General features: G+C 44.6%; 1 protein-coding gene across 5 annotated transcripts; it reads left to right on the forward strand.

Annotated features, from left to right (window-relative positions):
• The first annotated feature begins 14208 nt into the window (after nt 1-14208).
• DRD2 (dopamine receptor D2) lies at nt 14209-59040 on the forward strand. 5 transcript variants are annotated; one of them, XM_039350514.1, is made up of 9 exons: nt 14209-14767; nt 24539-24686; nt 50942-51242; nt 52441-52550; nt 52731-52867; nt 53776-53972; nt 54344-54430; nt 55316-55646; nt 56359-59040. In XM_039350514.1, the coding sequence occupies exons 3-9, from the start codon at nt 50970-50972 to the stop codon at nt 56550-56552; spliced, it is 1329 nt and encodes a 442-aa protein (XP_039206448.1). In that variant the 5' UTR covers nt 14209-14767; nt 24539-24686; nt 50942-50969; the 3' UTR covers nt 56553-59040. The 5 variants fall into 5 exon arrangements, with proteins under 5 accessions (XP_039206448.1, XP_039206449.1, XP_039206447.1 ...); XM_039350515.1 differs by lacking the exon at nt 24539-24686 and having other exon boundaries at nt 50939-51242; XM_039350513.1 differs by lacking the exon at nt 24539-24686.
• The last annotated feature ends 8859 nt before the right edge of the window (nt 59041-67899 follow it).

A 67899-nucleotide genomic window follows, 5' to 3' on the forward strand; every position in this document is an offset into this window, starting at 1 on the left:
TTTTCTCTTAATAAAGGATTCCTGTTGGAAGAGCTATTCCAAGAGTTCTGTCTTCTTAAGATGCAAAGTGGGGTGGGTCCTTACATTAGACAGGACTTGCAAAATTAATCCACCTGGAAGGTAGACCCTTGCCGGGGGATTTTGCAAAAAATTTACCATGTCAGACAACGAAGCAAGAGAGGGAGAAAACTCCCTGGAAAGAGAGCCGCTGACCCAGTTGGAACCTTGCCAGATGTTGGGATCCGAGAGGCCAGATTTCTCAGAAGAAGAAGTGGTGGAGACACAGGACCACAAGCCTCGCTGGTCGATGGGCGTTGGAAAGAAAAGCGAGTGGGGAAAGGAATCAAGAAAAGTGACCCTGAGACGGGGAACCAAGCAACCAGAATGGAAGCAGGAGATGGAGAAATCCCTGCACGCAAGTGAAGAGGGAGGAAGCTGTATGCCGTACTCAGACTGGATCCTAGAGAGAGCTATTGACCTTATGAAGAGAACTCTCAGCTCCCTAGGAGAGGAGATTCCTGAGCCCTACGCCCGCCCCAGTTCCTGGAGCCACAAAGGTAGAGACACCGAGGGGGACGTGGAACCTGCAACCCCAGGGACATTTACTGATCCAGGAGCTCCCACCCCCTACCGGACCCAAGATGGAAATCTTGACGGAAGACACTACCACCCACAATGGAGGCACCGATCCATTCCAAGACGTCCACCGTTGGAGGTGAAATTCAAAGGGGAGCCAACACGCTTGGGGTTTTTCCTAACCCAAGTCCTCAGCTACATGGAGGAATATGGGCAGGACATCCCCAGCGACAAAGCCCGCATCCGGATCGTGCAATCTGCCCTGGATGGACCAGCTGCAGATTGGGTGGTGAACCTGCATGACTCCAATGCCCCAGAACTCAGTAACTTCAACCGTTTCATGTCCTCGTTGAGAAGACGGTTTGAAGACCCCCTGGCTGATCGCAAAGCCCGTGAAAGAATAACAACGATGAGGCAGGGCAAACGCCCAGTGGCTGAGTATACACAAGAATTCCGAGCCATTGCCAGCAAACTGAATTGGCCAGAAGACATCCTCCTTGGCCGTTTCAAAGACGGACTAAACTATGATCTATATGATGCTTGCCTGCCCCGAGGAGACCCACATCGACTTGAGGAATGGTACGTCTTGGCAGAGGAAGCAGAGATCGACATATTGAAGAGGCATCGCCGAGGAAAACAATGGAGCCGCCCCCCGCCTGAGCTGACACACCAACCGGTGAAATCATCGGATACAGCCAAGAAGCAGATGGGGTGTTTCAAGTGCGGAAGAGAAGGGCATCGAGCTGTAGAATGCCGCTCAAAGGCCCCCCAGCACAACCCAGACAGATCCCCAATCAACAAACCCAGAGGGTATTCAGCTAAGCCAAAAGAAACAGCCATGAAAATGATGGAAATTGCAGAAAACCCCACCTCTGCTCACCAAGGGGAAAGAACTCCAGCCTACACCACAGGGACGGTGGATGCCTCAGATGACAGCTCGGAAGGCGAACCCCTGGTAAGTGGACGCATCACACCCATCTTCAAAACAGTGACTATATTAATCCCCCCCATGCCCGAAGCTGTGAAGGTGAAAGCCTTAATAGACTCTGGCTGCACCCGCTGCCTCATTAGCCCAACACTAGTGGGGAATCTGGGCATCCCATCCAGGAGACTGGAACAACCAATCTCATTTGGCCAGCTAGATGGATCCATAGCAGGGGGGGTGCCAGCTACCCTAGCCACTCTGCCAATACACCTCTCCCTGGGCAACCATGAAGAGGACTTAACGTTTGTGGTGACCCCAGGTATGGAATGCCCAATGATTCTAGGGATGGAATGGTTGAAAAAATGGAACCCCTGGGTAAATTGGAGGACGACAGAAATCAAATTCCCGAAGGGGGACCCTATGGACTTAAAACCCCAAGAGAGGCTACCAGAATCAAGAATAGAAAAAGCATCCATAGGAGAGGAAAAAAGATTAACAGAAATACCAGAGGAATATAGGGACCTTGCTGAAGTCTTCAGTGAGGAGAGGGCGAATGAGCTTCCCCCCCACCGACCCACAGACTGTACCATTGAATTCAAGCCTGGGGCAAAACTCCCGAAGCCCAGATTATACTCCATGAGCCCAAAGGAGAAGGAGGAAATGGAAAGATTTATAAAAAAAAACCTGGAGAGAGGTTTCATTGAACCAGCTAAGCCTAAAGTGGCTGCCCCGGTCCTTTTTAGAGAGAAGAAGGATGGCTCTTTACGTTTATGCGTGGATTATAGGGCCCTGAACACAATCAGTGAAAGCAACCTATACCCGCTGCCCCTCATGAAAGACATGCTGTCACACCTATCGAAAGGGAAAATTTTTTCTAAACTAGACTTAAGGGAAGCTTACTATCGCGTGAGAATCAAGGAAGGGGACGAATGGAAGACTGCATTTAACTGCCCCATGGGGTGCTATCAATTCAAAGTCTTGCCATTTGGATTACAAGGGGGCCCTGCAGTCTTTATGCAATTAATCAATGACGTTCTAAGGGAGCACCTGTTTAAGGGGGTCCTTGTTTACTTGGACGACATTCTTATCTTTACCGAAACAAAAGAAGAACACGTCAAACTTGTCAGAGCGGTTTTAAAGAAGCTGCGAGCCGCTCACCTATATGCCAAACTCTCAAAATGCGAATTCCACCAGGAAAGGATAGACTACCTAGGCTATCGCATATCCCCACAGGGCATTGAAATGGACCCAGAGAAGGTCAGAGCAGTATTAGAATGGGCACCACCCCGCACAAGAAAACAACTACAAAGTTTCCTGGGCTTTGCAAATTTTTACCGCCAATTCATCCCCTCATTTGCACAGATAGCCTTGCCCCTCACCAACTTACTAAAAACGAAGGGAACATCCTCAGTAAAACCTAGCCAGCCACTAACATGGACAATGGAGTGCCAAGCAGCGTTTGAGAGACTAAAGAGACTTTTTTCTGCCGAACCAGTACTAAGGCACCCAGATATGGACAAGCCCTTCATAATACAGGCAGATGCAAGTGATGTGGCAGTGGGGGCTGTGCTATTACAAGAAAATGATGATGCAGTATTGCAACCCTGTGCATATACATCTAAGAAACTCACGGAAACAGAACAGCGCTGGCCCGTATGGGAGAAGGAGGCTTATGGGATACGTTGGGCATTACTCACGTGGCGACAGTTCCTGGAAGGCAACAAAATCCCCTTCCAGGTATGGACTGATCACAAAATTTTAGAAGCCCTGAAAACTTCCAGGAAACTCAATCCCAAACAAGCCCGCTGGTCCCAGCATTTTCACCAATTCCAATTTAAGCTCAAACATTTACCAGGAAGAAAGAACTTCCTGGCAGATGCACTATCTCGCATGCCCCAATATAACAGCGCACGAACCACAGACTCTAGACCAATAATGGCAGAATCACAACTGGCAGCGCCAGTAACCACAAGAACCCAAGCCAAAATAAAACCACAACTGGACAGCCAAACTGGGATTGAATTCAGAAAAAGTTTGGAAACAGATGATTGGTTCCAGAAAAACAAACATGTGTGCACAATGAGAGACGGATTGCCTTGGGTAGGGGAAAAGTTATATATACCAACAACTCAAAGACTAACTTTCATGCAACTTTGCCATGACACAAAATCAGCAGGGCATTTTGGATTTGTAAAAACTTTACACTTAATTAAACGGCAATTTTGGTGGCCATCAATAAAAAAGGACATAGAAAGTTATGTTGCCAGCTGCCCAACCTGTGCATCAGCAAAGAGGTTGCAAGGGAAATCGCCAGGGCTGTTACAACCAGTGGCAAGTCCCTCAGCCCCCTGGAGGGAAATAGCCATGGATTTTATAGTGGAATTGCCTGAAAGCAATGGGAATACTGTTATCTGGACAGTCACGGACCTATTTTCCAAACAGGTGCACTTTATCCCTTGCCAAAAAATTCCCACTGCAAAGGCCTTAGCAAAACTTTTTATCCAGCACATTTACAGATTGCACGGGGCACCCCAACGCATCATCTCTGATAGGGGAGTGCAATTTACGTCTACATTTTGGAAGGAATTTTTATCCCTCTTAGGGACCACTCAGGGACTGACATCTAGCCATCACCCTCAGACAGATGGACAAGCGGAACGCTGCCAGTCGGTACTTGAGCAATATTTGAGATGTTTTTTAAATTTCCAACAGAGTGATTGGACGGACTTACTTCCTTTTGCAGAAGTTGCCTACAATAATGCAGTCCACTCCAGCACAGGCTACACTCCTTTTCAAATAGCCAACGGCCAAAGTTTCAACCCTATGCCAGAGTTAACCCCAAAAGAACCAACGATCCCTTCACTGAAAGAAGGGATGGAAAGCCTACAAAACACCTGGCCAATAGTCAGAAAATCACTAGATGAAGCTAGGCGGGCATACAAAGCACAAGCCGATAAAAAAAGGGTTGAGCCTACACCATTCATTATAGGAGAAATGGTGTACTTATCTACAAATACCTAAAGTCCCTACAGCCCTGTAAAAAACTTGGACCAAAATATATAGGACCTTTTCCAATTAAAAGGATCATAAATCCAGTAACAGTAGAATTAGAATTACCCAAAAACCTCAGGCAAATACACCCAGTTTTTCATTGCAGCTTGCTGAAAAGAGAGCATCAGTCACCTCTACGGCCAAAAATCCCCCCCCCACCACCTCCAATCATGGTGGAGGGGGAACAACACTTCGAAATAAAAGAGATCCTTGACTCTAGGAGATATCGTGGAACAACTCAGTACCTAGTTGCCTGGAAACACCTCCCTGCCTCACAAAATGAGTGGGTCCATAAACGTCACGTCAGAGCCCCGAAGCTATTGAAGAAGTTTCACACAGAGTATCCTAACAAGCCTAACTAAATTTTTTACTTGTGTTTTCTTTCAGGTGGATCTCTCTTATTGTTAAGAGGGGCCGGATGTCAGAATCCAATTATATTTCATCTTTAATTATCAAACATAGAAACTCCCAATTCTGCCTTCTCTGGATTCTGCCATAAGAGGGAGAAAAGGGGGAGAGCAAAGGGGCTTTATGGCCCTCACTTCCTTCAGCACACTTCAAAGGACTGAATGTGTGTTTATTGTGGCCTCTAAGCTTTAACATATCAAAGAAGAGTAATTGCCTTTCATGTAGTTATCTGAAGTCTCCATCCAGACGGAAGAAGAAAGGGGATGGAATTGTGATACTTGAAACTATCACTGGAAGGGGGGTTGATTGGGTGGGACTACTGGGGAACCCCTTAAAACCTTGAATGGGAGAGCTTGAACCCCAAGTCCTGTCTAGCATGCCTGCAACCATTTTCTCTTAATAAAGGATTCCTGTTGGAAGAGCTATTCCAAGAGTTCTGTCTTCTTAAGATGCAAAGTGGGGTGGGTCCTTACAGTCTGTTGCTGTGAATAGGTTAGACTTCTACCAGCTGTCACGCTGAGTGGCAATGCAGCCCAAATGATGGTTAAATCTGCCCTAGCTTGAAGAAAATGAGTATGCCCAATGGAATTATTTTCCTTATTGCAGGAAAAAAAAAGAAAAAAGAAACTCAGGTTAATTGGAAGCTTAATGCGTCCTTGTAGCACAATGGTTCTCAACCTTCCTAATGCCGTGATCCTTTAATACAGTTCCTCATGTTGTGGTGACCCCCAATCCCCCATCCAGCTGGCCAGGGAGGGGGGGCAAGAAAGCTGCTCTGCTGGCTCCGCCCAGCCTGGTTGGAGAAGCACCATTCCTCTCCCTCTTTCTCTCTTTCTCTTTCTTTCTTTCCTCTCTTTCTCTTTCCTCTCTCTCTTCTCTCTCCTCTTTCTCTTTCTTTCTTTACTCTCTCTTCCTCTTTCTCTATTTCTCTCTTTCTTCTCTTTCTCTTTCCTCTCTCTCTTCTCTTTCTCTCTTTCCTCTCTCTCTTTCTTCTCTTTCCCTCTTTCCTCTTTTTCTCTTTCCTCTCCCATTTCTCTCTTTTCTCTCTCTCTTTCTCTCTCTCTTTCTTCTCTCTTTTCCTCTGTTTCTCTCTCTTTCCTCTCTCTCTTTCTCTTTCTCTCTCTTATGGCAGCATCATTGGGGGTCCCTGCTGCCCCTGGCCCGGCCTCCGCCGTGTTGTCAGCCAAACGGGCGAGGAGGGGGAGCAAGACGGGAGGCAGTGGCTTCTTTCTCTTGAGAATGGGGGGCTTGGGACACATAGGAGTTCCGTGCATTGGGCAGTGGCCGCCTCTTTTTCCCTGAGCAGATTCGGGCCTGGTGGCGGCGGCAAGAGCAGGAGCGGCCGCATTTGCCAGTTGCGCAGCCTGGCGCATTTCTCCACACGGCTGGAAGCTTCGGGCAGGCACCAGGCCTCGCCGCTGTGCAGGCTCAGTCCAGTTGCCGGGAGTGGCAAGTCACGGGGGTCTGCAAGTCCCGGGGCCCCGGCAAGGCAAGACTGTGGGCGAGAGGCCAAAGTGGCCCATGACGGAGAGGAGCCGAAGCTTCCTGGACGCCCCGGCCGGAGGGGGCGACCTTCCTGCCCGGCCTGGCTGAGGGTTCTCCCAGGCTGCTCGAGAGGCGCTGCCGGGACCTTCGGAAGAGCCACCGGGTTGCCCCTCAGTGCTCCCTCCCGCCGTCACCCCCGTGTCAAACTTTCTGCGCTCTGGCCTCACCTCCCTGCCCTGTTCCCAGACCAGCCACAGTTTTCCACCTCGCAGAACCTCGCCTAGCCGCTTTTCCCAAAGCCGGCAGTGGGCCAGCCTGTCCGTTGAGAGGCCGCCAGGGGAGAGAGCGCCACAGGGAGAGTCAGGTGAGAAGGGGTCGTGCTCGGCAGTGACACGGAGGGAGGCCACAGCCCGTCGCTCCAGAGGGCCGCAGCCAGAGCTCAGTGGCAGGGCTGGCCTGTGCTGCGCTTTCCACTTCCCTGCGAACTCTGCCCCCAAAGCCTGGGGCAGGAAGGCTGGAGCCTCGGAAGGCCCGGAGGCCGCTGGAGGTGTTGTTGACAACTGCGAGCATCAGCGGGTGTGTTAGTTCTGTTGTGGGTGTGAGGCAGAGGTGCTCCGGAGTGTTTGTATATCTGTGGGGGGGGCGGTTCGGGCTCAGCAGGCATGTAAACAACTCATTAGTTTGAAATCACGTCCGTCGCTCCTGCTTGGTTGGCTCTTTTCTGTTTTGAAGGCAAGAAGTGATTCCTGCAGAGTGAAAGGCAGGTTTTAGCGTGAAAATCCGCAATTCTATAGTTGAAGGCCACGCTTCTCCCAGAGGGTGGGGCACCGGGCGCAGGGCCAATCAGGAGCCCTGCAGGAGGTAAGTCCACCTGAGAGAGAGAGAGAGAGAGAGAGAAGGGAAGCGAAAGTGCCTTCTGTCTCTCTCTCTGCAAATGGCAGAGGAGGCCATGCGGAGACGGATGCGGAGCGGTGTCTTGGTTCCTAAGACCCTCAGAAATATGTGTTTGCCGATGGTCTTAGGCGACCCCTGTGAAAGGGTTGTTTGACCCCCAAAAGGGTCGCGACCCACAGGTTGAGAACCACTGTTGTAGCACCTTTGCAGCTGGTCTTGAGACTAAAATGTTTCCTGGGTTTATAGGAAAATAAGGAGGTTTGTGGTTTTCCTAATTGTGAGAGACAGGGACCAGGAACTCAGGTGCCAAAATGATCCTGCCAGCAGATTCAGAATTCTTCAAGGGAACAAATGCACAGCCATGAGTGGATGGGAGGAGGCCCACTCTCAGACACCTTCTGAAGGGTTGGGGGGGGGGCTCACATTTCGCTGGGATGAGGATTCCTCAGCATTTCTGCTTTGAAAGAATTTCCTGAAGCAAATTCACTTTCTTCAAACTGAATGGGACTGGAAGCAGTTGATTCAAACTCAATAAAATAAAGATAAAAAGCCATGATTTATTCACAAGGTTTACTTTTTTCTGGAGGTAACAGGAGGAAGGATTTGAAGCTCTTCCTCCCCCAGGAGTCTCCCCCCCCCATATCTTCTCTGAGTATAAACATCAGCTGTCAGCAAACCAAACACATCTCAGCATAGATACTTCCTATTCCTCTCAAAGGATGTTCATTTTCCCCTCTTTTTCCTATTATTTGAATCAAATCGCTTTTTTCTAATTTTTACACAATTATGTCCAGATTGGAAGCAAACCTGGAGCCTTTTTCTTCTCACAGTCATTTCCTTCTGGGGGGGACCTGTCAAGGAGGCCACCTGTCCTGCCAGATTTGGGAGCTCTCCTTTCGCACAAGCTGGTCAGGCACTCATTCCCTCCTTTTATGCTTTAGAATTGCTCTTCCAATCAGTGACTTTGATGAAGACACACACGTGGGCTCCCATTTTGGTCTGCTGCTCTTTTGTGTAGGCCCAGCAGTGACACTTCAGGGTGTGTTTCAGTTATGAACCACAGACCCTTCTCTCAAATATAAGCTGGTTATAGAGTAGTGCAAGAAGAACTTGGCAAAGGGATTCAAGGCAATCCTGTCATGGTCTCAAATGAAGGTAGACAAGAAGACAGTCAGTGTGATGCCTAAAGAAGAGGAAAGACCTGGGCTGATCTAATTTTTGATGTCCATTTTGCAAACATGGATTGAACTTCTGGCAGGCTTAGAAGGAGATAACCCCATGGCAATGAGGCTGTTCCAGTGCTAGTAAGCAAATGCAGAAAACCAGCAGAGTTCAGATGAACATTGCTTTGTCCCATCCCTATCCATCAAGCAAGAATCTCCTTACCTGGCTGAGCCTAGCAAACTTTCTTAGACCTCATTTCTTCTTGCAATCTGAAGCCACCGAAGGGTACCGGAAGGCCAGTTCTTCACAAGACAATAGCTTTCTCCTCCATTATCCAGAATGATTGCTGGGTTTTGTGTACTGGGCCATCTTATTTCTCCTGGGAACCAAAGACTCGGCTGTTATCTATCCTAGCAAGGCAAGGAGAACATTCATCTTACTAGATAGGAAGGCAAGCAGAGGTGCTGGTGCTGGTATCTGCTGCCCTTGTTAACATCCAGTCTGGCTTTATCACAAGAAGGAAATTAATTCCCACATAGATATATGGCCATGTGCAGCCTGACGACTCAAGAAAAAAAAAAGAGGGACCCCACCATCCAAAAGCGGGAGGGGAATGCCCATTTAGCAACTTACATTGATCACTTTCTACTTGTCCTTGAGGAGGGTCCTAAAAAAAAAAGACCCCTAAGGCAACTGCGGCTTCTGTTAAATTAATCCAGTTAATTGACTAGGGACACAGAGCCTGCTTTGGTTCAGGAGAAGTATTCACAAGGAATAATAAATTATTCTAAAGCAAGTAGTTACAAGTTTAAGAGGGACTTTTTTTAAAAGGTCTCTACAAAGAATAATGTCAACTTAATTCATCATTAGACGTACCTTCAGGCAGCAGCAGGTAAGTTAACAGTATTGATTTCCAAAAGATCCCTCAGCTGCTTATAGCAAGAGAACAGAGTTTTTATGTTTTATTCTAGAGGAGTTAGCAGAACATGTCTGTATCTATGAGGAAGGGGATTTTTAATACCCTCAACCCCAAATCAGGAGGAGTCTGTTGGCACCTTTTCAACTAACCCATTTCATTATGTTTAGATCTTTTGATAAAATTTTGTTAGTCAAAAAATGCTGCCACCAGACTCCTGATTTTTCTTTTGTTGCAAAAGATTAATATGACTTTCCTCCTACAGTGTTATGAAAGCCCAATAAGTGTTACAAATTAGAAAAAAAATATATTGTAAGACAGGACAAAACAATGATAAAAAACTTTATAAGATGCGAATTGAAAAAAGAAACAAAAAGTATTATTCTTACATGGAATTGGAACAGACCTAAAGAGAATCATGCATCAATTTAGCACTTTTAAGAACCGACACTGATACCAACCATATTAGCAATGGTCAAGACAATAAGTTTTCAGTCAAATTAATAAGATTATATTACAGATTAATAAGGATTTCTAATTAATTTGGAACAGTTAGAACAATTAACCAGTGGAACAACCTGCCTCCAGAAGCGGTGAATGCTCCAACACTGGAAGTTTTTATGAAGAAACTGGACAGCCATTTGTCCAAAATGGTATAAGGTTTCCTGCCTGAGCAGGGGGTTGGACTAGATGACCTCCAAGGTCCATTCCAACTTTATCATTATTATTATTATTATTATAAATCTAGTGCTTTAAAACCTTATCTTAAAAGAAACATGAACTTTGAATATGGCTGCAGTCTATGTTTCAAATTATAATTCATAAATGGTTTCTAAATGAAGTTAAACTTAGTTGCAGGTTTATTTTGTAGATGCGAAGTTGCATATGGAAGTGCTACGTTTTTGTTGCAGTTTCAGTCCTCTTGAATAGTATGTGCATGCACATAAACCTTAAATTAAAGATTGACCCATCAATCATGTCTATTAAAAAGTTCTGGAAGTCACTCAACATGAAGATCTTCCAGAAAGTGTTTGGTAGCTACCATAGTACAGTATCAACATCGTAATAATAATAATAAAGATTGTATTATGTATTATATCCATATTTTTTCTGGTTTGTTCTCATTGGAAGACCTAGAACACCAGGTGAAGGGCAGAATGTCACAGAGAAAAATCATCTATATATGTGATTAAAAAGAGTTGACAATGACTTGAAGGCACACAATTAATCAATCACAGTTTATGGCTTAGCATTATCTACCAATGAAATCCCTAAGGCTTGTTCAAAAGCCATGATTAGAAAATCTGGGCTTATGAATTCTATGCAAAGGGGCCTTGCTCTCTCAACACCTTCAGGTTGCCATCTAATCTGAGCCATTCTGGTTTGTCTCTTCCCCACTCCTGGTTCTCTAGTGCAAACTCAGAGGACAGGGGTGCCGCTTTGATCAATCTCTAGAAGGAGGAACTGAATTCTTTGGACTGTACCAACTGCTCCCTTTTGGGCATGACATTTCCATCAATACAGCTGCAACCAGATCTAGGTCAGTGGGCAATCAGAAGCTCTGAGCAGGCGGCCAACTGTAAGTGCATGAATTGCCCGGTGAATTGCAGTAGGTTCATCTACTCACCCAGAACTCTCTACACCAGTCTCCCTAGAGATGGGGCCTATTGTGGGTCAGGAATGGTCATCCCAAACATCTGGAGGACATCAAGCATGGAATGGCTGATCTGTTGGGCACGTCCATCTTCTAGAAAATCAGGGCGGAAAAGCAGCTGATTTGCTACAGCATTCCAATTTTAAAAGTCCTCCTTAGTCAGAACTTTGAATGGTCTCTTTTGGTGGCCACTGGCCAGATTAAAAGTTTTCACTTCAACTGAACATTAAAAAAAAATACTTTAGGAGTTGCTTGGGTGTTTATACTCCTCTAATTTTATTATAGTGAAGTTTTATTGAATCGAATGTTCATGCAGTGCATACGTTCTGAAATCCCCCTCTGTGTGTGTCCGCTTATGCAGGTGTGAGTTTAAATGAAAGTGCAGCCTACACACTTTAAAAATAATAAGGATAAAAGAAAATTCTCTCCCACTGTTTGCCTTCCTCAGCAACTATCTCTGTCATGACTAATTAGTCTGTTGCTTTGCCTCATTCTTTTTAAGAGAGAGATTTTGAAAATAAGAGCATCTCACCCCAATAATTCAGTCTACAAATAGAGCAGCCCACCACATGAACTTTTACCTCTTTAAATCTGCACAAGGTAATCTCTGTGCCATAATTGGATTCTCCCCCATCTTTGGAAATCAGGCTTCCCCATCTGGGTCCTTTTCTGCTTCAGGGCTGGCTCACGTGGGTGAAACAGGTTGCTGGTCTCCCTTGTTTTCGATGCAACCCCTGGGGGGGGGGGGAACTGGCCAGTTTGCAATCCATTCCATCAAAAGACCAAAAGGATTGTTCTTAATGAGAGTGGAAAAATAGGATGACAGCCAGTATAAATAAGGCTATTAAGGGTGAGCAACTCCACCACACCTCCCTTGCATTAGGGAAGCTTGTAAATCAGAAGGCACCTATTGACTTGTGCACAGCACCTTGGCACATGAGAACGAATTGATTGCAAGCCAAACCACCTTTTGGTCCACACGGTCTTGCCTCTGCCTTGCCACTTTGTTTTTCTTCTCAAACAGCTATTTTTCTGGCTCTCCCTCTCTTGCTCCAGAATGCAAACCAGGGAGATGTTAAAGGATTCTGTGGTCTAAAATAATTAGATGGATTTTTCTGAGCTTATGAGAAGCTGGAGAATCTGAAAGAAACAACTGTACCATGCACAGCTGATTGCTCAGCAGAAAAAATTATGCATTTCCTTTGTCATGAAGCAGAAAAGGATATTATGTTCCAGAATTTTATTTAAAAAAGAAGAAGAATAAAGATTGACCTATAACTATGCAATTTGCTAGTGAAGGCAGATTATCTTAGACAGATGGAAAGGGCAATAGGAAAATGCTTATCCCAGAACTTGGGCTCAGGTTAAATAAAGCACAGGAGAAGACTTCTCTCCTGGCACACAAAAGGCCCTCTTTCTCCCCACTTCTGTAAACCAAGGGAAAATTTCTGCAGGGCTTACAGAATAATGAATAAAATTTATTTTATTGTACAGATCAAAGCACAAGGTCATAGTTTAATAACTGTGGTCTTGATTTCCCAATGCTTTTTTATACAACCAAAGATCAATCGATTCTGTGACTGGTTTGGTGGCGAGGGTCAAATGGATGAAGTACAGTTGAAAAACTTTAGTACAAACACTGCTTCAGAGCATCTTCTTCACTGTCATTCAGGTATTCTTCCAAGGTCCCTTTTTCTTCTATAACCATCTGATGCAACATTCCATACCTACCTATTTTCTTTGGGGAGTACAGTCTGTCAACATCATTGTGTGGATGAAGGGCATGACTCATTGTCATTATTTTTCTGGTCTTCCTATCAGGGACATTTAGTTCTGCTTGAGTACAGTCCACTATTCCAGCTATGCAGCTAATGGCTGGAATTGCCCAGGTGCTAATTGCTTTAATGGTATTTCCTCCATTGAGTTTGAACTTTAGTATCTCCTTTGTTCATACTGTGTATTCACTACGTCTTAGCTTCAGTGTGCTTGATGTTGTCAGCTTGAAGGATGCCCAGGGATTTGTAATGATTGGCTTCATCCAGACTCTTCATGTTATTTCCATGGCATAGGACATCTTGACTCCTTTAGTTTTCTCTCACGTTTGATGGTTAGCATGGCACATTTGTCCAGTTCAAACTCTATTGCAGCGTCTTGGCTGTATGTATGGACAATGTGGAGCAACAATTCTATTTCAGATAGTATTTATGCCATACAGCTTCAGATCGTCCATGTAAATGAGGTGGGATAGCTTGGCAGATGTTTTGATGTTTGATAGCCATGGCCTGAGTTATTCTGTATTGTTGACAGAGGGATCAATGCAATCACAAACATTGATGGTGATAGCAAGTATTCTTGAAGGATCTCCCTCCCTCCCTCCCTCCTTCCCAAACACACACTCACACTCACACACACACACACACACACTGTCTTTCATACACACACACACACAAACACTTCTGAGCCTGCCTTGCTAGTCCAACTCTTTCTTTCTGCTCTGTGCCATCCTATCTCCACCTACCTCTTCCTCCTCCACCTCCTGGCATTTTCTCTGACAAATGCCTTCTGTTCTATTGGGTCCTTTTTTCTCCTGTTTTTGTTCTCTAGAAACATCACCTCCCCCAAAATTTTCTGATTGAACAATTCAGAATGTACCCATGTTACTGGCAGAGGCTTCATCCTAAGGCCTGATTGATTCTATCTTGACATCCCTTGGAATTTGTCCAGGGTCTGAATTGGGATCTAATGTCTACTATCAATCTAGTCCCAACCTCTTGCTCCCCATCTCCAGGGCGACCTTCTGCCTGTCTGGCTTCTGCATCTCTTCCTTCTGTGGTGCGTGTCTGCCAGACAGACACCCAAGTCAGCTGCACGAGGATGGGGTGGGGATGGCAGGCTCTTTTGCCCGGGGGTGGGGCAGAGCCAGGCAGCTGCATCCCATAAGAGGTTACTGGCTTGGTATGGCGGGGACAGGCAGGTCAGGGGCAGATTTCCACCCAACCCAACTGACCACCCAACCCAACCCTCCCCCTCCCTCCCCCCCTCGCCTCCGCCCCCTTCGCTGCCTGGCGCCGGCTCTCCCTCCATCCCCGCGGAGCTGTCCCTCCTGTTGGTGCTGAATCGTCTCCCAATCCCGCCGCCGGGACTCGCTCCGGCGACTTAGCTGCTTCGTTCCAAGACCCCCCAATCACGCGCCACCTCCTCCTCGGGTTCTCTCTCTCTCTCTGTGTGTGTATTTTAACACTGCTAGAAAAAAAAAGCGCGGTGGGGGGGAAAGAGTCAGAACAACAGAATAGCACAAGGAAGTGCCAGCCCCATTTGGGCTGAGGACTCCGGGGAGAATGAATCCTAGTTATTTGACTTTGGAGAGAATCCCCTCCTCTTTTTCTCTTCTTTTAGTTGTTTTTGGAGCAGCTAGCTAGTCCCTTCAGCTGAAGGCGCTTCTGTCCAACCCTTAGACTTATCCTGTTTGGAGGAGAGGGTGAAACTGGAGAGTGGGGCGTCTCTTCTCCACGGGGTTTATCCATGCTTGGTCGGCAAGACCCAGAGTTGTCCTTCTCTCCGGGATCTCTGTCAGAGAGCCAGAGACAACGGGAAGTCACTTAACAAGCTCGGAAGAGAAGAACCAAAAGGCGGAAAGGGATAGTTAGAGCAAGTCCACGGGAAGCCTTGTTCTCCGGACTCTTATGGCTTGAAGGTAAGGGCAAAGAGCACCAGGATTTATTTATCAAGTTCTATGGATGAGTGTTACGGCTTGCATTGCAGAAGAGAAAATGTCTAGAGTTAGGGCTAGCTGACTGGGCAGCAATAGAATATCCGGGATGCACATATTTCCCCATTCAAATGTATTTTTACAATAATTTATCCACAGAGAGCAACTCAATAAAGCTCAGATGAGACAATTTCCTGAAACAAGTGGGGAAATGCCAATCTATCAAACATCAAATTTTAGAGCAGCAAATCTCCTGTCTTGTCATTTCTTTAACTGTGTGAATAGATGTGCACCTATGTTCGGATATTTATAGAATGCTGATGCTTTCCGCTCCTCTTTCAATTACATTGTTGAAGGTAGGATTTCTGTATTCTTTAATATCAATATAGGAGAGAATCACAGCTCATTTTCCCGGTTGGATTTGTTGTCACTAATCGTTTTGCTTCACGGGAATGAGGTAATATAATAATTGAGCCAGCCCAAACATCTTTAGACAGGCTAGCCGCTGAATGCAATCCTATTTATGCACTTATGTCTACTCTCATTAAATTTTTATACCCAACAATGCTGCTAGATTTCTCCAAGGTTTTAGCTGTTCAGTTTGCTTTGCTCAATACTCTCCAGAGGTCATTGATCTTTGTTCCCATTCTGCATAGGGGTAAGTTTATTTGCCAACCCATCTCTGCTGCATTTATATCTGCTCTACCGCTGCTTCTTTCTCTCCAGAAATCAGGACAAAGTTGATCACCTTTTTCATCTAAAGGGTAAAACAAGTCTGGCCCAAGTGGAGCGGAGAACTCTTTTTTTTTTTGCAAATGAGTCAAAATATTGCAATCCTTTTGAGATGGTGTTTTTTTGTTCATTGTATTTATTGTATTTATTTTTGCATTTATTTTAAGTAATTCTGCTTCATGACACCAGCCTTGACTACTTCTGGGAAAGCCCACTGAGTGGCTATGAGAGTTTCTAAGACTGTGTTTATTGAGAAAGGGCCACTTGATGTGCTGACAGCAATGCCCACTGTAGCCCTGTCCCATCCCCCCACTTGGATATGCATCTACGGGTCTGGGAAGATTGCTTGAGACAGACTGCAGGATGCCTTAGCACAGCAACACTTTTAAAATATTCTGATATAAGATGGGGTGAAAAGATGCTGGTAGAATCAAAGAGAAATCACATAAGTTCAGAAGTCACATAAGTTCTGTAGGCAATGAGGGAAGTTGCTAATCAGAAGTGGCCCTCTTTTTTGCAGACATGTAGCCATCTCTGTGGGAACCTTCAGGAATCTTTTTTTTCATGTAAATATACTCACACAAAGACTTTTTACAGCATAGCCTATTTAAGGACGTTTATGGGCTTCAGACAAATCTTAGTGGGTTGCCACTGGCAACCTACTGTATATTGGTGGCTTTTGTTTTGTCCTTTTGTTCATAAAAAAGGAAATATTTGAAAAATGTTAGAAAGCCTAAAACAATGATTTCCCTAGGAGACTGGTTTTCAGCACTTACTTAAAGCAAGAGACAAGATTTGTTTTCATACCTGGGAGTTTTTCACACGTTTTTGGTGGTGCTTTAAAGGAGTGTTGTCTTAAATAACAACCCAAACAGTTGTTGTTTCACTTCATAAGAATCAAAAATTATGCAGAACACGAACATTGGAGCATTGGAGAAAATGCAAAATTGACTCTATTGACCTAATAAAGTTGATCAGTTCTCTATAAAACAAAACTTTGCCTGAGCCTTCCATGCTATCAGAAAGAATGGCAAGCTGAGAAAGAGGAGATAAAATTTGAAGTCTCTGATGGGTACAGATCACATGTTAATTCCTTTCTTATGGGGACAGGCTATTTTGACTTCATGAATTCTTGTCTGCATTCACCTAAGTTAGTCAAAGTACAACAAGGTTAATTGTGGCACAACATGTTGTGACATGTTGTTTCAGCATGTTATACAGATAAGGCTATTATGGTAAGCCATAACCGTGTTGATTTGGCCATATATATTTGGGCAAAAGTGTATTTTATTTACCTGGGTTTAGGTTTTAGTGTGTTGTGTAAACCCAGCCCTTCAGTCGTGTGCCTTCAGTTTTCTGGGCACTGGGTGACTTGATTTGACAGATTCTTTCCAAGCAAAGGAAGGAGACGAAACCTGTGAAAAAAGACAGCTGATGCAAGTTGCAAAAAAGAAAATAAATGTCAACTTTAAAAAAGCAAAACAGAATCAGAACTTTGATGCCAGGTGACTTAAGGCAAGCAAGCAAACACGTATCCCATAAAGAGGATTTAATGCAATGATGAAACAGTGTGACTCTAGGGTGCAAATGCAGAAATGATTGCATGTAGTTAAAAGTCATATAATGTGGCTTATGTAAGGACCAGGAAAAGCCAGAAGGCTTCATTGCTACCAGCTTTTGTGAGATAAACTAAAAGGCTAAAAAAATATAAAGAATGGTTTCTGGAATCAGGTAGGACTAGTAATGTTCCAATATCTAAGGTGTTGCCACAAAGAAGTGGGAGTCAACCTATTCTCCAAAGCACCCGAAGGCAGGAATATGAAACAATGGATGGAAACCCATCAAGGAGAGAAGCAATTCAGAACAAAGGAGAAATTTCCTGACAGTGAGAACAATTGATCAGTGGAACAACCTGCCTCCAGAGGTTGTGGGTGCTCCAACACTGTAGGTTTTAAAGAAGAGATTGGACAGCCATTTGTCTGAAATGATATAAGTTCTGTTGCTTAGACAGGGAGTTGGACTAGAAGACCTCCAAGGTCCCTTCCAACTCTGTTATTCTGTATCTCAGGTGGCAGAGATTGTGTTTGACTTCAGAATCATAGCTAAGGGGATATACCCCCACCTCTACAGCTTCAGCACGTGACTTTCTTAGAACCTTTTGCTTTCCCGTAGTGTTTCCCTAACACCCCAGGCAGACACTCAGGCACAAATCTGCTTGCCACGTTTCAAAGTCCTCCCTACTCAATACTTGTCTCTAGAGGTGGAACTCTTCTATGGTTTCTACCTTGCTGCTGATTGGCATCAGTCTATGCAGCAAAGAGGACTATCGGTCACCATGTAGGATTCTGGTGTCCTCTGTACTTTCTGCTGCAGAAGCTTGTAAACAGGAACAGATGGCCTTGAGTCATACTTATTCTCGGTGGCTTTCATGGACAGCTTTTATGGCAATTGTGTGGAAGTGTCATTGCCTTCTTACTGGTGATTGTCTGACTTCCCAGTTTGGCTCACAGTCCTGGTCTCCTGGTGGTGACCTATCCTGCTTATGTTCCCCAGGCTCCAGGCCAGATGAAAATCAAGCTGCAATTAATTAAAAGCTACCAAATTAAAAATCAAACCTTGTTCCTATTGATATGTTTTGAAGAAAGAGCTGCTCTACAGGTCTACTCTTGTCTTTTCACTGAGTTAAAATGAATATCACCATAGATCACACTTTCTCACTTAGCCCCAGAAGCCCCCTGATTACTATAATAATGGCTTCAGGTGCATACTGATTGCTCTTCAATAATCCAAATACATTATTAATTAAACAGAGGATACAGAACTACTGTATCTAACCCATTTTCTGGATGGAGAACCCGCTGGCTCAAGACCTCACCCATAATTGAAATAATTTTATTTTGCCAATTGATTGCTTCCTCTAATAATGTCAGCAACAAAGCCTGTTAATAAGTTCTTAGGGCAGGCGAAGGAACTGCTGTCGAAGTAAAACAGCTCTGGCTGGTAGTTAGTAAATATTTAAAGAGTGCTGTTCTAATAGATCAGGTTTAGCAAAATACAGCAGAAGGGATCCGCTTCTTGTCCGATAGATGTTCACAGCAGGCTGGTGGAAGAATCAATGGTTGCGTTAGGTAACTCTTCACATAGGAGAATTCATGGACACAATTTCAACATCAGGACTTAGAATAACGGAATACGAGTCGGAAGGGACCTTGGAGGTCTTCTAGCCCAACCCCTCACTCAGGCAGGAAACCTTATACCATTTCAGGCAAATGGTGGTCCAATCTCTTCTTAAAAACTTCCAGACTCAAAACAAGGCCAGCGTAATATCAAAGCATTTTAACTTTCCCAGACACCAAATTATGGATTTTAAAGTAGATGATTGGGAACGAAGATATTTTACCAGCACAGTTGCATGAGTGAGTGCTGATTTTATATGTGTGGAAAGATGTTTCTCTCTATCTTAGGAAGACTCAGCAAGCATAATGGGTTTTTAACTCTTTATAACAGTTAATTAACCAGGTACTTGTGACCTGCATCTGCCTATAATCACCCTCCCAGCCTGCACTGACCAGCCTTATCCCAATTTAAATCCTAAATCCTTTTAGTCACTCCAGGCTTCTGATGAAGCGAGCTGCGTGGCTTTTAGAAAATCCGATGCCTTTTAAATAAAAGGAGTAGTGAATCTGAAAAGCTGCTAGCAGGCTCTTAATTTTTTCCCAATCTCAGGGTTACATGCCCCCCCCCCGTGCTGCTATTGCACCCTAAGAATCACAGACCAAGAAAGGGTTACATGCCCCCCCCCCCCGTGCTGCTATTGCACCCTAAGAATCACAGACCAAGAAAGGAGCTGGTCCAGCATCACCCTTCACTGGTGAATCCCTGATGCATGTGCACTTGCGATTTCTCTCTAGCCTTTGATCTGTGATGACTGGAGGCTGAAGCCCGCCTCTGACACTGCTAAAAAGGCTTTGATGTGATGTGACTGATGGGTCTGTCAGTGGAATGAAGGTTGGAGGCAACTGGTGAACGTGTGCTGGACTTGGCTGGGAGTCAGGGCCACCATGCACACAGAAACCCATCTCCCTCAAGACAAGGGTCCTCTGCTTCTATCCTTGCCGTCTTTTCACCCCGCTGTCCTCTCCAATCCTCTGGAGCCCCCTCCCAGAGCTCCGTTCCATGTGGGGCTGCTCTTGTTCTGTTGGGTCTCCTTCCCTTTTTTGACCCGTTTGATGAGGAAGGCTGACACCTGGATTATTTCATGAGGGATATTGAAGCTGCCTTCTCCATGGACTCAAAGCGGCTAGCTTAATAAAAGAGCCACTATAAAACTGTGGCCCCACATAAAATAATCCACGGAGCTCGCATCACAAAGTCTGTTGCAGGACTGTCTTTGCAGGAGGCCATGGCTCTCCAAATACTTGCCTCCATGAAAGACTTCTTACCTAAACCGTATAATTAGCTACTCAAACGTGCTTTAGTCAATCAGACAGAGAGACAGAACCTCATGCTGTGAGAACAAAGCCCTAGAAGCTCCATGTGGGAAGAGCTGCAAGATAAAAGAAACCAAAACTAAATGGCTGGATGGTGCAGCAAATCTTTCCCTAACGAGGTTGGCCCAACCAGCAGATGGGGAGAGATAACAAGGTGGCCTCTTTGAACTGGTGCCAGGGGACCTTTGCTTCACCTTTGCCTGGATTGACCTATTTCAGGCTGCAGATGGCTGTTTGTGGTGATCCTCCTATAAGATTAAAAACTCCACCTTCCTGCATCTGGAAATCTAGTCTGGAAGAATGCCCTGTTTGCTTGCTTGCTATAGTCAGGAGAAGCTTGATATGTGTGCACATGCGTAGTTTGTGTGTGTGTTGTGAGAGACAGAGAGAGGGGGGGGGGAACCATTGAAAGTGTGACCTTCCATTTGCACCTGGCTCTGAAACAGTGCAAATATTTCAGGATAGAGTTGTCTTCTTTCAATTATACTGAAGAGAAAGAACAGAAAATTTTTCCTCTGTTCTGCCAAACTCATCCTTCCTTGAAAAAGTCCAAAGCAGTTCATCCTCTACTTTCAACTATTCTTGACCCAAATCCCCTCCTGTCCCAATTGTTCTTCATCTCCATTGTATTTTCTTTGCCTGCCCCCCCCTCCACAGGTGCCTCTTTCTTCTCTCTGTCTGATTCTACCCCACCCACCCCTTGCATACATATATGCACCCACACACACCAAACACAACTGCGGGGAGCTGCCAGTGCAATGGAGCTCTTTATATGCCTTCCTATCTCCCCCACCTTCTCTCTCCCCAAAGCAATATTGTATTTTTGATTCCTCAGCCTTCTCCTCCTACGCCTTCCACGGCAGGTGGGAAGTACAAACTTGTGATTAGCCCATTCAGAAAATGTAAATGCCTCCCCCCCCTTCTAGCCTGAGTGGCACACAGGGATGGGGTAGAAGAGAGGAGCAGAGAGAAAGAGAGACAGAACCCACAAATCAGTCACAGACAGGGAATGTCATTTTTAAGAGCATGGAGTTTAAACAAGTCTGGGATTGCAATGTCCTCAACCCTTTCCAAAAGCCAAAATAATGGAACCAACAACAGAGGTGCCGCTTATCAGCTTCAGCATAATGCAATTCCCCCCCTCACCCGATTCTGATAGCCTTTCATAATATTGCCTCCCCTGCCACCCTTATCTGTCTGCCAGTGCCTTCATTTATCTTGAATCCATTCCCAGAATGATTATTGGGACACCTTGTTTCCTGAAAGATGCTGTGAACATCCGCAGTTGAGTTGGTACCGCTTGAACCGTGGATGATTGTCTGCTGCTGAAGGTCGAGTTGGGTAATCAGAGTTGATTGCTTGCTCAAGGTTTGGTGGAGGGATTTTGTTGCTGTTGTGGTTGTTAAGCGGATAAGCTAAAACAGGGTCCTTTATTGAACCAGGAAATGTGGGCAAAAAGAATTTGGCTGCAGGAAGCAGCAAGTCAGCTAGAGGCTATCCAAATGAGCAGTGGGTTGGAACAGTTTCCTTAGAAGGAAAAGGGGCAATTTGGGGGAGAAGACAATGAATGTGGGCCTTAGTTAAGTATACAGTTGGACAGGCACAGTTGGAGAAGATTTCCTCCTGGTCTCCTACGATTATCCCTTGCAGCCATAGATTGATAGCTACACATCCAATGGCTTTCCCATAGAGAAAAAGAGGGGGGCAGTTGGCTTCCAGTGGGGTAGGGAATAGAGCCATGGATTGTCCGCAGTGATTCCCTGCAGCTCCCCAGGGTTCAGGCAGACCATTTCCCAGCCATCCTTGGAGATGCAAAGGAGGGCCTCCAATCTGCCCATTTGAGTTTTTACAGCTGGGCTGCTACTCTCCATCCCTCCACTACAAGGCCTGGAACAATTCATGAGGGTCTACATGGGACCGTCCAGATCAGGGTCAATCTATCTCTGAATTCCTATTGATGGGAGCAGGTGGTCTATCACTCCTATCACCTGCAGTCAGCCTCCTGGAGACATTCACGTCTTGAGAGTGGCCACAGAACCTTCCTCCGATTCATCTCCTGCCCAAGGGAAGGGACTCAGCAGGGGTTTTCCTACGTCCTTAATGAACATCCTTATTGAAGTGAGGAGTCTGCCTCCTATAAGCATATACGGAATTCCTTTTGTTGTTAGGATTATTTTCCCCTAGAGGCACGGAAGCAAGTATTCAGAGCAGCTGGGAAAAAGGAAGTCGCTGTGCCTTATATCATAACCTATGAACTTCAAGCCAGAGAGTGTTAAAGATGAAAAGTGCTCATCCAGTGTGAAAAACAGAAGGCTTTTTAGTGAGCAGCCCAAGGATAAAATAATATCCTCTTTGAGAGACGCACATATTTTGCTATGTGCAGAAAAGGGCATTAGGAGGAGCTCCTTCTTTCTTCTGTCCCAGTGTTCATTTTGATAGGGTGCTGTCCTGATTCCTAATCCCAAACAGCTGATCCCCATCATTGGGGTCAAAGTGGGCAATACAAGGAGGGGAGGAATCTGAGTGGGATAATCATGAAAAATGTAACTGCCAGAGCTTGTCCTCAGTCTTTTGTATATTACCTGAAAGATACCAATGTTGGGCACTGGCCAAGTCCTCCCGACAGTCTCCAGATGTTGCTCATGGCATCTGAGGACACTAATGGGTATCTTGATGTGGTAAACATCACTTGCTGCATAAGACCTTCTGTTGATCAGTTTCTGGAAGTGGAACCACTGAGTACCTTTTGGGTGGATTCAAATTCCAATCAGGGAGTCAATTGTGGGGTCCTTATTGGTTCTTTTCTTGCAGATGTTTCATGACCCAAATAGGTAGCATCATCAGTGTTAGAAGGGAGGAGGGTTTGTAGGGAGGAGGAAGACTGTGGGATCCTTGGTACTCTCTGAGCGTTGATTTTCTTGCAGATGTTTCATTACCCAGATAAGGAACATCATCAGGGATAGGAGAGAGTGGGGTTTTCTCTCTCTTCATATACAGCTATGGAAGGTGTTGATAACAATCACCCCCTTCCATAGATTCACTATGCTAGAAACCAGGAGACCTTGAGGTCTAGTCCTGCCTTGGGCATGAAGCTAGTTGGGTGACCTTGGGCCAGTCCCTCTCTCTCACCCCCAAGAAGAAGGCAAGGGCAAACACTTCCAAAAATCTGGCCAAGAAACCTTCAGGCACTCGTCCAGGCAGTCCCCAGGGGTCAAGAGTGACTTGAGGACCTGAAATTGTTCCATATCTTACAAAGAGGGGCGTGGCTCTTGAAGTCCCTTTGCAAGAGGAGCAGGTGAGCATTTCCTCCTCTGCCTTGAGGTTATGGAAGCATCACAATAACATGGCTGCAATGAAGCTGGGAGCTCTTCAGTTTGCAATTAAGCCAAATGGACTGCTTGAAGCTTTTACCTCTGCTCCTTCTTGGGCTTCATCCTCCTGTAATAACAATTAAAGCTTTTTCAATTAGCTTGGCTCTCAGAGGGCAGCCAAAAGCCAACACATTTTTTCCAATGAAAATGAAGAGTTCTACCAACCGGATAATTGTAATGATTTGCAGCTGCATTGGAGAGAGAAGGCTACCATTTTGGTAGCGTTGAGTCTCCAAAATATGTCTGGAAAGATGTATAAACTAGTTAGCCAGGATTGCTTTCTATGAGATCTGTGACATCATCTTGGAAGAAAAAGTGTGCAATGCTCTTTTTTTTCTTTTTAAAGGAAGGAGTTAATATGCAATCACTGCTGGCTGCAGTTTTTCTAAACGGTTCTCTGATTTTACACAATCCTGGCTGGAATTTCTGTGTCTCCCACTTGAACAATAGAATTTTGTACTACTATATTTTGCAGTAAATCAGCTCCAGCCTTTGTTCTCCCTATACCGAGAGCAGAAATCAGAGACAGGAGATATACATATATTGATAGGATGAAAAATGGGCTTCTGAGAGTCCATTTGGACTTCAGATCTTCCATTTCAGAGAGCTGAATATTGAGGGAACTTCTGCTTGGTAATTCGGAGCCAATAATCCAGATTTTGCTCTGCCCATGTTTTTGCCTTGTTCCCATGAAGACGATCCTTTCCTGGCAGCAGAATAAGGTCCCAGTCTGGCCAGATCAGAACTCTCCTCCTCCTTTGTAGTCTCCTACTCCATCTGTGGCTCAGAGCCCACCCAGCTCTTGCATTGAGGCAATTCAGCAAAGATCCCAGGCTGGGTCAATGGATATCCGGCGTCTCAGTTGTGTTTTTGACTTGTGGATTTCAACATGTCATTTGCTTAACCTGGATGGGGTGCCAGAAATGTAGCGGGCATCCTCTGTGACTTTAATTAAAACAAGGATCTGTTAATTACATTTGTACCTTCTTTCTCTTCAGGTAGCTGACATGCTAAAATAGAGGCACGGGCACAAAGAGGAGGCCAAGAGTCTTGGCAACATGTTGTGAGACTCACAAAAAGATGCAAAAGGGGCCAAAGCAAAATGGGGATTTTATGCAAAAGGGATTTAAAACAAAAACAGGCTTACTTTTTGTTTTTCTCAGGCAAATGCTGGGAAGGAGGGCTGGCAAGAATGAATTAGAGGGATGCCTCTCATGTCATGCAAGAGCAAATACAGATTGAAAAAAGTGACTGGTGAGATGTAGATTGCTGACAATATCTGGGAAAGAAGCAGAAGGTTACCAGAAGGAGGTCAGTGTGATGTCCTTGGTGTCCTTCTCTTCTCTTCTCTTCTCTTCTCTTCTCTTCTCTTCTCTTCTCTTCTCTTCTCTTCTCTTCTCTTCTCTTCTCTTCTCTTCTCCTCTCCTCTCCTCTCCTCTCCCCTCCCCTCCTCTTTTCTCTTCCCCTCCCTCCTCTCCTCCTCATCCCCCTTCTCCTCCTCCCCTACCCTGACAAATGTATTAGTCATAAGTCACAGGTATTGGAGGCTACAAGGCCTTTATTGAAGATAGAGGCGTTCTCAGAGTATGGCCCCAAAACTCAACATGTTGATCCAATGGTGTGTCATGCATAGAAAAACAGGCAGAGCTTCACTTTTGAGAATAGTCCTGATTGTCCCATACCAGATTTGTACCTCCAGAACAAGGTAGCACTTGAAATCTTCTTATAAAGCTTTCAAACTACATTCCTTGCAGGCAGTTACAAGCTTGTTAGCCTCTTTTCTGGCCTCTGCTTAGAGAATTGTGTGAACCTTGTTTCCTATTGTGCAGAGTTTTTCTAATTTACTCCATACTCAGTTCCTGTGTGTGCTCTCATTGAATAAAGTATGTAACATTTTGTAGAATTGTATTCAAGTCTCTGAGCCAGAGTTCTTTTTCTTGATTTCTTTTTTGTAGCCTTAGGTCCAAGTGCCCTCTACATAGTTGGAGTTAATGGGGTTTTTGTGCGATTTTGTAATGGGTTGGAAAGCCTTGGTCATTTGAGACCCACATAAGCAACGTGTTACATATTCAGAGCACGGAGCTTTGCTAGACATTCATTCCTCATTTTTCCTTCCCACTCTGGTTTAGATTTGCAAAGAATAAATAAACTGTAAGACACCAGTTAACCCTGCTCTGAAGATTTAAAATCATCAGAAGACAATAGAGCAGTATCTTGAGAGCAGTTGGATTGTCACAATAAAGACAGGCAGATACAATTGATGCATGAGACAATGGTCCTTTCTGAGTTTCCTGCTTGATTGTTGCCAGGAGAGCATTTCTTTTTTGACCCATCAAGAAAGAGCAATTGGAACATAAATGAAGGTTTCTGTCTGCATGTCACGTTAGTAATAACTCAAGAATTTTGTCCTCCCCTCTTTCTTGTCAAAACAACATTTTTGACATCCAAGAATAACAGAATAACAGAGTTGGAAGGGACCTTGGAGATTTTCTAGCCCAGCCCCCTGCTCAAGCAGGAAACCCTGTACCATTTCAGACAAATGGTTGTCCAATCGCTTGAAGTCCTCCAGTGACAAAGCACCCACAATTCCTGAAGGCAAGTCATTCCACTGATTTATTGTCCTCACTGTTAGGAAATTTCTCTTTAGCTCTAGCTTGGTTCTCTCCTTGATGAGTTTCCATCCATTGCTTCTTGTCCTGCCTGCAGGTGCTTTGGAAAATAGCTTGATCCCCTCTTCTCTGGGGCAGCCCCTCAAAAATTTGAGCACTGCTATCATGCCACCCCTAGTCCTTTTTTCCATTAAACTAGTCACATTTCTGTCCATTTAAGAAAATTAGGCTTCTTCATAGCCTGTTTCCCAAAAAGCAATCTTATCAATTAGGATACTTGGCATTATAAAATGGACTCTTGGAATGGGAATTAACAGTAGATTTTGAGCTTTAAAGGTCCAGTAAAACAGCCTGGGAACCATCTATGGAAGGAGAAAGATTATTGCAGGTCTGATATGAATTAAATTGGAGTTTGAAAAAATGCAAAATGTAGAGACATAAGGCAGTCAATAAACTCCTAGACTGGCTCAGAATGGAGTCCTCAGTGAGCACCCCAAGGTTTGAGAGCAATCTCCCCACTTTAGGCAGAAAAAAACAGACCGGTGACATAAATCGTGTTTCTCCTTTGCGTAATTGTCCTTAATGCAAAGCTGTAATGAAGTTGGCATGCTCTCCGCTTTGAGTTCCCTTCATCCAGATTGCCCATCTTCTTCCCCACAAGCTCTCAGCTCCATCACACACACCCTAATCCACCTCCCATAATTAAAAACATTAATGTTCCAGTTGACATATGGGTATGAAAGATTATACTTCCCACAAATAATGGGATGGAAACTTTCAATGAATATATAGAAGCTCATTAAGGACTTTTTGGAATTAAGTGAAGACAGAGCTGGTTTCCATCTCTTGATGGGGGGAGACGGAAATGGGGGGCAAAGTTCCATTGCTTGAATCTTTCAGCATAATGTTAGCTTCACATCCTCAAGGTACTAATTTGGAATTAATCAGTGTAATGGTCTGTTCTTTCTCTCCTTTTACCACTTGAAAATGAATGGTTGCTGACAGCAAAGATTTTGTAATTATTTGTTTTTAAAAGGCTTATTGAGAATTGGAGAAGAACAAAGTTTTTTGATGAGGCAATAAAATCAGTTGGGCTACAGTCACTCCAATTCTCCTGCTGACCAAGGACAATTAAAATGGAGAATTAAAATGCAGAATTAAGCCCCTCCCTAGCTGTGTAGAATCATAATTTCAGAATTCAATATAGACTTTATCGCATGTTTGCACAAATGGATGCACCCACCAGATGCCGGTGCCTTGTTTCCATTTCATGGCCATTATGTTTGAACTGATGTTGGCACAATTCTGGAATGAGAGTTTTCAGTTATTAAGTTTGTATGGAAATGTATATATTGTCCTTAAGGTGAAATTGCAGCCTTTTCTGCTTTAAACAATTATACATGGTGTTGAATGTGTACATCAAGGATGTGAAGTAGGCAATTCTTTGGATGTTGGCCAGTGGAAGCTCCCAGAATCCCCCCTCATTAGCCAGGCTGGTTCAGAACTGTCATGGATTCCCACTTTTGGCAGAGATAACATCATACATCGACTCATTCAGAAACTCTTGGAAGGCTGGCAGAGGTTACCATATCTTCTTATGGATTCATGGTGCATCATCTAATTCAATAAAACATCTTCGGTGTCTACTCAAAGTGGATGGCAGGAGAGCCTAAACATCTGGCCCTGCAATTAGAAGATACTGACTGATTTCTCCAATGATTCCTTAGCATGCTGCATGGATAGCTTTCGAAGATGTTGGATGAACCAGAAAGAAGATGGTATATTTTGGGGGTAGTGACGTTGTGGAACCTCAGAGGTGTTTAGCAACCTGGAAGAGTCAATGCAGTTATTTTCAGTAGCTCTTCCTTCATGGCATCTTTCCTGCAAGGGTGTCCATCTTCTGCCCCTGCTGCTTGTAGGTCCCAATAGAAGAGAATATTTATAATTCAGAACTGAACTGTGGGATTCTTGGAATTCTCTGAGCTTGGTTGTTTTCTTGCAGATGTTTCATAACCTACCTAGTTAACATTTTCAGTGCTAGAAGGATGCTCTCTCTGGTAGGTCACTATGCATCCCTTTAAGCTCTTTCCAATCTTTGGTCTCATTCACAGGACTTCAGCTATATTACCGAAATCAGAAGTGGTTTTATTGAATCTTAAGATATCAAGTCTACCTTTCCATACTATGAAGTTGCCAGAGTCAGAAAAGCCAATCCTGTTTTGTGTTCCCACCACACTGGTTGAATAGAACACAAAGGTTTTCTTCCAGATTATCATTTTTGAGGTGCCAGGAAAAGAGAATTATGAACTGCATGGCTAGAGATCAATCTTTGTTAAATAACTATTACTCATATCACTGCAATCTTTGATCCTGTCAAGGAGAGATGCTGTGGAGAAGAGCTGGACGTGCTTTTGAGATCTTGCAGGTGGGTGTGATCTGCGCATTCTTCACTGCTTTGGTACTGCCACATCTGAGGTAGGATTAGTTGGGATTGACTGAAAATCCTTCCAGCTATGAGGATCTCATAATTTCCCTGGTTGTTGGAAAAGCAGCACTGAGAGTGTGTGCAGAGCTGTCAACTTTCTGAAGTTTCCCATAATTTCCTGATGATCTGAAAATGGAGGAGCTACAGCTTGAGGGCACGAGCATATGCTTTGCATGCAAAAGATCTCATTTCAAACTCCAGAAGGGCTGTGGGGCTCCTCAGATTCCATTTCGAAAAAAAACTTTGGAATGCGCAGATCACACCCACCTGCAAGATCTCAAAAGCACGTCCAGCTCTTCCCCACAGCATCTCTCCTTGACAGGATCAAAGATTGCAGTGATATGAGTAATAGTTATTTAACAAAGATTGATCTCTAGCCATGCAGTTCATAATTCTCTTTTCCTGGCACTTCAAAAATGATAATCTGGAAGAAAACCTTTGTGTTCTATTCAAGCAGTGTGGTGGGAACACAAAACAGGATTAGCTTTTCTGACTCTGGCAACTTCATAGTATGGAAAGGTAGACTTGATATCTTAGATTTTATATAGATTCTACATGTTTCTAACTTACAGAAAGTGCTAGAAGAGGGGGTCAAGCTATTCTCCAAAGCACCTGGAGGCAGGACAAGAAGCAAGGATGGCACTCAACAAGGAGAGAAGCAACCTGGAACTCAGGAGAAATTTCCTGACAGTTAGAACAATTAATCAGTGGAATGACTTGCCTTCAGACGTTGTGGATGCTCCAACACTGGAGGCCTTTAAGAAGAGATTGGAGAGTTATTTGTCTGAAATGGTACAGGGTCTCCTGCATTGGCAGGGGGTTGGAACAGAAGACCTTCAAGGCTCCTTCCAACTCCCGTTATCCTGTTATCCTTTCTGTTAAGTGTTAGAAGTGTAGGGATCAATTCTTCAAAGAGCCTGGCCCATCTCTCCTTGAAGGAAGATCCATTGTTGAAAAATTCCTTGGGAAGCCTAACAGGGCACTGCAGCTAAATTGCTTTTATCATCCTTCAGTGGTGTGAATTACGCTATAAGATTGGTGGCTGGGGAGATGGTTGTTAGGATACAGCCAGCTCATGAATCTTAATTGCACTTCCTTGTCCTAAAGAGGTAAACAGAAAGAAGGCTGAGCCAAGTTTATTCCCTCCAGCTCTCACCAAGATGTGACTTTCCTGGAGATCTGAGTAGATATGAACCAGGGAAGTTCACCTTTTTCAGTCTGGGCAGGAAGGAGAAGAGGGTTCTCAAGGTATGAGAATAATTTTGAAGATGAATTTGGAATTACAGATGGGAAGTAGGGATATCGTAATCACGTGGTTTTGGGGGTGTGGTGACAGTTCTAAGTATGAGGAACGATCATTAGTCACTGTTTTAGCACTGTTGTAACTTTGTGCCATCACTAAATGAATGGTTGTAAACTGAGAACTTTTTGTATAACAATGTGCAGAAGACCATAATTATTTGTACCTCAAGTAATGTATTAACGGTCCTCAAGGAAGAAGGGAAAACCCTGCTGACAGACCCTTTCCTCAACACAGAATCTCCTGAAATCAGGACTACAACTGCCAGAAGTCCCAGTCAGGATGGATATTCAGAATCCTGGAATGGCAGAGTTACAGTTTTAAATTAAAAAGAGAGAATCTCTTTAAGGCTTTGGACTTTTTTAGGATTTGGACAAAGATTTTAAACAGGATCAATTCTGAAATCTTTATGATTCCTATAGCCTTAAACATGTGGTAGCTTCTCTTTTCTTCATAGACTTTTACAGCTGTTCTGTAGATAAAAAACAAAACAAAAAACCCATCACTCTACATTTGACAGTCCAAAAAGCAATATTTTGTGAGGGAAATGCTGCATCAGATGAAAGACTTCATGCTGGCTGGGGAATTCTGGGAGTTGAAGTCCACATCTTCAAGTTGCCAAGGTGGAGAAACACTGCTCTGGTGTGATGCCCTTCTAATTGGTTTATGATCAATGGATGAAGACTTGTCCTTGGCAGAGATGGAGGCTGCCCTCTTGTCCATTAATTTATATAAATTCTTGGACAAGGTCTGAAAAAGGAAGAAGTTAGTATTAAAATGCATACAACTTCCTGTTTAACGTGGATGGCTTAGGTTGCTCGTGGGACATTCCTTCCATGGAAGGATCCCTGGATGTTCACGTCTGGTCCATTCTGGCCACTGAATCCAAAGTAGATGTCAGAATCCAATCATATTTCATCTTTAATTATCAAATATAGAAACTCCCAATTCTGCCTTCTTTGGATTCTGCCATAAGAGGGAGAGAAGGGGGAGAACAAAGGGGCTTTATGGCCCTCACTTCCTTCAGTACACTTCAAAGAGCTGAATGCTGAATGTGTGTTTATTGTAACATCAAAGCGTTAGCACTAGAGAACCTTATCATAACAAAGCAGGATACTTGCCTTTCATGTAGTTACCTGAAGTCTCCATTCAGACGGAAGAAAGAAGAAAGGGGGTGGAATTGTGATACTTGAAACTATCACTGGAAGGGGGGTTGATTGGGTGGGACTACTGGGGAACCCCTTAAAACCTTGAATGGAAGAGCTTGAACCCCAAGTCCTGTCTAGCATGCCTGCAACCATTTTCTCTTAATAAAGGATTCCTGTTGGAAGAATTATTCCAAGAGTTCTGTCTTCTTAAGATGCAAAGTGGGGTGGGTCCTTACATTAGACAGGACTTGCAAAATTAATCCACCTGGAAGGAAGACCCTTGCCGGGGGATTTTGCAAAAATTTACCATGTCAGACAATGGAGCAAGAGAGGGGGAAAACTCCCTGGAAAGAGAGCCGCTGACCCAGTTGGAACCTTGCCAGATGTTGGGATCCGAGAGGCCAGATTCCTCAGGAGAAGAAGTGGTGGAGACACAGGACCACAAGCCTCGCTGGTCGATGGGCGTTGGAAAGAAAAGTGAGTGGGGAAAGGAATCAAGAAAGGTGACCCTGAGACGGGGGACCAAGCAACCAGAATGGAAGCAGGAGATGGAGAAATCCCTGCACGCAAGTGAAGAGGGAGGAAGCTGGGCACCGTACTCAGACTGGATCCTAGAGAAAGCTATTGACCTGATGAAGAGAACTCTCAGCTCCCTAGGAGAGGAGAATACTGAACCCTACGGCCGCCCCAGTTCCTGGAGCCGCAAAGGGAGAGACACCGAGGGGGACATGGAACCTGCAACCCCAGGGACATCTACTGATCCAGGAGCTCCCACCCCCTACCGGACCACAGATGGCAATCTGGACGGAAGGCACTACCACCCACAACAGAGGCACCGATCCATTCCAAGACGTCCACCGTTGGAAGTGAAATTCAAAGGGGAGCCAACACGCTTGGGGTTTTTCCTAACCCAAGTCCTCAGCTACATGGAGGAATATGGGCAGGATATTCCCAGCGCAAAGCCCGCATCCGGATTGTGCAATCTGCCCTGGATGGACCAGCTGCGGATTGGGTAGTGAACTTGCATGACTCCAATGCCCCAGAACTCAGTAACTTCAACCGTTTCATGTCCTCTTTGAGAAGACGATTTGAAGACCCCCTGGCTGATCGCAAAGCCCGTGAAAGAATAACAACGATGAGGCAGGCAAACGCCCAGTGGCTGAGTATACACAAGAATTCCGGGCCATTGCCAGCAAACTGAATTGGCCAGAAGACATCCTCCTTGGCCATTTCAAAGACGGACTAAACTATGATCTATATGATGCTTGCCTGCCCCGAGGGGACCCACATCGACTTGAGGAATGGTACGTCTTGGCAGAGGAAGCAGAGATCGACATATTGAAGAGGCACCGCCGAGGAAAACAATGGAGCCGCCCCCCGCCTGAGCTGACACACCAACCGGTGAAATCATCGGATACAGCCAAGAAGCAAATGGGATGTTTCAAGTGCGGAAGAGAAGGGCATCGAGCTGTAGAATGCCGCTCAAAGGCCCCCCAGCACAACCCAGACAGATCCCCAATCAACAAACCCGGAAAGTATTCAGCTAAGCCAAAAGAAACGGCCATGAGAATGATGGAAATTGCAGAAACCCCCACCTCTGCTCACCAAGGGGAAAGGACTCCAGCCTACACCACAGGGCCGGTGGATGCCTCAGATGACAGCTCGGAGGGCGAACCCCTGGTAAGTGGATGCATCACACCCATCTTCAAAACAGTGACTATATTAATCCCCCCCATGCCCGAAGCTGTGAAGGTGAAAGCCTTAATAGACTCTGGCTGCACCCGCTGCCTCATTAGCCCAACACTAGTGGGGAATCTGGGCATCCCATCCAGGAGACTGGAACAACCAATCTCATTTGGCCAGCTAGATGGATCCATAGCAGGGGGGGTGCCAGCTACCCTAGCCACTCTTGCCAATACACCTCTCCCTGGGCAACCATGAAGAGGACTAACGTTTGTGGTGACCCCAGGTATGGAATGCCCAATGATTCTAGGGATGGAATGGTTGAAAAAATGGAACCCCTGGGTAAATTGGAGGACGACAGAAATCAAATTCCCGAAGGGGGACCCTATGGACTTAAAACCCCAAGGGAGGCTACCAGAATCAAGAATAGAAAAAGCATCCATAGGAGAGGAAAAAAGATTAACAGAAATACCAGAGGAATATAGGGACCTTGCTGAAGTCTTCAGTGAGGAGAGGGCGAATGAGCTTCCCCCCCACCGACCCACAGACTGTACCATTGAATTCAAGCCTGGGGCAAAACTCCCGAAGCCCAGATTATACTCCATGAGCCCAAAGGAGAAGGAGGAAATGGAAAGATTTATAAAAAAAAACCTGGAGAGAGGTTTCATTGAGCCAGCCAAGCCTAAAGTGGCTGCCCCGGTCCTTTTTAGAGAGAAGAAGGATGGCTCTTTACGTTTATGCGTGGATTATAGGGCCCTGAATACAATCAGTGAAAGCAACCTATACCCGCTGCCCCTCATGAAAGACATGCTGTCACACCTATCGAAAGGGAAAATTTTTTCTAAACTAGACTTAAGGGAAGCTTACTATCGAGTGAGAATCAAGGAAGGGGACGAATGGAAGACTGCATTTAACTGCCCCATGGGGTGCTATCAATTCAAAGTCTTGCCATTTGGATTACAAGGGGGCCCTGCAGTCTTTATGCAATTAATCAATGACGTTCTAAGGGAGCACCTGTTTAAGGGGGTCCTTGTTTACTTGGACGACATTCTTATCTTTACTGAAACAAAAGAAGAACATGTCAAACTTGTCAGAGCGGTTTTAAAGAAGCTGCGAGCAGCTCACCTATATGCCAAACTCTCAAAATGCGAATTCCACCAGGAAAGGATAGACTACCTAGGCTATCGCATATCCCCACAGGGCATTGAAATGGACCCAGAGAAGGTCAAAGCAGTACTAAATTGGGCACCACCCCACACAAGAAAGCAACTACAAAGTTTCCTGGGCTTTGCAAACTTTTACCGCCAATTCATCCCCTCATTTGCCCAGATAGCCTTGCCCCTCACTAACTTACTAAAAACGAAGGGAGCATCCTCAGTAAAACCTAGCCAGCCACTAACATGGACAATGGAGTGCCAAGCAGCGTTTGAGAGACTAAAGAGACTTTTTTCTGCCGAACCAATACTAAGGCACCCAGACATGGACAAGCCCTTCGTAATACAGGCAGATGCAAGTGATGTGGCAGTGGGGGCTGTGCTATTACAAGAAAATGATGATGCAGTATTGCAACCCTGTGCATATACATCCAAGAAACTCACGGAAACAGAACAGCGCTGGCCCGTATGGGAGAAGGAGGCTTATGGGATACGTTGGGCATTACTCACGTGGCGACAGTTCCTGGAAGGCAACAAAATCCCCTTCCAGGTGTGGACTGATCACAAAAATTTAGAAGCCCTGAAAACTTCCAGGAAACTCAATCCCAAACAAGCCCGCTGGTCCCAGCATTTTCACCAATTCCAATTTAAGCTCAAACATTTACCAGGAAGAAAGAACTTCCTGGCAGATGCTCTATCTCGCATGCCCCAATATAACAGCGCACGAACCACAGACTCTAGACCAATAATGGCAGAGTCACAACTGGCAGCACCAGTAACCACAAGAACCCAAGCCAAAATAAAACCACAACTGGACAGCCAAACTGGGATTGAATTCAGAAAAAGTTTGGAAACAGATGAATGGTTCCAGAAAAACAAAAATGTGTGCACAATGAGAGACAGGTTGCCTTGGGTAGGGGAAAAGTTATATATACCAACAACTCAAAGAGTAACTTTCATGCACCTTTGCCATGACACAAAATCAGCAGGGCATTTTGGATTTGTAAAAACTTTACATTTAATTAAACGGCAATTTTGGTGGCCATCCATGAAAAAGGACATTGAAAGTTATATAGCCAGTTGTCCAAAATGTGCCACGGCAAAGAGGTTGCAAGGGAAAGTGCCAGGACTATTGCAAACAGTGGCAAGTCCCTCAGCCCCCTGGAGAGAAATAGCCATGGATTTTATAGTGGAATTGCCAGAAAGCAATGGGAATACTGTGGTCTGGACGGTCACGGACTTGTTTTCCAAACAGGTGCACTTTATCCCTTGCCAAAAGATTCCCACTGCAAAAGCCTTAGCAAAACTTTTCATCCAACACATTTACAGATTGCATGGGGCACCCCAACGCATCATCTCTGACAGGGGGGTGCAATTTACGTCTGCATTTTGGAAGGAATTTTTATCCCTCTTAGGAACCACTCAGGGACTGACATCTAGCCACCACCCTCAAGGAAATGGGGGGGCTGAAAAAATGAACTCCGTACTTAAGCAATATTTAAGATGTTTTCTTAGTTTCCAGCAGACCGAGTGGGCGGACTTACTCTCTTTTGCAGAAGTTGCCTACAATAATGCAGTCCACTCCAGCACAGGTTACACTCCTTTTCAAATAGCCACTGGTCAAAGTTTCAACCCCATGCCAGAATTAACCCCAAACGAACCAACGATCCCCTCGCTGAAAGAATGGATGGAGAAATTACAAAACACCTGGCCAATAGTCAGAAAAGCACTAGATGAAGCTAGGCAGGCATATAAAACACAAGCCGATAAAAAAAGGGTTGAGCCTACACCATTCATTATAGGAGAAATGGTGTACTTATCTACAAAATACCTAAAGTCCCTACAGCCCTGTAAAAAACTTGGACCAAAATATATAGGACCTTTTCCAATTAAAAGAATCATAAATCCAGTAACAGTAGAATTAGAATTACCCAAAAATCTCAGGCAAATACACCCAATTTTTCATTGCAGCTTGCTGAAAAGAGAGCATCAGTCACCTCTACGGCCAAAAATCCCCCCCCCACCACCTCCAATCATGGTGGAGGGTGAACAACACTTCGAAATAAAGGAAGTCCTTGACTCTAGGAGATATCATGGAGCAACTCAGTACCTAGTTGCCTGGAAACACCTCCCTCCCTCACAAAATGAGTGGGTCCATAAACGTCATGTCAGAGCCCCGAAGCTATTGAAGAAGTTTCACACAGAGTATCCTAACAAGCCTAACTAAATTTTATACTTGTGTTTTCTTTCAAGTGGATCTCTCTTATTTTTTAAGAGGGGCCAGATGTCAGAATCCAATCATATTTCATCTTTAATTATCAAATATAGAAACTCCCAATTCTGCCTTCTTTGGATTCTGCCATAAGAGGGAGAGAAGGGGGAGAACAAAGGGGCTTTATGGCCCTCACTTCCTTCAGTACACTTCAAAGAGCTGAATGCTGAATGTGTGTTTATTGTAACATCAAAGCGTTAGCACTAGAGAACCTTATCATAACAAAGCAGGATACTTGCCTTTCATGTAGTTACCTGAAGTCTCCATTCAGACGGAAGAAAGAAGAAAGGGGGTGGAATTGTGATACTTGAAACTATCACTGGAAGGGGGGTTGATTGGGTGGGACTACTGGGGAACCCCTTAAAACCTTGAATGGAAGAGCTTGAACCCCAAGTCCTGTCTAGCATGCCTGCAACCATTTTCTCTTAATAAAGGATTCCTGTTGGAAGAATTATTCCAAGAGTTCTGTCTTCTTAAGATGCAAAGTGGGGTGGGTCCTTACAGTAGCCAAATGCTGAATCTCCTGATGGTCATCCCTCCTTTCTGACAGATGTAGATTTGTTCTGCAGGCACCCAGAGTTTGACATGAGTTCAAGATCTCCACTTAGTCTGAAAATTGCCCACTAAGGATGTTTCTCTTCTAGTTTTCTTGTACTTTTTGGAACATGGTGGGTTGGGCTCTGGAGAACTCTTTCTGATGACACCTGGAAGCTCTCAAGGTTTATCATCCCCGAACAGTGCAGACAAAGCCAGCAGGTCCCTGTGAGTGGACCAAAGTTTACATATACAACTCTTTCCCAGTCATTTCCCGTAAACTTTCAATGCTTCACTTCAAGGAAACCAACTTGTATTATGGGAAAGTCTTTCTTGCTGCAAATGATTGCAATTATCCATAATGAACTGCTGGAACTGGCTAAATATTGTGGCATACGTTAAACTGAGTTATGAAAAACATCGTGTCTTCCTCGGAGGCTAGCTATAATAATGTTTCTTACATTTTACTGGGGATGGCTGTGCTATTCAACTGTTTGAGGTGGGGGCACTGTATATTGCACCCTAGACGAATAAGAAAAAGAGCAGGGTTTTAAGGAAAAGGAGCTGGATAATTTTTGCAGAGCTAGCTGGTCCAAAGAAGGCATCCCAAAATGATTGGGAACATCAAGGTTTTTTTCTCCTATTTCAAGTGACAGTAACATTTCCTTGTTTGATTGATTGACTGATTGTAAAGCTGTCTGTGAGAAGACTTGAGGGGATGAACAAGACAACAGCAATAAAAGAAAAACCAAATAGCAAACAACTATCTGGGGATTATAAAAATTAAAAACAGCCATAATGTTCTCTTTTGCCTGATTAGAGAGAGACGCCTTTAAGTTCTCTTTGATGTGAGAAATGAATCTTCTTAGATCAGTGCACCCGGCATTGTTAAATGGTTTTGCTTCAAGGGCAATTGGATTGGATTTCTGAGCTGATGAAGCTTTCTGAATTAAACTGGAATGTTATTCAAACAATCTGACTGAAGGACTTCCAAATAATTCCAGAGGCTTCTGTGCATGCATAGAAAAAATGCCTTTTTTCTTGTCTGTTCAGGAATTCAAAAGGAAGGACTTGACTCAAACATCTGAATCACGAGTCATAAACATGCCTGCCTCCTTTGCTCCAAACCTCATTCTCTTGGGAAGCTCACTAGCCCAACAAAAGCACAAGAGTTGTATCCACCCTATTCCTTTCTTTGAGCATGGAAGGGCATCTAAACGTCTTTGTTCAACTGAGTAAAACCCAGAGCCTTCCTTTCTAGAGAACCAAACCTTTATATTTTGTTTGCCATGTCCTTCAGGGACTTGGGTAGAGCCCTTTTCCATCATAGGCCTATGTAAACAGGGTACGTGGCAGGGATACTCAGCCCCAAATTTAAATGTAGCACCCTCTAAAAGTTGCCACCAAATTGACAGATTTCTGATTTCTCTTTCTCAGCCAACCACCTTTTTGTGTGGTGGGAAGGAGAAACAGTCATACTTTGCAGAGAAACCCTATTGATCATTTTAATGCAACCCCCACCCCCACTTAGCCACTGATATACCTTCCACCCCCAAAGACAATGCCCATCTTCATTGTTCATGCAAAGAGGGGGTTACTCCTATTTCTATAAGAGCCCCCTCCTCCCAGTCCTGGTTCTCTTCCTCGGGGGCAGATCTGGTACTTCCGAAGGAGAGGCAGGAGGATCTGCAGGGGCTGTCCAAAAAATCAAAATGTTTCTAGATCTGTTGCCCTGCAGAAGGGTTCAGTCACATGGTTGTGGCCCTAATCCTGAGTTTTTCACACAGACACACAGACATAGACACAGACGCACGCGCGCGCGCACGCGCGCACACACACACACACACACACACACACACACACACGGAGGGCACCATGGAAATCTCTGGGAAGGGAGAATTTGACTCCACCCTTGAATTCCCAGCACCCATTTTTCCCACATGGTCTGCACAAATATTCCCTTCTCCCAAGAGGTGCCCCCCACACCCCCCCCCATCTATCTTCTGGAGGCATGAAATAGCCCAACAGTTTTTGCAAGCTCACGCAGACTCGCCATGTGAGAAAGGCGAGAAGCAAACTTGCCAATCTTATTTAAGCATCAACAGTGTATAAATGTCAGCGCCGGCCCTGGTCCGCCTTCGATTTGATCAAATAAAAGGGGCTTTGAGTCCAATGGCTTAACTTAAGAAGCTGCATCTCATAACTTTTTGCCTACCACTAATTCCTCTCTGACTCGGTGGGGGGCAAGGAAGGGAAGGCAGCAGAAGAAACCAGGATGCGGCCTCTGAATTCTACCCACCCCAGTTCCTGCGTTGGTCTGGCCTTCTTTAAAGGAATTTTTGAGGTTGAGGATACCACATCGAGTATGTGGAACGTGCTGGTGGGCTTTTTTTAAAATGTACCTAAAAGCATAGGGCCATTTCACAATGATGGAAGATAAAGTGATGCCACCATGTAACCAATGATGAAGGATGAAAGAAATGACATTTCTTTCATTTGCACTGTGATATCATGACACAGAAGGTGTCGTCAGAGCCTTCGAGGTTATCGCTTTGGTCTGGCTGGACAATACGCGACAGGTTGCTTTGTGATTAGATAATATGTCGTAGGGAAAAGAAAGAGAATTTGGGAAGTTGTATTTGAAAGCTATGCCCTAAGCCAGTGTTTCCCAAACTTGACAATTTTAAGGCATGTGGACTTCAACTCCCAGAATTCCACAGCCAGCATTGCTGGCTGTGGAATTCTGGGAGTTGAAGTCCTCATGCCTTAAAATTGTCAAGTTTGGGAAACACTGCCCTAAGCCCAAGAGTGGATCTGCCGAGGAAGCATCCGGTCTGGGCTGATTCTTCCAAGCCAAGCCAGGAGGGATCTCTTGAGGTCTGCGAGAAGCAGAAAACTGTCTTCCAGCTCTGCAGAAGGGTCTTTCTTGAGAACCCGGCACTCCATCCTCACTTTGGCCTCAAGAGGCTCCGTTGGTAATTGATTTGGATGTATCCTGGTGCCAGAAAGCAGAGAGCACCTGCTGTTTGGCTAATCAGGCGTATCAGTTATGCCTCAGCAGGAACTGCTGCGAGAAGCAACTCCTCCTCCTCCTCCTCCTCCCCCCCTTTCACCCTCCTCTCTGATGCCTTCGGAGAAATCGGTTTTAGAGGGGAGATGTCTCTGAAAAAATCGGTTAGATCCGGCATTCTCTTCTAGTTTGGGGTGTCCCCCTTTCAGAAGGATTCAGACAAACAGGATTAGGCTCCAAGAAAAGTGACAATAAAGGGGATCAGGAGGCTGGCAAAGGACTCCCTGGAGGAAGAGTGAGCCTTGGGGAAAGGGGACGATTGCACTTTTCAGTGATCTGAAAGTAGAAACCACGTTCTGTTTTCTGGGCCTCTCAAGTGCCCTAAATAACGGTTATAGGAAAGCAGGTTCCTTTGCTGACTGGGGAATTCTGGGAGTTGAAGTCCACAAGTTTTAAAGTTGCCACGCTTGGAGACCCATGGACTAGAAGGTGCACCTGGACAACTCTGGATGCAATGACATCTTTAATGTGTGTCCTAATGTCCTTGAACCCCTCCCCCATCCCCAGAGCCAGATATCCCCATCCCTGCCCCCTCCAAGGCATTCAGAGCAGACCACCGCTTTCTCCCTGGTGGTCCTCCTCCTCATTCATTCCTACTCAACGCTGGGTAGGAGCTGAGAAGGAGCTGATGGGTTGTGTTGGGAAGACACTGGCCCCCCCAAAGTGCTGGATTCATTGGAGCTCGTTTGCCCAGAAAGCCCCTCCCATGGGCCAACAGGGGAAGGGAGCAGGGATTTGCTGAGGGATGGCCATCTCTGTGCATTGAGCTGCCACAGGGATTAGTGTTATCCACCATTACAATTCTATGGCACATTGTAACTTTCTTTGTCTTAGGACTAATTTGGAATCATTTGGAATCATTCAAAAGAGAAGACAGTGTTGTGCTTTCAAGAGGGGCTGTGGGATCCTGCCATTGGAGGGAGGGGTGAAAGCCTTCATTGGAGGAGCCCTGTGCTAAGATTCTCCTCCTCCTCCTCCTCCTCCTCCTCCTCCTCCTCCTCCAAGGAATACTCAAAGCTTTGAAATTCAGGGTAGAGCTGAACTCCTTACCCCACTTCTCATCCAGGGAACCTGAACCATCATCCACTGCTGGCAGGATACATCATCCCTCCACTCTCTTTGGTTGCAAAATCTCCCTGTTCCAAGGTTGTTGACTCAGCTACTGCCAGAAGGTCTGTGCCCTGGCAATGCCCGCTTCATTATCCTCCCAGGAGAACCTCTAGGTCATGTACAAGTTGCTCTTCCTCCTAAACCTTCCTACTTGTGGACTCTTTGTCTGGCACGACTCAATAGATGCCTATAAGGACATTGTCAGAATCCAGTTATATTTCATTTCTATCTATCTTCTCTGATATAAAACCAATTCTTACTCTCTCCTGGATCCTATCATACTACAAGGGGGAGGGGGGTATGCATGGGTTTTTTTAATTACTTTCACTTCCTCTATTCAGTACAAAGTAACCTTTTGTTGATTCGCTTGGATCTGCTAACCATAACAATGTAGCCATTTGCCTTTCATCCTATACCCTGAACTTCTGAACTTCTCACTGGCCAGCGAGAGAAAGGGGGGGGGGAGATGCAGCATCTGGGATCTGTGTGAGGAGAGGTTGAATGATCGTGCCAACGGATCTGGATTGATGTTATCTCTCCTGGAGTTAACACCTAGAAATCTGCCGGTTTGAATCACTGCGGGGTGGGGGGGCTGCTTAGGGACACTTTAAAACATTGAATTCTAAGGGAATCCCTCAGATCCCGTCTATCATGCCTGCTATCAGTTTCTTTTAATAAAAGTTGGAAGAAACCGTTTCCAAGCGTTCTGCTTTCTTAAGAGGTGGATTGAAGTGGGTCCTTACAGGCACCTTCCCAGCAGGAAATCGAGTCTGCCCCCAAAACGCCCTCAAGTTGCCTCCTGCTTTGCCACCAATGAGGCTAGTTGACACTCCCAAGAAGGGGGAAAGGGCCTCCTCACGTTTCCCCCTCCCCAGCTACAGCAACCCAGCTTTTGGGCGCTGCAAAGAGAAAATCAGGAGCCAAAGCTGGCCAGGACTGGAGGTGAAGAACAGGATCCCAGCTGGGCTGTGGATGTTTGGCCAGTTTACCACAGCGGGAGGTGCTCTGAGCTGGAAAGGAAAGCGCACACACACAAACACACAAATGGTGCACTTCTTGCTTTTCCTGTGGAGGGATCAAGCTTTCATATCCAAAGAAACAGGTATGAAGCCCTGTTTGGGGGTTGTGATGAGAGGTGAAGAGTGTAAACCATGAAGCTCTGTGAGTTTCAGGGCCTGCCCAGGACGTGGGGAACGGGTGGGGCTGGGTCAGTTGAAGGCAGAATAACAGGGAAGAGGAAGAAGATGGTAGAGGAATTAGTTTAGGAGTTTGGACTGCTCATCCTTGCTTAACCCAGACTATTGTTGATGCACAGTTACTTTTACTCTTCTTCACTCAAGTGGAAATAAGTCCCAGGTCAAAGACAGAGAATTTTGGTCTCCTTTTTCAGCACAAGTTCCTTTAATATTTAGCCCTTTGCAGCTTGGATGAGCTTTTGCTCCAACTGTAAATTGATCCCAAAGCAAGAATTGGAAACTAGAACCAACATTGAAAGTGTCATCAGGATGGCAAAGTTCAAACTCAGCCTTTTGGTACAGGGTAGCTTCACCTGCTTCCCATTGGCCTGCTCTTTCTCCACTGGTCAATTTCTACTTATCTTTCTCCCAATTTTCCAGTCTCCTTGGCAACCATTGCTTGGCTGGGAGGTGAAGGAAATGAACAGTCTTTGAACCTTCCTTTTTCATGTCCCTCATCCTGGTGGACTTTCCTGCAGCTGCTTCCAGATTTGGGAATGCTCAAGAGACCCTGAAAACCACCAGCTTACAGAGTCCCAGACTATCCCAGCAGAGATATACAAATTGGCTTTCTATTCTTGTTTTTTTCTTTCAGTTTATTACTTGCTGTTGCGGCTATTGTTCCTCAGTTCTGCTTTAGTTCTTGGAATTCCTAAAAGTAATGTCACAAGCAGTTTACTGCAACTTTAATTAGCATTTTGTACCTGTGTTGGGTATTGGAAACACAGGTTGATAAAGCATCAGGGCGGTGAAGAAAATCCTGGTTCGATTTCATCATAGATAAGATCACCTTGTGTGTGTGTGTGTGTGTGTGTGTGTGTGTGTGTGTGTGCGTGTGCTCTGACTGATCGCTATTAGATTAGTTATGCAAGTGACTAAAAGAGTTGATCGAATCATACAGAAAATCATAGGAACGTTGCGTTTCCCGCAGTGTTTGCCATTCATGCGTTTATCGGGAGAAAAGACGTCAGAGGACTGATGGAACTAAACATGACACTAAACTCGATGCGCTCAAGCCACCTGGCCCAAATTCTGAAATGAAAAAGAAAAGCAAGCAGGATTCAAATGTTCAATTCCCATTTTGGAAAGAAAGCTGACTAATTTAGACTTGCACTGAGAGCATTTTGGAAGCAATCTGAATGCAGAATAGCATCTCTCCTCTAACAATTGACTTTGACCTCTGGAACGAAAACCGTTTTATTTTTCCGTGCTGCACAGAAGTATCCTCAATATTTTGGAAAACAATTCCCCTTTGGGATCTGCTGGGAGGAGGTGGAGAGAAGCTGTCCCCCCCCACCCCACCCTCAAGTTAGCAATGTCTTAAGCTACAAGCTGCAAGCAATGTCTTAACCTGCAAGCCACCTTCAGCAACAGCTGCATAAATAGGAGGAAATTTTTCCTCTCTGTGTTGCAATGAAGCTCTTTCATGCTCGTTCGTGCATTTGTCGATGGAGCTTTGCTGAATCCACCCTGGCAGACAGCATCCTTCCAGCTCTCCTTCCCTACAATGAGAGTTGCTTTTAACTGGGGTTTACATTTGTGCAGGTGGGTTGACACTGTGAGCTTCTCTGCTCTGGGAATCAGGAGAAGATTTCTTCGGTGGGCTTATTCATTATTCCTGGAGACACCAGCCCCCCCCCCCAGCCCTTAACACTGGGGCATACCAGCAAGGCACCCGCCCAGAAAATATGCACTAATATTCACGTGTCTGGCAAGAACCAGTTAGTCTTGCTGTTTCTGGGATTAACTTGCACCCCAGTGCGCAGCCCTGGCTCCATGGATGCATTGTTGATTGGCATTTGACAAATTGGCCCTTGATTCCTACTAAAATAGACCTAACCAAGTTGGCCATCTGTTTAAAGCAACGTTTCTCAACCTTGACCACTTGAAGATGTGTGGACTTCAACTCCCAGAATTCTCCAGCCAGTCATGCTGGCTGGGGAATTCTGGGAGTTGAAGTCCACACATCTTCAAGTGGCCAAGGTTGAGAAATGCTAGTTTAAAGACAACTGAACCCTGCTGGATCCATCTCCTGGTGCCCAGTCTCTCCTCTTTCCATAGCTCTGCTTCCTTCTGCAACAACTCCAGAAAGGCCAGCTTTGGAGCGGAGGCCCCTGGGGCTGTGCGCTTTCACAACCTCCAGATGTGGCATTGGGGAGGGGACGCGGTGTGGGTGCAGCACCTCTGGACCTCTCTGCTCCAAGGGCAAAGCGAATGTGGCATCTTCTCTCCATGTTCAGTTCCCCTGTCCCACCCTCGGTGCACTGAATCATCCCTGCTAACATTTAATTAATTCGTGACACTTTGACAGATGGCAAGGAGATTAGGAGCTCTGTCACTGAAATTACAACCGAGCAGTGCTTTTTGGAAGTTCACACTTATACACCACGTCATTTCTAAAAGGTGCTGTAACTGTAGAATTTGATATTGGCAAATGCTTTGCTCTCTTTAGGATCTGCCTTCCCCAGTAAAAATGGACCTGCCTTCCTGATTAAAAACACGTGCTATGTATGTGTGCTTCATTTTTGTTTTATTCTTTTGCCAAAAAGAGAGATGAAACTTAGATTATGTACTCCAGTTCCCAAGTGCATACCTTGATTCCTTAGCATTTGGTGATTCTCAGTCGTCTGCCTTGACTTCACTGCAGTACCTGAGATCATTGTCTCCTAAGGCTGGAAGGGACCTTTGAAGGTCCAACTCCCCCTTCCAGTCCAACCCCCTCTGCCGAAGGCAGGAGGACTCATAATCTCTGATAAATAATTGTCCAATATTTTCTTGAAAACCTCAAGCAAGGGAGCAACCAGAACTGTGGGACGCAAGATGTTCCACTGATTCTCCTTAGGAAATTAAGGAGAAACTTCCTGACAGTTAGAACAATTAACCAGTGGAACAACCTGCCTCCAGAAGCTGTGGATGCTCCAACGCTGGAAGTTTTTAAGAAGAGACTGGACAGCCATTTGTCCGAAATGGTATAGGGTTTCTTGCCTGAGCAGGGTTGGGCTAGATCAGGCCACCGGTTCAGCTAATTCCGCTCCCCTGCTACCACTTTTCTAGGATGGTCGCGTACCACCTGCCAGGTGCCAATGTACCACGTATGGTACCCGTACCACTGGTTGAAAAGCCTTGGACTAGATAACCTCCAAGGTCCCTTCCAACTCTATTATTATTATTCCTCCTTAGTTCCAGGTTGCATCTCTGTCTCATTAACTTTCACCCATTGCTTCTTGTCCTGCCCTTGGATGCTATGGAGAGTAAATTGAGCTCTCTCGCCTCTGACAGCCCTTCAAGTATTGGAAGATGCTATCAAGTCTCCCCTAAGCCATAAGCTAGAAATAACTAGCTCCCTTAGCCATTAATCATACGATTTAGCCTCCAGATCCACGATCATCTTTGTTGCTCTTCTCTGCACTCTTTCTAAGCCCTCAGCATCTTTTTTTGTCTCCTGGTGACCAGAACTGGATGAAGTCTTCCGACTGTAACATTATTGTGGTATATGCTGACTCTGTAAACTGCTTAGAGAGGAACTGTAAAACACTGTGAAGCGACAGATAACTCTAAGGGCTATTGCTACTCTACAGATCTTACTAGATGTCTCTGCTTGGCCAAACCAAAGCCATTGCTGTCAAAACTTCTGTTTCCAAACAATAACTTTGCAAGCCCCCAGCCAGGGCACGCAAACTCAGACAACCTTTTGGATCCCCTCCAATATCTTGGTAAGGTTGTTCAACCACCGATGGTCTTAGTTTCCAAGACTGCCAACCTCTCATTAGAAGGCAGAAAGTCCCAATTACAGACATATCAAAAGCCTGCCTAGAAGTAAATCTTTTCATCCTCTTTGATTCTTAAACCGAGCAGGAAAGGATCAGCCACAGCTTTATCTGTGCTTTTGCAGGATAAATACATTCTACTTATTCTACTTATTCCCACTTTGGTTAAGTTGGAAGAAAATGCTAACCACTATGCTGAGTTCTAAATTATTCAGAATTCTTTCCCCAAGATTTTTGGTAACTCTTTCCTCCTAATGTTTGCAACAAGTCTTTGCTTATTCTGTCATGTTATTTATTTACTATTTTATTTATTCACAAGCATTTTTATCCTGTTCTGTTCCCAACGGTTCAGAATAGCATATGCCGAAGAAGAAAAAAGAACAGAAGATTAAAAATAACAATGCTAGCAGGATGCATTAGAATAACAGTGATCACAAGAACATCTGGTTTTGGGTTTTTTTAAAAAATGAGATAACATAATATCTACAACCTTGCAATCAAAGCCACACTCCTTTTTACATGTGCTACCTGTGTAAAAAGTGTGTGGCTTCAGTAGTATGATCATAGTCATGGCTTTGAACTTTTTAATCCTTTGCTGATGTTGGATTATTGACAATACATACAGAGCGCCTGATGGTTTGGGAGATGCAACAGATGTTCCACAATCTCCTTTCAGTTTGACTCATTTGCATTTCTACTACCAACAGAGTAGCAATTGCTCTGTCCTTGTCCTGTTGTTATCTTTAAGGTGAGAATTGCTCATAAAGCCTAGCTTTGGTTTAAAACAGTGGTTCTCAACCTTTTTAATGCCGCGACCCCCCAACCGGTCATAAGTCGAGGACTACTCAACCGGTCATAAGTTGAGGACTAAACTCGTTGTAAGTCGAGGACTACCCAACCGGTCGTAAGTCGAGGACTTTCCCTGCCCGGGAGCGCTGCGCATGTGTGGTGCCGCCCCCTGCGCCGGCCGAGGCGTAGCTGGCAAGCGGCAGAGACAGAGCAGGCTGACCACCGGCTGGGCCACCAACTGGCCCAGCCCAAGGGAGATAAGGCACCCGCCGGGCCCCACGTGTGCCAGCAACCCTCCCTGCGCCCGCCGGCCTCCCACCCCTGGCCCTCTTTTACTTACAGTACATTTTTAGTAGTTGCTCAGCAGGGAGAGGTGGAAACTTCCAGACAGCTCGCCTTCGCTGCAGACAACTTGCAGCACCATTTGCAGAATGGGACTTTTGGCGGGCTCAGCAGGGCAGAGACAGCCTGGACAATTCCTATTGGCTTAGAATTAGACTCTATTCAAGAGAGTCTAATAGAATTAGACTCTATTCAAGAGAGTCTATTCTATTGGTTTTCAAAAGCCAATAGAATAAAAGGGAGTAGCACAGCTAAGGAAAAGGGGAAAAAATGGTGGACTACGTTGTTTGGCAACCCCTGTGAAATAGTCGTTCGACCCCAAATGGGGTCGCGACCCACAGGTTGAGAACCACTGGTTGAGAACCACTGGTTTAAAACAAAAGACCACATTGGCAGTTTTCTGATGCTGAGATGAAGTTTTAGAAGTACTAGAAATTGGCACAGAGTAGAGTAGAGTAGAGTAGAGTAGAGTAGAGTAGAGTAGAGTAGAGTAGAGTAGAGTGGAGTGGGGTGGGGTGGGGTGGGGTGGGGTGGGATGGGATGGGATGGGACAGAATAGAATAACAAAGTTGGAAGGGACCTTGGAGGTCTTCTAGTCCAACCCCCTGCTCAGGCAGAAAACTCTATACCACTTCAGACAAATGGTTTTCCAATCTCTTCTTAAAAACTTCCAGTGATGGAGCACCCACAACTTCTGGAGAGAAGCCGTTCCACTGATTAACTGTTCTAACTTTCAGGAAATTTCTTCTTAGTTCTAGATTGTTTCTCTCCTTGATTAGTTTCCATCCATTGCTCCAGTTGCTATTCAACATTGAAACAGCTGTTTTTCTCCCTGTAGATTGTAGAATGAAGGAGGCATCTTTCTGTTGGCTTGTTGGCAGGCACTAACAGAGATGCTCAACAGCTGTTGACTGTCAAATGTTTATGATCTGTGGATTTAAACTTGGATGGATGAATTAGTCTATTCATTGTGATTGGAGATGTTAATATGCTAGTTAGTATCTCCCACAAATGAAGCTCAGCTCATAGTGGTTTCATGGACCATCCATACAGCTGTCATAACAGCTGTAGAGGGCAGCAGGTAAAGCTTGAAGGAACTTGAGAGAAGGTTATCTTACCAATAAAAGAGAATGTTTGTAGCACAAGGTTGAACTGTGGGGTCCTTGATGCTCTCTGAGCTTGTCTGTTTGTTTGTAGACATTTCATTACCCAGCTAGGTAACATCATCAGTGCTAGGTGGTTAGGTTATCTGCCTCCAGTTACAGTGGCTTCCCATAGGCAGCTCAGTTCTTTAGGAGGATGGACTACAGATCATAAACTTGTCAAAGACTGTCCCCCTCCTGCCAAATTCACTCCTCCCAATGTTAAGATGTTCTAGGCCTCTTGTATGAGAGCCTTCTGCAGTCTTGACATCTTGTCAGCATAGATCTTTTTAAAGAACCCCTTTGTTTTTTTATTCTCTTTGCCTTGCAAAATACTACTTTGTTGTTTTAAATTGCTTAGATGTTGTTGGTGATGAGAAGTGCTATATAAATGCTTCCATCAGATAAATTAGGAAATAATAATAATAATTGTATCTCCTGCAGTTTAGACATTTGATCTGCCATTTCTTACTGACTGAACCATTTCTTCAAAGAGCAAAGCTCTTCGTACATTTGCAGTAGGTCTAGGGTTAAGTGCTTAGTGTAACTTCAGAAACACAAAATTACATCCAATTGTTATCTGGCTATCCAATCTTTTGTTTCACGGCCTGCCCATCTCTTCATATGCCAGCTCTCTTGATAGTTAAACTTGGAGCAGAGATGCAATTAGATTGCTAAGGAGGTGTGAAAAGCCGCACAATTTATTATTTCAAGAGAAAATGAAGAGTTGTCTCAGTAAGAGGAAGATTTCAAAGGAAAGTTGATCGTGCATCTGTCTATTATTTATGCAATATTTTGAAAGGCCAGTTGAAGAAGTGAATGTGGTCCTAGAGAGTCTGGAAGACTTCTGTTGCCAGGATGAGGAAAGGGACACCAAGACATTCCTTGTAAAGCAGCTTCATCTGGTGGGGACCCCCCCCCCCCAAGTCCTGGCACTGGCTCAGTCTGGGAAACCAGAGAGAGATTCAGGTCCAAAAGTGATCCAAGTTGCATAGCTTCCTTTCTGGGAAGATCTAATCCCATTTGGAGCAAAATGAACAGAGATAGACTTTCCAATCTGATCAATCTGCCTGGAATTTTTCTTTGGCATGGCAGGTATTTCTTACTTATCTGCCCAAAGTCACTCCAGAAGCTTCCATGGCTTGCAGGGGTGGGTGGGTAGGGTAGAAACGGGGTCTTCTCATCCAACAGATTGACCACTGCAGGACACACCTCTCAAAAACTCTTCTGTTTTTTAACTCAACAGCTTTTCTCATACTATGTAAAGATCTTAATTGCTATGCCGTTATAGCAGGATGGGTATTTTCATTCTTTTAATCATTTTTTTATTTACTAGCCCTATCCTGAAGAATGCTTTGTTTTAAAAACCAGTGTTTCAAACTGAGTTGATTGTTAGAGCTTCTCAAATTAACGTCTGTCTAAAGACTAAAAGATTTCTCATGGCAGCTGATTAACTGGACTGGGGTTCAGAGAAGTAGACAGTTTGTAGGGCTGTCATCCTACCCCTTTCTGAAAAACAGCCCCCTACCCATCAACTGGAGCTGTAGAATTGCAAACAACAAAACGTACTTCCCCCCCCCCCCCAGTTACATCTTATAATTATGTGGAGGCGTTGAGTGTCATAGCCTCAACCTTTGGAAAACAATTTTGTTTAATGACTAGTGCTTAATTAATGCTTGAACTCATCAAAAGCTAACTAGATCAAGACAGCATCGAACTTGGGTGGCAACATTTATTGGCCATTATGTCAGCCTCTTAAACTCCTGGGAAGGGGAGACTTTTCTGAAAAGAAAGAAAACTTTTTTAAAAAAAAGTTTCAATACTTCTTCCTTTCTGACAAGACATACCAACTGGATTGGAGCATTTATTCATTGAACACAAAAGTATTCCATAAATACTGGTTGCGTGCATACAACAATGTAAACTTGCAAAGAAGCATCACAGATTTAACAGATTTTCTTGCTCATACCAACAGTAGGAGTAGGAGTAGGAGTACTAATAGCAGTAATAATAGTAGTTGTGTGTGTGTGTGTGTGTGTGTGTGTGTGTGAGAGAGAGAGAGAGAGAGAAAGAGAGATATTGATTGATTCTGTGTCTCCTTCACTGCTCTAAACACTCAAAGAAAAGTCCTTTGGAACTGAAATTAATGAGACTTACTTTCAGCTACTCACTAGTGATAAATTAGTGCAATGCATTAAAACCACAGTTCACACACTTAACAAGATTGGATAAAGGCTTAGTGACTGCTTTCACATAGCACACTAAACTAGTTTAGTTGCTTTTATTAGATCATGTCAGCTTAGCCTGTCCAGTTGTGTTGATGGTTTAGTGGCTTGTACAAATCCAGAAAATGGATTCAGTAACTAGCTTCAGTGCTACATGAATGCAATAAATGTATAATAAATGTAATAACAATAATGTATTATTATGGGTGGTCACGCAGTCAGCCAGATGTTCAGTGGATTTGGCATTTTTAGCCACCTATTGAGTCCTTCCCAAGGACCTGGGATGATAGGCAGATGTTGTTATTTGAGGGCATCAGAGGTATCATCACAGGATATCAGCTGTTCCAAGTCAAGCTGCCTTTTGCAATTGACCGCCGGGGATATTGTCAATGCCGCTGATATTCAAGTGGTGCTCCAGATGTTTTGGGATTATTATTTTGGTTCGTCACACAGTCAGACAGATGTTCAGACTGGATTTGGCATTTTTATCCATCTATTTTATCCATCTACTGAGTCCTTCACAAGGACTTGGGATAGGCAGATGTGGATATTGGAAAGCATTACAGATATTGTTGCAGGACGTAAGCTGTTCCAAGTAGTAATGCACAATAATCACACTTTGGTGGAGGCTGTCTTTGGTCTTGAATAGAAACCTGTCCAGTTCCCAAACACACTTTGATTTATTCCTTCATCTCAAGCAGGTGTCCAAACCGAGAGTGTTTCTTCTCCATGGATTTCCCAAATATCTTCTGGTACAATGACAGCTATGAAAACAGGACCTTCAACAGCTCCAGCCTGGAGCAGAAGCCCACCCACTATAACTACTATGCCATGCTGTTGACGCTCCTCATCTTTGTGATTGTCTTTGGCAACGTGCTAGTCTGCATGGCTGTGTCCAAGGAGAAAGCCTTGCAGACCACCACCAACTACCTGATTGTCAGCCTTGCTGTGGCTGACCTGCTTGTGGCTATGTTGGTGATGCCGTGGGTGGTCTACCTGGAGGTAAGAAGGCCACGATTGCAACCTCAGGTTTTCTGGAGGCCTGACAGATGTCCATTGTAGGCATTCCATGAAGGTTCCTTTGGAAGCAGGAAATTACATAGACAAAATGAGGGCAATCAGGAGAAATATAAAGGTGATGTAAAATGTCTCTTGAAGGCTGTTAGTTAAATGTCAGGTCTGCATCTATGGAAGTTCTCCTTGGGAGAGAAAGACTACTTCCCAGAGGTCAGGTTTCCCTCAACCTGAGCAGAGAATTCTGGAAAACAACAGGACCTTTCTAGACAGAAATACATCTATTTTTTATTTTTTTGCACTTTCCAATCTAGCAAGCAGTCTGGGATTTCCTGGGACAGTAATCAGCCTTTGGAATGCTAGCCCTATTTAGCTTTCAGGTTTCCTGATCCCTTCACCTGCTGAGACTAATAAAGCATTCATGCCCCAAGCCCATTCAAAACTATTCCTCAGAGGGCTGTGCATTTTCAACAGTCTTTGTTCCTTGTCGAGGAAAATGCATGCTGGCATTTGCTTGGTTGCATTCATGAAGCATAGTGAACATGGATGGGGTTGTGTAATTAGAAATGCATCTGTTGGAGACACACAGGGAGAGAAAACAACAAGTTCATACCATAAGCAATTCATATTCTCCCTTTCTGCATTTCAAAAGACTGGGTTTACAAGCCACATTTGCAAATTGGTTTTTATGAGAGCCTGAAGCTCTAAACAGGAGTGGGACAGCATCCTACTGGATGCCTTCTCTCGAGGGCTCTGCTGGTGGGGGAGGATGACCTCTCAGGGATGGCCATGCTGATAAAGTCAGAGGCACCCCATGAACCAAAACGGCCCAGACTTTTCTCTAGAGATGTGGGCAGAAGGCAGGTCAATGGGAGTGTGCTTTGGGGGGGGGGGCTGAGGAGGTCCTGGTCCCACAGCACGTTCATTTTCAGTAGCCGTTAGTGCTGCAGAGCAGCTCTTTCATCCACCTAGTGCTGATAAAATATTTGCCTGATGCTGCTGGCACACTGCAGCCAAAGTCAGAATTTAACAAAAGAATTAATCCCACATTTTGCCATGGGCACGGACATGCACACAGAGGCACATAGGAATACGCATGCACACACACACAAACAGGTGATCCACGATCATCCTCTCTGAACTTCAGCCTGATGGTGCTCTTTGTTCATTTCTCCCATCTTTCCAGGTGGTCGGTGAGTGGCGCTTCAGCCGCATCCACTGTGACATCTTTGTCACCCTGGATGTGATGATGTGCACAGCCAGCATTCTTAATCTCTGCGCGATCAGCATTGACAGGTAAGACATGCTCTCTGGGTCTGCCTGGCCAGGCTTCCCACTTCCCCCACCCTTCTTCTCCCCACATTCTTGCCAACTCTAGACTCACATCTCGGAAAAAATGTCTTCTCTCTTCCTTGCTTTCAAGAACTGGGATGTGCTCCCCATGGTCCCCCCCAATTGTTGTGTCCTTTCCCACAGGTACACAGCTGTGGCCATGCCCATGCTGTACAACACCCGCTACAGCTCCAAACGCAGAGTCACTGGGATGATTGCTGTGGTGTGGATCCTCTCCTTCGCCATCTCCTGCCCACTGATGTTTGGGCTGAACAACACAGGTATACAGCCAGGCAAGGTACCCTCTCAGGGTTGAATTAAAGTTCCCTTTAGGGGTTCTAGTCTCCATCCTGAATAACACACACTTTTCTCACTCTGAGAAAACAGTTGTGCAGAGAGAAAATCCCCAGACATGCAGAGCAGAGCCAGGAAAAATCAAGACTCCATGCAAGGGTGGTCAATAGTTCTTCTGAGTCTTTAGGTCACACCGAGCTGTAATTGCCAAACTCCCTGCCAGGCCCCTTGTTCCACCTCTTGCTCTAAGCCTTTCAAGTTGAAAACAGAGCTTGATCCAGTCTAAAATATTCTTATTCTAGGTTTACCTTTGGTTGATATCAGTGTAAATGATGGGGTGGAGGTGGGGAAGGGACACTTTCCCTTGTCCATCCATGAAAGTGTTGGGAAATTGCCAGCCAGGCTGGAAGGAGGAGTCAAACAAGGATCTAGTTCAGAGTCCTTGCGTAGCTGCAAGTGGCATAGTCTTGATCTTCCCCCAAATCCAGGAAGCCTTATCTGGATGTTCTCAGGGGAAAGCAAAAGCAGTCTGGTGGGATTCTTGTAATATAGATGGTACACAATAAAGTTGCTGACTTTAATTTTGTTATTCATGAGTGGCTCTGGTTCCTGGCATCTGACAGAAGGTGTAAGGCTCAAAACCTGGAGTATCTTACTACCCATTAAAAAGCCATATTTGTGAGTAGGGGAAGTCTAGCTGCTCCTCAGTTCTTTCCCTCAAATGGAAAATCTCATCCTCAGAAGGTCTGTTCCTCAGAACAAAGGGTGAAGATGGAATTCCATCTTAAAAGGAATCCCTGTTGCCCTTCTTGCACCCACAGCTCTCTGGACACCCAAGCTGATTGTAGGTCCTAATGGCTGGGGCAACATTCCTGCCCTCTCTTGTGTCTTCCAGAGAAGAATGAGTGTATCATTGCCAACCCTGCCTTTGTTGTGTATTCTTCTATCGTCTCCTTCTACGTTCCTTTCATTGTCACCCTGCTGGTGTACGTGCAGATCTATATAGTGTTGCGGAAACGCAGAAAACGGGTCAACACCAAGCGCATCGCCAGTCACGTGGGCCTGGGCGCCGACACGCAGGCCCCATTGAAGGTAACCTCAGCTGTCTATTCCTGATTTCCATCTTCTCTGCCCCACTCCCCCGGTTATGGTTTCCACCCTGAGATTTACTCCTCCCCAATCAACGATGTTTTGTGCGAAGGTGGCCGCAAGGAGATGTTTTCCAAGGCACAACAACAGGCAGCAGCCATGCATGGAAATATTGGCTTCAGAATTAAATGGGGCACTTCGCCAGACTGATTAGTCTTCTTATCTCTAGCCTTGTTTCTCCCTTGTGGGGGAGATGGAACTCTTCCATGTTCCATATTTTTGTCCTTGGCTCTACTCTGGATAGTTGCTGTCTTATGCCAACCATCTCTCTCTTCTTTCTTCTTCTCTCTTTCTCTTCAACTCTTCTTCTTCAGGAGAAATGCACTCATCCAGGAGATGTCAGGCTCTGCACACTCCTTGTGAAGAGCAACGGGAGCTTCCCTGTTCATAAGGGCAAAGTGGTGAGTGTCCATGCCAAGCATCCCAAGTCTACACAGGTGCTGCCTTTGAGGCACCCTTGGCTTTGAACGTTGTATGAGAGTCTTGAAGCATCAACCACAAAACAGGAGTTGGTGGCATATCCATTTGTATACAAAACTGTAACAAGCCACTTCATAGCCTTCAACTTATATGAGGGCCTTGTGCCCTATGCTGGATATTGCCATCAACCCTGTGACAAACTTCAGTTCCTTCCCACAAACAATCCTTGGTGATTTTCCTCAAGTTCCCCAAAATCCATCTGCTTTCAGGAGCCCAATACAGAAAAGAAGATGGTTAATATTTCTCCCTGCTGTGTCCTTTGATGGCTTTCTTTCATTCAGAGAGAGACCGCATAGAAAGACCCCACGGAGCTTACCCCAAAGTGTTGCCTTCAATCTTCTTTTCTGCCTGAGCACAGAGGAAACTGACTTCTCTCAAGTATTTTTGTATTTTGGGTCCCCCAAAACACAGGGAGGAAAAACCAGAGACATTGGTTCCAATTTACTCAAAAGTTTTCCAATTCTGCTACTAATATTTTTAATTCCAGAAGTTGCAGACTCTCACTGCTGTCATTGAGGATGGAACTTCAAACAGGGCTTGACCCTGCTTTATTTATTTGAACAGGAGTCATCCTTGTGACTAGCATGCTCTCAGGGGGCCCACTGAGATGGCACTGTTTTGCTGCTACATCTCCACTCTTGTTCCTTTCTATTAGTCATGTTCCACTTTGCATCTTGGAAAAAGAGATTTGCAGTTCATTGGCTTACTTGAAGGAAATTTTCTCTTTCCCCACTATACATGTTTTTCTTTTCCTTGTCTCAGTATTTGTTTGATTATATAGCCTGATGTACCTGATCATTATGCAGGAGGCCATGGATCACATGGAAGAGATGGAGATGGCCACTAGTACCAGCCCACCAAAGAACAATGTCCAGCCCCCTCTGCCAAGTGACATGGAACCAGCTGAGCCAGCTGCTTCCATCCCCTCTGCCAATTTAACTCCGCCGTCTCCTGAAAACAGCCGCCTGGACATGCAGAAGAACGGGCATACCATAGACAATTCCAAAACAGCCAAGGTCTTTGAGATTCAGACAATGCCCAATGGCAAGACCAGGACTTCCCTCAAAACTATGAGCAGAAGGAAATTTTCACAACAGAAGGAAAAGAAAGCCACTCAAATGCTTGCCATTGTGCTTGGTAAGAGTTTGGTCCAACCTCCATTGTGGAAGCTACAGCTTCAGCATTTCACTGGATTTATAGACTGGCAAAATAGATATTTGGGAGAGGGAGGAGGAACTCATTATAACACAAACAAAGAACTTCAAGGCTAGTTGTTATGTGGGATATTTGTTCAACAAATGTGCCAATTTCCAATCCCAAAGCATTTGGCTATTGTTGCCTCTTGTGGTTGTGACGTCTCCAAGTAGGAGGTAGGCAGGGAGATGCATTCAACGGCTGTATCAGGCTTACCCCAGCTTGGACACTTAGGAAAGAAAGACCCTCAACTCCATTTGTAGTGAAAGGTATACTTTTACTAAAGCCAAGCGGTTACAGCGTAAGAAAAGCTGGGTCTGACTATTTCCTCATAAATCCTACTTTTCCCCCTTCTCCTGGATTGTCCCCCCTTGACCAGTTCATAAGTGTCCAATTATATTCAAAGCAGATGTTTTGGTAATAGTCTTAAGATTTAGTGCGTCTTTGGTTGACTTTTGTGTTCCATTCTCACATTCATGTCCTTGGATCTGCCGGTCTGTTCCAGATTGACATTTCTGGTTCCTGTCATCCTGCCAACCCCCCTGCCCGTGTTTATGGCAGGTTGCCAGCAAAGCGAAGCCGGCTCAAGCGATTACGATGGCACACCTGACAGGTTGCACTGCTAACACGGCTCCTTTTCTTGGCCCTCTTGCAGGTGTTTTCATCATCTGTTGGCTCCCTTTCTTCATCACCCACATTCTGAACATGCACTGCAACTGTAAAATCCCACAGGTCATGTACAGTGCCTTCACATGGCTCGGATATGTCAACAGCGCAGTCAATCCCATCATTTACACCACTTTCAACATTGAGTTCCGGAAAGCTTTTATGAAGATCCTTCATTGCTAGCCTCTGCTTGAGGACCAGTCATCTGAATCACGTGACCGGATTAAGGCTGTGTATCAGAACACCCAGTTTGAGAGTGCCATGCCAATATATTTCTACAACTGGGATACCACAGCTGTCATGGTCCAAGGTTGCCTTGTGCTCAAGGAAGCATTGAAACTCTGTGAGACTCGGATGGGAGAGTTTGTGTCAAATGCAACCTTTGCATTCTGCTAAAACGAGAAAGCAAGCAAGCCAAGTCTCCCCACAAACAGCTGTGGGATCAAGAAGATCTCCAAGAGATTCATCACCAATTTTAGCTGAGCCCAAGAAGGAGAGACCATGACTTGCTCTTATTTCTCACCAAAGACGCACCCATTCTTGCCCGCTTCGCAACTGGAGGAAGATTCCTTCTTCGAGGAAGAAACAGCTTTCCCAGGAATCGTGTCTGTTGGCGTTGCCTTCAGATTTCAGGGACACTGTGGTGCCCATCAAATTGCCGAGGCTAAATCATGCAGCTACTGTGAAGGCTTGGAGTAGTCGCCAGACCATTGTCACCAGACAAAAGGAAGGGGGAAGGGGAGGAGGCTGTGAGAGAATGAAAACTCAGGGTGGAGAGGAGAGGCAGAATTGTTTATTATATGATGCCAATGTATATACAAATAAATAGAGGGAACTGAGCAGAAGCCCAAGCCAAAAAAAAGTGAAAACCAATCAATCAATCTTGTCTTACATGGAATGCATTGTAATTAAAAAGCCATCTCTGCTCACGTACACCAGCATATGTGGTAGACAGCAACTTCTCAGCTTCCAGAACTGAATCTCTGGGAGAACAAATCAAATCTGACAGGGAGGGAAGGATGGATGGAAAGATATGGACTACAAGGCCCTTGTCAGGCACTTAATAGTGAATTAAAGTCTGGAGAAATCTCAACCAAGCCAAAGTGTTAGCTCAAAGGTAAACAATATGGTGCATACATGCAGAAGATCCATGTTAACCCCAGGTTAAAACCCCGTGGATTTAAAAGAATCAGTTAAAAATGAAGAAGAAAATTTTGCGCCTGAAATTCCGAGTAAATTATTCCTAGTCAGTCTTTAAGTGTAAGCTAGATCAATTAGGCAACAAGCCACCTTTTGGATCATCTGTGATTAGAAAGAATGCAAAGGGTGGGCTTTCCTTTCTCTCCTAAGTTAGGCTTACCTTATCTGGGCTGCAAAAACCCACTAGATGGCAATAAAGAGAGTTTTCTGGGTTTTTAAAGAAACAGATATGGTTGTCTTGATTCTAGACTAGCTTAGATTTTCTTTTTGTCCTGTAGGAAGGAAGAATAGAAGAGGTGACGCAAATGGAGAGACCTGGTGCCCAATGGTATAATGTAGCCTACATTTCTTGGGTGATCAGAAAATATCTAGCTTGCAACATCTGCCCTGCTTGATGGGCATACCTGTTGAGGCAGGTGATACATCGATGCGTTTCAGGATTCTTTCTGCTTTGCTCCCAACATGGTGCAACCAACACAGGAGAAAAAGTCATTGGAAAGATTATTTTGATGAAGCTGCATCAGACATTATTTTTGTCTGGCATGCTGGCTTCACTTCTGTCAAGATTGTATTTCCCTTAAAGCAGAACATCTGGGCCTTTGTGCTTTCAAGAAGCTTTTCAGGGAAAAAATTGAAACTCAATTTTCTTTAGGACAGAAAAATCTAAATAACACAGTTCCAGGTTGAAGGAGTTTTATTTTGTTTTCTTTTCCTCCCCCAGATCTTCTGTTAAATTTTAAAAAGCATTGACACCCTTCTTTGACTTTCCTGAAAGATTCATCTGGGCAATTTCATAGGTTAACCAAATAAACTCCACGTAGATCTTCCTCATATTTCTATCTTGAATGCTCATGTGATAGCCAAGTCTACTTGGATGTCTTATCTTTTCTCTACAAAATGATGACTGACAGTTAGGAATGAGCAATTACACATGGTCTTGAGTCAATTCGCCTCAATTGGGGTGGTGGGAAAACCATTTACAGCTGAAACCTTTTCAACCTCTCCCTCTAGGAAAAAAACCATCATCAAGTCATCAGCCAGAATGGTCAAGACCTTGGTGGCCAATGCTGTTATTGTTACCCTCTATCAAATTCACAGTATTTTTGTAAGATGCTGCAGAAACTGTACAAGCCAACTAATAAAATGACATGAAAATGCGTTTTCCGGGATTTTATTTGTGAACCTGAGAAGTGAGTAAGAGAGGAGTCTAGCCATGGCCGTCTCAGGTGCTCTTGGGAAGAACAAACTTGAAGGCTCTTGTGCAACCTTCTCCATTTTCCAGATTTCTCTTCTCTTATAACCTAGAATCAAAGCTGTGGCTGACCTTCCTCAGATGGATCTCTCTACTAGCTTGTCTACGGCCTTCAGAGCCTGCACTGACTGTTCCTCCATTATACTTAATGGTCTCAGTAGGTAACAGCAAGTCTGATTAGTGTGGCCAAAAGATATGGTTTGTTGGATCCAGGCAGTCTTTCGGCTTTCTTCCTGGTGCCTCTGAAGGCTGAATCATCTCCTCAGCCCCTCAGCTGACCTGTCTCTCTTTTGAGACGAACCCTGGGGGTGGCTGGATGGGTGGGGAGGAAGGGATAACATTTCCTTTGCTTTTATTGCAAGAAGACAACAAAGCACCTTGACATTCATGGTGTTTGAGTCTTTTAATTAAGAGGGTGGCAAATTGATTTGTAGGGTGGAGTGTATTGATTTAGATTCAAACAAAACCTGAACCAAACAACTGGTTAGAACAAGATGTTTTGTCTGCCTCTTCGGCTCTCCACAAATTTGGCATTTCCAGTTTCCTGACAGGGAAGGATTTGCCATTTTCCGGTGTTTGTGGAAGAAATTAATCTTTTGGCTCACATGTAATCCTATTAGTGGCCTTCCACAAAAGGCTATCTAATTGCTGTGGTACAAAGATTAGCCTGCTGTTGCTCTTTCACACTTGATGTCTCAATCCTTTCCCAAGAAACAGGTGGCAGAAGGTTCAAAGATAGAAACCCTCAAATTTGCTTGATCTAGGCCCGGGGTAGGCAACCTTGGCTCTTTTATGACTTGTGGACTTCAACTCCCAGAATTCACAGCAGCACACAGCTGGCTCAGGAATTCTGGGAGTTGAAGTCCACGAGTCATAAAAGAGCCAAGGTTGCCTACCCCTGATCTAGGCTAAGTCTGCAATGGGCCATTTCAGGATTGCTTTGCCTGACTTGATAGAATAAAGCAACGTGCTTCTAGCTCCTAGAGATAGCATGACTTTATTTACTTCATTTATGTGAGTAAGATGTCCATGAACACAATGCTTCACCCAGGATATCTGTCGAAGTAGTTTTTTGTGCTAAGAAATGTCCAGATGTGGACAGTGGTGATCAAAGAAAAATGAGAAAAACAGACGAAGTGGGAAGGTAGTGCTGAAAGGTGATCATATTTAGTCTGCAAAGTTTAGCCAACTCAGCAGGTAGGTTAATGAAAACATTTTGGTGGAAAGCATCCCCTATTCAACGAGTTTTCATATTTCTAACATTTTCGTTAATATGACTATTGTAGGAGTTTCCCAACTGCCAAGCTCTTTGAGAACGTTTCTCCATTGTAAACTCATCAACCATCTGACAATAAAGTGTTTCCGAACAGTTACATAATCGCAAGGTTTATTCAGGCTGAAATCTTAGGACAAATGGTCTGTCTTCTCCCACCTTCATCCAGATCAGTGTTTCTCAAAGTTGCCAACTTTAAGACAGGTGGATGTGTCTTAAGTCCATTTGTCTCAAAGTTCCCAACTTTGAGAAACACTGATCTGGATGAAGGTGGGTTAAAAATAACGTGATCTGACAGATGCTCCTATCTTAAATTGGGAACCAACTTATAGAGAGGCACTCAAGCCACGTCATTAGCCCTTGGAACTCCAGGTCAAGATAACCCCAACCTTCCCTCTGGGGCAGCCCTCCGCTTCCAGCCTACACCCTGAGTGACTCTAGCATCATTTCAGATGCTTGAAAATGGCTCCTCTTGATCTGTTCTGGATCGTGTAACCCTGACTAGAGCATGTAGGTCTGTATGTTAGAATGTTTGGCATTTATTAGATTAAGTGCTGTCTCCTTAAGAGATGGCTTATGAGTAATGTAGTTTTAGCTAGTCAGCTATCACATGTTAACAGATCAGTAGTAGGATAGGAGGAGCCACTAAAGTTCATCACAGGATATCCTGGCCATGTGCCAGTTTGGAATGCCTTTGTCTTTGTGCAAACCAACCATTTAGCACACTTGGACATTGAATGTAATCAGGTACAAGTGAATATGGAGACACTATTGATTTTACTGACTTAATGGACATATTCACCAACTGGACGCATCTTCAGGAATGTAAGTTTCTGTTAAGGATTCTGGATTAAATATTTGTTTAAAATTCAGGGGTTCTCAACCTTGGCAACTTTAAGACTTGTGGACTTCAACTGAGAGTTGAAGTCCACAAGTCTTAAAGTTGCCAAGGTTGAGAACCCCTGGTTTAAATCCATTTTGTTGCATTATCTGTCTGGATCTGGATTGGAAGGCAACTCAGTTCAGGATCCGGAATAGGATCTGACACTCTCCAACATGGCTAAGACAATTTGCCGCAATCAGAGATTTATGGTTTGGTTATATTGTGTTGTGTTGCAACGACTGTATTAAAAACAGCCTGTATCTTAAAAGGTTAAATCATGGCAACTGGAGCAAAGTTTACCAAAACTGAGAGGTTTCGTTACACATCCAAATAGCTTCTCCAGTGAAAAGGAAAATCGGTTGTCATGATTTAACCTTTTAAGATAATTTTGGCCTGGATGACTGAACCTTCATTTACATGTTAAAAACAGCCTGCTTGTTTTTTTCATTCTTGTCACAGTGGTCCAGTGGATAGATGAGGTCCAATACTAGTGGTCAGTTTAGCCATAGGCAAGGATTATGGGAGATGTAGTCCAAACCGATGGCCTCTATCTCTGCCTCAAGTTTAATAAATCTCTTCCCTGGGTCTCTATGAGCAGAAATAATCCATTGGGAAGCTTCTGCTGTAATGTATATCTCGTTTCTAAAGTATTACAAGGCCTTTCTGTGTTTCTCACACGAGACAGAAAAAAACCCCATTGGAAACAAATGCTCGCTATAGTAAAACAGTTGAAATAACCAATATTAATAATAATTTTCATTAAAATGTAGCATGTGAGTTAATAATTAATGCTGCATAATTTATTTGCTTAAATTGCGATCAAATTCCATTTTCATGCCCTCTCTGGCTTGTTTTTATAGCTTTTAATTAATGTTATGGATAGGCCCACATTTTTAGTGTGTCTTTGTTGGGGGCAGACACGAAAGTGGGAATGAAAACATATTTCCAGCAATAAACAAGTCGAGAAGCAACCCAGAACAATTCATGAACAGCAATGAAAAAAAGAAAAAGAGATGATAAAAGTGCTCCAGCTGCAAAATTCTGAAACAATGAAAAAACGGTTATTTTACCAGTTGGTGAACTTCTACGGCAGTGGTCCTCAACGTTTGTGTGATGGCGACCCCCGTCACACAAACGTTACGTGCATGTGTGGCGCGGCGCGCATGTGTGGGGCGCCCCCATGCGCGGCGCGCATGCGTGGCACCGCCCCCTGAGGGGGAAAAATGGCGGATCGCCTTGTTTGGCGACCCCCGAGAAATGGTCGATCGACCCCAAATGGGGTCGCAACCCATAGGTTGAGAATCGCTGTTCTACGGCAAAGAATGCACAAAAAGACCTGTTGGGCTGAAAAATGCACTTCACACACACACACACACACACACACACACACACACACACCATTTGCACATCCTCACCATCTCCCTCTCTCTCTTCTTACCCACCTAAATATCACCCTCTGGACACAAAAAAGGCCTTAAGGAAGAGGCGCAAAGCACCACGAAGTGGTACACGGGCAGTTTCTCGACCTAGACCACAATGGAGCCCAAAATTTATGTTGCTAAGCGAGACAGTTCTTAAGTGAGTTTTGCCCCATTTTGCAACCTTTCTCACCACACTTGTGAAGTGAATCACTTAACAATCACAGTTGTTGAGTCCCCATTGACTTTGCTTGTCAAAAAGTCATAAAAGGGGATCCCATGACCCCAGGACACCGTGACCGTCATACATATGAACCAGTTGCCAAGCGTCCAAATTTTGATCACGTGACCACGGGGAGGCTGCAACAGTCGTAAGTGTGAAAAACGGTCCTAAGTCACTTTTTTCTGTGCTGTTGTAGCTTCGGATGGTCAGTAAACGAACGGCTATAAGTGGAGGACCGCCTGCGTCGTCTCCGTGCCCTAGCTGTTGCTCTTAGGGAAGTGAAGCGAGTGGCTAGTTCTTGGGAGGGTGCAATTTTCCTGCAGGGATTCTGGGGGAAACATCTTTCCCTCCTTCTCCCAGCCTCTCCACAGTCCTTCCTCTTGTCCAGAGCTGCAGTGTGGAGGGAGACGGGCCGTCCAGAGGAGGAACCATCCCAGGGAGTCTCACCCTTCCTGGACCTGTGAGGTCCCTGGCCCTTGGCAAAACTTGTCAAATCATAAAAATCCAATCCTGAGAACTCAAGCAGAGGATTCTTAAAGAAACAGTACTTTATTTTTGATCGAAATAAGTCCTGGGTGGGAATACAATCTGAACACTGGCAGCAGTTGCGTTCAGAAGCGCCACACCTTAGACAGTTAGTAGCATTGCTTTATAAACTTTGTAGCCAATGAAAATCAGACAACAGAGTTATTATAATATAAGGGAGGCATCAATCATTCCTGTACACTCCCTTATTCCCTCCTTCAGTACATCCCATCTGTGTGCGTGTTTCCCACGCTTGCATGAAATTTATCCCTGACCCAAACACTGGTTATAGAAACGAGATAGCAATAGTTAGGCAAGGTTACACAATTTGTTTCTTTTTCTAGTTCCAGTTCCAGAACCCTACAGAACGATCCCAGTTTTGCTGTTCTGCAACTCCACGAAACTCTTGAGGGTCCCCAGAGACCCACTTGGCCTCAAGTCCCATCCTTCTCCAGCCCTGCCGGCTTCATATTTCACTGAACCCTCCATTTATCAAGCCAGCTATTGATCAAGGAAGCCAAGATTCAATCTAGAGTCTCTTCTCCAAGTTCTTTTTTTCTTTTGGGGGAAGCTTCTCTTCTTTACAGTAAATTATTCAGGCACATCAGGATCAGCTCAGCCTCCGGGTGACTAAGCGGTGATTTGCACATTTTCCCTCTGGCTCAGGAGGTCTACGGATGGATCTCCCTGAATTGTTGAATTGGGGGATTCCACCTGCAACCGACCGGGGTTTTTTCCCTTTCATTCCTGCAGTAAATGAAGACTGGGGGCAGGGCTGAGCAACTGCAGCTAATCCTTGACTTACGACAGTTCGTTTAGTGACCGAAGTTATAACGGCACTGAAAAAAGTGACTTATGACCATTTTTAATACTCAGGTCACATGATCAAAATTCAGACGCTTGGCAACCAGTTCGTATTTATGACAGTCGCAGCGTCCCGGGGGTGTATGTCACGTGATCCCCTCTTGAGACCTTCTCACAAGCAGAGCCAATGGGGAAGCAAATGAGGCAAAACTCCCTTAGCAATTGTCTCACTTAGCAACAGAAATTTTGGGCTTAATTGTGGTCATAAGTCAAGAACTACCTCTATGGTCCTTGATGATCTGTGGACTTCAACGCCCAGAATTCCTGAGACAATTTTTTTTTAAAAAAGTAACATTTCTTTTCTCTGAAGATCCATTATTCTTTTCTGCAGGAAAATGGTGCTCATTCATACTGGGTGGGGGGAGGACTGGGTGGGGGGGCTGACAAGGGGATAGGAACCTCAGGTGTCACTCCGGAATGACCCAGCTGATGAAGGACGGAGCCTGAGAACAGAATGCGAAACGGTGTCAAAGGGACACCAAACCTCAAAGCCATTCCCAAAACATCAAAAACGAACACGGATGGACACGGACGGACCGGTCAAGTGGGGGGAGAGGGCCAGGGAAAGGGGGGGGGAGGCAAACTTTGCGCAGGAATACTCAGATCCAGTTTTGCTTATGCTGTAACCGCCTGACTTTAGTAAAAGAACCTTTCACTTCAAAGAATAAAGTCCAAATTAAATAAACAAGCAAACAAACAGATGAATGAATGAAGGAATGAATGAAGGAATGAAGGAACAAACAAACAAACAAACAAACAAACAAATAAATAATCTGTGGAGCAACTTACCTCCAGAAGTTGTGGGTGCTCCAACACTGGAAATTGTTAAAAAGAGATTGGACAACCATGTATCTGGGATGGTATAGAGTTTTCTGCCTGAACGGGGGGTTGAACTAGAGCAGAAGTCCCCAACCCTCAGTCGGTGGATCGATACTAGGCTGCGGCATGCCAGCAACCGGTCCACACAAACAAGCAAAGCCCCATTGTGGGATGCAGGCAGCACACAAAATCACGCACTCTCCGGTCCATGGAAAAACCTTTCTCCATGGAACCGGTCCCTGGTGCCCAAAAGGTTGAAGTCCTCTGGACTAGAAGACCTCCAAGGTCCACTTATTCTATTCTATTCTACTCTACTCTACTCTACTCTACTCTACTCTACTCTACTCTACTCTACTCTACTCTACTCTATTCTATTCTATTCTATTCCACTCTCTCTGTTCTGTTCTGTTCTGTTCCATTCCATCCATCCATCCATCCATCAATCAATCAATCAATCAGTAAATAATTCTCTCTACCCTAAGAAATTGGTGGGGACAGAAAGAATATCTGGGGACCAGGTATATAGCTTCAGAGCAGCTTTGCATCTTAGTTTTTTTGAAAGGCTCACAGCCCCCTCCTCCTCCCTTCCCCCCAGGATTCTCTACTCACCAGGAGTTTTAAACCTGACACCCAGCTGTTTGATGCAGCCTCAATGTGTTATACAGTTAACACGGGGAATTTATGAATCATATAATTAACAAGCAGCTTTAATGAACTGCCACTCATTTAATGAATATGCGCTTTAATTTTCTTTAAATTTTTTAATTTTTCTTCTTTACCCATAGGAAAGGGTTTTGAAGAGGGAAAAAAAATCCAAAGCAAGAGATTAAAATGCACTCACCAAACAGCATAGGTTTTGCTTTTTAATCAGGGAAAATGTGGTGATAATGTAGCACTTAATTTTTCAATTACGGGAAATTTTGCCGGTTTACAGAAAGAGAGTGCTTGAAAGGAAAAGTGCCTCTCTTATGTTGTTGCAACCTCAAAGAAGGGGCTGAGCTGAAAAGTCAGACTGAAGCTGCTAATAACTCTAGGGAAAGGCCGCATCCGTGACTTGCCCGTAAACTGAGTCAGCTCTTTGGCCCATTAAGTCTAGGATGGTGGTAGAAAAAGTCAGCTTACAAATGAAGTCATTCTCAAACTGAGCTCGCTTCTTGGTGGCTTCAAGGACAGAACTGTGTGTGTCATTGCCTTGGTAGCTTTGTGGAAGTCGTTTGTCTGTCTTTTGGACTTGCCAATATTTGAGATTTCTGGCCATCTTCTACCCAGCTACTCATGAGATCTGACCATCACAGCAATATCCCACGATCAGCCAAAGTGATGTCCTCTAAGTGCTGCCATCTCCCTAATTTACTTGGATTTCTAACGGATCCTTCTTCCTCCTGATCACTGGTTTTACTCCCTCCTCCCCAATGGCAACCAGTTATCTTCAAGGAGGCACTGGGACCTGAAGGGTATGTGAATGCTCTTCCATCTGGCTAGTAGGGAAATGATGGCACATTCAAGCTTTGATTCGGCAAAACTGTTTCTACACATTTAGGCTTGTTGGGCCCTTCCTCATCCCCACTGCCCGTGTCTCTTACTGCAATATCATGGAAACAAGTTGGAGGCTGGTTGACCCCTACAAAGAAGAGGGGGGTCAACCTCTTCTCCAAAGCCCCTGAAGGCAGGACAAGAAGCAATGGATGGAAACTCATCAAGGAGAGAAGCAACCTGGAACTAAGGAGGAATTTCCTGACAGTGAGGACAATTAATCAATGGAGCAACCTGCTTCCAGAAGCTGTGAATGCTCCAACACTGGAAGTTTTTAAGAAAAGATTGTCTGAAATGGTATAAAGTTTCTTGACTGAGCAGGGGGTTGGACTAGATGACCTCCAAGCTCCCTTATAACTTTGTTATTCTGGTATTCCTACAAATCTCACTAAATTCTCAACCCATCAAGCTGACCTGAGAGGTCATTGCAATCATTGGAAATAAATAAATACCACTAGCTTAGGGAAGGTATCCTTGCTTGAAGATGATATTTTAAGGAACACCAGTCTAAATGATCTCTAGTTGAGTGAAGACAACAGAATTAACACATCTTTGGCACTCTGTCTATCTCACAATTGACTGTCACTTGCAATCTCAAGTTGGAACTTTATGATTATTCTTCAGGGTTGTTTTGTTTTCAAAAGAAAGCTACACAGTAGTTATTTCTGCTGGCTTTTCTCCTTGTCTGCTCTTATCTCTTTCACTATTACACCAGGGAGTGTGTGTGTTCATAAAATACAACCTGTGCTCTTCTTCGCTTGGGTTGTTACATCTTTCAGATGTTGTAACAGCCAGGAAATAGGCTTGCTGCCTGCATGTAGATACAGTCACCCAAAAAAGGCAATAATCAAATACAGAGGCTTCTAGGAAAGCAAACAAAACCGGATGTCAGGAAGGACAATTGCCACAATAAAATCCAATGCTTCACACACTCAGCAGACTTTCTTTCCTATTTTAATGGTAGAATCTTTTAAAAAAAAATCTTGGTGTATGAAATAGGTTGTCTTTAATTGCTTCTAAAATTGCAGGCTTGGGTGATATTGTTGGCTGCCTTATCACAAAGGACAGAAATTGTATAAAAAATCGTTGCACATTGCCATAAAACGGCCTTTTCCCATTTGCCCATAAAACTGCTTTCCTGTCATCCACAGCCTGAAAATGAGACGGGCTCAAGGCTCCCACAATTGCCCTGGGGTTCATCGTAGTTCTTCATTTACAACAGTTTTTTTAGTGACCAATCGAAGTTACAACAGCACTGAAAAAAGTGACTTATGATTGTTTTTCACAATTACGACCTTTGCAGCATCCCCCCAGGGTCACGAGATCAAAATTTGGACGCTTGGCAACCAGTTCATATTTATAACGGTTCGTTGTATCCTTGGGTCTCATGATCCCCTTTTGTGACCTTCCAACAAGCAAAGTCAACGGGGAAATCAGATTCACCTGACCACAGTCTTACTAATTTAACAACTGCAGTGATTCGCTTAACAGCTGGGGCAAGAAGAGTCGTAAAGTGGGGGCAAACTTCATTTATACAATT

This window comes from Crotalus tigris, unplaced genomic scaffold (assembly GCF_016545835.1).
Source record: "Crotalus tigris isolate CLP2741 ecotype Arizona unplaced genomic scaffold, ASM1654583v1 scf7180000018340.3345759, whole genome shotgun sequence".
Classification (NCBI taxonomy): Eukaryota; Metazoa; Chordata; class Lepidosauria; order Squamata; family Viperidae; genus Crotalus; species Crotalus tigris.

Bases quoted from the DNA above. Each gene is read 5' to 3' on its own strand.
- DRD2 (XM_039350514.1), top strand. From the start codon at position 50,970: ATGGATTTCCCAAATATCTTCTGGTACAATGACAGCTATGAAAACAGG. The intron at 52,551-52,730 runs GTAAGACATGCT...CCTTTCCCACAG, and splicing joins TGCGCGATCAGCATTGACAG to GTACACAGCTGTGGCCATGC. The intron at 55,647-56,358 runs GTAAGAGTTTGG...GCCCTCTTGCAG, and splicing joins AATGCTTGCCATTGTGCTTG to GTGTTTTCATCATCTGTTGG.